Source organism: Staurois parvus, unplaced genomic scaffold, assembly GCF_062004578.1.
Source record: "Staurois parvus isolate SC_StPar_1 unplaced genomic scaffold, SC_StPar_1.0 ptg000046l, whole genome shotgun sequence".
Lineage (NCBI taxonomy): Eukaryota > Metazoa > Chordata > Amphibia > Anura > Ranidae > Staurois > Staurois parvus.
The window spans coordinates 386,248-458,336 of NW_028317842.1; the positions used below are offsets into that span (position 1 = coordinate 386,248).

The window sequence follows — 72,089 nt, forward strand, 5'->3', positions numbered from 1 at the left end:
AAGAGGAGAGACAGAAGTCCTAATTGTGACACAAGGAAAAAATAGCACTAGCAGGTCAAATAGTATTAAATGGACAAACTATACTAAAATATGCTCTAAAACCTCAAACAGTGAAGACAAAGGGGGGAAAATACATATATAAAATCACTGAGAAAACAATTCATGTCAAACTCTGTCCACACGGGGATTGAGTCTGCATCCTAAAAATCCAACGTGATTCAGACTGGCTGAGGGGAGCGCATCTTATTGCTCCCTCTCCAGTGTGGTTGGTATTTCTCAATCCCCCAGAATACTAATTACAAGGGATCTTTCCCATGGTGAGTGGGGAAAAATGTCTGGAAACACTGTTTAGAGAAACTTTTTTTTTTTTTTTTTTTTAAATGTTTTGGACATGTTCCCCCAATCTCTTCCACAGAGGCCTTTTGTCCTCCCTATGTACTGCAGGCCACATGAACATTGGAGACCATATACCTCTATGTTAGACCTACACGTGATAGTCTTTAGTCTTTTTAATAGGAGATTCAAGACAATTTTTTCAAGACTGTTTTCAAAAATGGGGCCCCTCCCCCTTCCTTAGTGGCCACACAGGCATAGCACTTTTTTTTTTTTTTTTTTTTTTTTTCAGGGGAAAACTCCCTTTTACTGTCTAATTTTGTTTCTTAGACTTAAGGGGACCTAAAAACATCCTTTTAGCCAGGGTAGGGGCTCTTCTATACACAAATTTGGGGTGGACTGGTAGAATCTCCTGTAGGAGCCTCAGCCCTAAGCAACGGCCAATATCTTGTCTATCTTCCGATGGTGTATATTCTAGAATGACTGGTAGTTGGTGTCACAGTCCATCTTTTCGAATCTTTGATAAGCCCTTTTTATGATCCAGATTGCTTTCTTATATTTGTATCTTCAATAGAACTTGGTGGATAGCCTTTACTGGTAACACTCTATGGATTTTGCCTGATCTAAGATATCTGAGTACAGTTCCTTCTAAGACGTATAAGTTGTCCCTTGAGAGTAATGGCAGCTATCAGACGGGATATAACCATTCCTATCCACGGTCATAAAGGTTTTAGTAACTAGGCTTCCCTCTCGCAACGTAATCTCCAGGTCAAGGAAATTCTTGTCATGTTCCCATGAGAAACAAATATTCTTGGCGGTCATATTTTTAAGCGCATTCAAAAACCTCAAAGGTCTACTTTTTTTTTTTTTTTTCTCCCTCCCAAATATAAATATAGTGCTTAAATAATCTGAGTTCCTCCTGGGGGGTTACCTCCCTGTTCCCATAGGGACATAGATTTGCCACACTGAGAGCAAAATGTGCTCCCATGGCAACGCCCTTTCTATTGGCGCTAAAACTCTTGGTTATGCTAAAAATAGTTGTTGTGGGCATTATTCTAAGCTTTCTACCAAAAATCCTCTGCATCCACTGTGAACTCCCCAGCTCTCTCATGCCCAAACTGGATGCCTCAATCGCATCCTGATGGCCAATAATAGTGTGTATAATGAAAATTACATCGGCAGTTTCCTTTTTTTTCAATAGGAATTCACCTCTAATCCTTTTTTTCGTGTAAGTTATAACACTCGTCTTCAATTGACTCATCTGCCATCACAGATCGGGACATCCCACCTAAGCCTCCTTGGTACAAGATTCTTTCAAGTATTTCTCATGGGTGACCATATTCCACCAGGTAACTACCTTCTCCATAAGATGACCTCATTTTTTCTAAAATGTGTATCTAAATCGCACTTTCTTGGTAAACACATAGGTTTTCAAGGAAACCAAATACCTCTGTGGCTGCAGCTGTAGGTAAAAAGGTAAAACAAATACTGAACAGAGCCTTCTGCGCTGCCACTATACCACAAGAAAAAAACAAACCTAAAACACAGAACCAGGAATGGCTGATAGCGCCCAGCTATAATACCTAATAGTGGAAAACGGGACATGGGTGGTGCTGCACTAATCCTATATAAGGTGCGTACAAAACACTAATAAACAAAAAAGATGATAAATATCAATGGAAATGAAGAGAAATTAAGTGTTAACAGATCCATGATCATAAGATATCAACATACATATAATCTAAGGTACAATACAAACGCACCCAACTGAAATGGCTGACAGGGAAGAACTGTATTGTTTACATACAGTTCTCTCCTCCATCGGTAATACCGAGTAATCAAACTGTCTTTAGAGTGTGGGAGGAAACCAGAATACCTGAAGGAAACGCAGTCAGGGAGGGTATACAAACTCCAGGCAGATAGCGTTGTGGTTGGGATTCAAACCGACTTTGTATTTGGCTGTGTAAGTGAAGGCTGGGGTTTGTATTGAAGATTTGTGACGTTAAAGACAAATAGGTGATCATAGAATAAATATTAGAATGGAGGAAGCGGCTTCAGAGGGAGCAAATCAGAAAGGTGTCCACTCTGCTGGAAGACTTCGTTGCCAGCTTTGTCAGTGCAGATCTTAGCAGATATTATCCATAGCATGGGTGATGCTCTCTAGTGCGTAATAATAAGGATTGACAGGTTCACCAGAGTGTACAACTGTCTCATGGAGTATTCATACAGTAGGTTGTGCCAGTTGAAGCACTGGTTCTTGAAGTGCTCTGTGGTTGCGCAGTAACACGATCAATCATTGTCTGGTGAGAATCTCTTCTGCCAACTCAATCTTCACCAATTTCTTGATCAAGGCTCTGGCCTCCTGTAGGGCTGTTTGTTTTTTTGCTGGTCAGTACATACCTGCCTAGATGGCATCATTGATGGCCAGGAACGTCCTTTTTTAGGATGGCCATAGGCTCCTCTGAGCTTGGGATCAGGTCCATATTGTGTACTAGTTCCAGGGTCATGCAAGGGGCCACTGATTTTAGCATTACCCTGGAACTGGCTCACCTTCATCTTGAAATAGTCCAGTTCCAATACTGCATCACATGACTGGTATTCATGTGTCCCTTTTTAACCAGTAAAACTGGGTAGTGTCCTTCGAAAGGTCTTCCATTCAGCTGACACTGTAAAGATCACCGAGGTATGTCTCACTTCTTGTCATAACAGGACTCATGAGGGCTGGGGGCTATGGTGGCACAAATGTCAATGTTGAGTAGATTGTTCATGGAGCCAGATTCACAGGTCTCAATGTATAGAACAATTTTTTTATTTTTTTTTGTACATCTTGTTGTCATACATGTACTTAATGGTCTTGTTCCATTCTTCGATGTGGAGGTCATCACTTGGAAAGACCAGCAGACCCATAGCTCTGTGATCAGTGAAGTAGATAAAGATATGGTTGTTAGGTTCACTCTTAATCACCTTCCCAGATCCTTTTCCCTTCACCGCCTCTGCATGACCTCTTGTGTAGTCCTACAGCACTCTGACATACATGTCTATACTGTTGATTCCTTTGGTTGGATTCTCTTCATTATCTGCAATGTTGTCGTACATCACCATGATCTGCTCATCAGGATGATCTACTTGATGATTTGATAAGCGTGGCACATGTCAGCCTGATGTCTGTAGTTGTACCAGCCATTGGAGCCAGCCACTAGGACCACCCAGTGATTCTCCCCAACCTCTGCATCAATGGGCATGGATGTGGCCAGGACAGTAAGGCTGAGGATTAGTGTCACTGGAAGCATTTTAGATTTAATAACAGGGCCCTGCTCCCCTCCAGCAGTCTACACTCTGGGTGTTATCAGAGCAATGAAACTGCAGATTGTGACATCTCAACAAAATAAAAATGGAAAACTGGATAGATATTAAAAATGAATTGGATAGCTTTTTTTTTTTTTTTTTTTTTTGAATTGTGCTTTTTGATGCAGGGAAGATCCACTTTAAGCAGGCCATAGCTGAGGCAAAAACCTGAATTGGAAAATCCGGTTGATAGTCGGATCATTCATTTTTTTCACATCACTTAGTGTCTGCTATGACATGCGATTTTTTTTTTTTTTTTTCAGACTGTAGCTGAAAGTGCCTTATCCTACATGTTGGGATTTTTTTGAAAGGACCAAATTTCGAACCATTGATGGGGGGAATCATTTGAAATAAACACACTGAAAATGAACTGCATGAGGTAGGAAAAGTGTGACCCAGAAGGAAAATGTTCTATCAAAACACAAGTATTCCCCTATGCAGACACGTAGTTGACGTTTTTTTTTTGTTTTGACAAGTTTCTTAAAGGGGCATTCCAGAATATATATAAACATTTTTTGTGATTCCACAGTTAAACTGATGTAATAGTCCACACGGGTACATCCTCTTCATGGGGGGTAGATCAGTAAGCCAGTTTTTTTGGGGGTGTACATGCAAATTTCAACTGCAATACCTTGTCCCTTAGGTTCCTTGCCCCTTTTTACTATCAAGAGGCATCTCTGGCCCACTTAAATACTTCAGAGGAATGAGTTTGCATATGTCAGTGTTTTGTTAGAATTGCACATACCCCCCCCCCCCCCATTGATCATCATAATGGGTAATGAGTCTCGCTGGGTTTGATTATAATTGGGGTTCACCCTTCTGTGGTACTAAGAACTCTCTGCACTATTGTGCTGAGGCCTTTCTCCTGGAGCTTCTAATTGCCTTATGGGGGTTTCCTCTATCCCTGAATCTTCTTGTATAGGTCATCCGCTTCCTGTCTACTCATCATCATAGGAGCAGTTTCTGCGTATACACAGGAACTGCCTTGTAGGCACACCCTTTAAAAGTGACCTAAGGCGGTGGCTAGAAGCTAGTCCAGAGGTTATTTGCTACCATCTCCTTTCTAAAGGTTCTAGTTCTCAAGGAGTCACCTTTTTTTTTTTTCTTTTTTTTGATTTGAGATACAGATGCAAAAAGATGACCTCCTTCAGATCAAAATTGTTGGCCTAATACTTCTGTAAACATTTTGGATCTGATAGGAACATTTTGCAATCCAGTCTAACGTAAAGTAAAAATGCAACTCTGAGGGGAGAGGGAGACTCACTCAGTGAATGCGCTGTGGAGCGCTAAAATATTTGTAGCGATATCGTGCAAATATGACGTGTAATACGACAAAGTGTGACAGTCCAAATGTAAGATCAGATCAATAAAAGTGAATTCCGTGACTCAGGTGACTAAGCTTTTTTGTATAATTTTGCACTAACCAGAATCACAAAATTTGCGCATTTGCGTAATCACTCCTGGTTATCTGGATCCAAATGGATATCTTAAAGGATCATCTGTCACACATCAGCACTTTAGGTGATCAGTAGACTTCATTCTCTGGTTCCAGGGACATCACATCCGATTTAATGACCAGTCATGGGCATTCTAGTAATGGCAAGAATCCACTTTGGGGGCTTGTTAAAGAGTCAGAAAAAGATCTGAGTGCAGTCTTAGGATAATTACAAAATAGACTTTGCACTCACATCTGGCATAAACATCAAAGATGGCTGCCAACCTTCTTTGTGGCCTGTGCGGCGTGACATCAAAGCTGGCTCCTCCCTAACACGTTTTCGTGCTCATGCAAGTTTTCAAAGGGAGCGTGCCAGCAGTCCAGTGCTTCCTTTTTTCATATAGGACTCTGCACGCTTAGGCAGTAGAGCGCCATTTTGTCCTACTCGCGCATATGCGATACATGCGGAGGCAGACATATCAATGAAGATGCAGCATTAGAGGATATGAACAAATAAATATAATAAGACCACATTAAAAAATGACATTATTAATTAAATATACTGGTGATCTTGGATGTTCAATAATTAAACTGTGTAATATAACGCCATGACGGGACCAGAAGTAGCAGAACCACCATTGTTCTGAGGCCCAATATATAGACACCATAGGTAACGGGACTGGCAATTATAAAAGGCCAACTGTAACTGTAAAACACTCTAATCTCTGGGGCAGCACAGTGGCTAAATGGTTGGCACTTCCACCTGGTAATACTCGTGTCATTGGTTCGAATCCCAACCACGGCACCCTCTGGAGTTTGCATGTAACCCCTGTGCCTGTGTGGGTTTCCTCTGGGTCTCCAGTTTCCCCCCACACTCCAAAAACATGCTGGTAGGTTAGTTGGAACCTGTCTAAACTGTCCCTATTATGTGCATGTATGAATGTGAGTTAGGGACCTTAGACTGTGCGGGTTAAAGACTATTGTTAATATACAATATATGTAAAGTTCTGAGTAAATTGATGGCGCTATATAGGTATCTGCAATAAAAAATCTCCAACCTCTGCCCCCAGATGTCAGGGATGTATGCCCATGGGTATTTGCTGACTAAAGCAAGATCTGTGTTGCAGAATAGAGCTTAATTGTGAGGTTTAAAACCTGCTGTTTCAGCCTTCAATACCATTGGCTGCCACTAGAGACTCCTCAAAATCTATCTGGCTGGACACACAGGCAGATACAAATCTTGCCTACAATCTGGTGCACTGATACTGAGATTGCTCAGGTTCTGAGAGAGAATCCTTGTGTTACTACTTCTCCCACTCCCCACACACAGGTCCCTGTCTGGCAGATCTCCCACCTTTTTACACACAAACTAATCTGCATGCAATCAGCAGACACACAATGCAACTTCATACAGATTAACAAGAAATGTATACCGAGCGTACAGACACTGGGAACACAATGCTCCTCCAATCTCTCTAGGATACATTTTTAGCTTAGTACACAGAAGGCACTTATTCAATTTACATTTTAAAAGAGAATTTTTTTTCCCATACTTCTCTTGTGGGTCCCAGGAAAGTTCTTACTGGTGCTTTCCTGTGACCTGGATTAATCAGATGGTGAGTGAGCCACATTCTTGGTGTGAAGGTGAGATCTTTCTTCTTTTTACCACCATGTAAAGTCCCTATACATGAGGTCATGACCCTCTGCTTCTTTCCAAGGCGAGGACTGAGTACTAGAAGTGCACACCAGGACACCAAAGGCCCACACATCAATGCTTGGGGGCAGCAGCAATTCCCCTTGTTTAAGGCTGCACAGTTCAGGAGGTGTGTATGGAATGATCCCGGACATAGATGGTGCTTGAGGACCCTGAAACCTTGAGTTCAAAATCTGCCAGTTTGATCATTCAAAGTCCATCAGCAGAATATTGTCCAGCTTGGATGTTTTGATGGTCCATTCCTTTGCTATGCATGAAGCCCAATGAATTAATTTGTGGAACAGGGTCTTACAATATCCCATTTAAACCAACCTGTAGAATGAATGACAATGAATCATTAGACACCAATATGGTAAAATGTTACCTGACATAATAATCCCATCGCATCCCTTGCACAGGGAAACATAAAATACATAAACTGAATACAGTAGGAATATGCAAAGCACACAGAATTTGAAGTAAAATGTTAGCAGATCATCTTGATCAATTTTAATCTTCCAACTGAGCAAGTCGCACACCAAAAAACACATTTTATTCATATGTCCCACCAACTCAATGTATGGGGTGAACATTCATTAAACCACACAGCTTTGAACAAAACAAGGACAAAGACCATAAGTTAACCTAAAGATCATTAATTGTTGATAAAAACTCATTTTGTCTGTTATGGATCGAAGTTTTCCAGCTGGTGCCACCTCCGGTATAAACACACTGCTGGTATTAAAGTTGATTTCCTGGGTCGTGTGGATGACAGCTGAGGCTGAAGGGCATTCCATATTCCAACAAAGTAAACTTTAATATAAACTTCCAAAACCTTCACCCTGAGCAGAGGCTGGTGATTTCCCTATCAATAGATATGAGCTCAGAGGTCCATCAAAGTGTAAGTTAAGACAGAACATTGTGTGGATGTTTCTCTGATCTTTTATGGTGTTTTTTAGTGTGGATAATCCCTACGTCCCATCCTTGGGCACTTTCTCAAACATGTACCGCTTGGTGCACTGCCCAGCCGCAGCAGCTCAGCCTGTTAGTTTTACAGATGCTGGATGGTGGGGGAAGATTTTATTTTTTGTCTGGATTAGTTAACTATTCAAACACTGTAAATACAATTCATGTTTAAGAATAAAATGAGTGATGTGAAGTAAAATGGTTTTGTAGAAAATGTTTGTTGTACATTCTGGAAATCATTTGAAGGCTCTGTAGTACTTGGGAGGAAAACCTATTAACAGAATTTTTTTGCACCCTCTAAGCCATGGACAGGTGTTTTGGCATGGTTGGGACTGTTCATGGTTTGGTTGATATTGAGGAGATCCTTTCCTTTCTGGGATCAGATCACTAGCACTTGATAGATCTCTCATTGGAGGAAAAGTGAGGAGTTGTCTGTAGGAACTAGTTTCCATGTTTCTTTTTCTAAATGACAACTAGATAAGTTCCTCCATCCAATAGATGTATATGGGGGAGTTTTCTTCAAGATTTTATAACTCTAGTGAGGGAATGACATGAGTTAATCTGTGAGAAGGGATTTATAGCACTTTATGAATGGCTAATAAGAGTGGGAAGGGCCAAATCTGGGGACAAAAAAGGAAATTTTGGTTGTTGCCATGCCATACGTGAAAATGAATATTGGTTGATCAAGACTTTATAAAACATCTAAGAAAATGGCATGATATTTTGTGAAAGAGAAATAACTAAAAATCAGTATGATTTAGCTAATGTTGTGATGAGTGGGAATGGCCATTCATTGGTTGTAAGAGGTCATGTGATGAGTGGGAGAGGCGAACACCTCCTATATCTGGGTGTAGACTAGAATTAATTAGCCATTTGTGTGTTGGGAGGAGGAGGTGGTGATGGTGTGCTGGGGGAAATTATACCAAAATCCAATGACGTTTAAGCTGCTTCTAGGGAAAAAAGTTTGATTCATAGATGAGCCCAGAGAGAGAGGGACAGAGATGACCTTTTTTTTTTTTTTTTTAATCTCAGTATAGGGAGAGAAACAACTTGTATATCAGTCCAGGGAAGGCAAACAGGGAGAATATTAGATCAGAGATGGAGCTCAGTCCAGGGAAATCATTCAGAAATAGGACTTGGTTAACTCTTCTGAGCGTCTAGAAATCAGAAGATCTGGAAAGTCAAGTGTTCTGTTTAGGGAGCTTCTGATACCAAAGTTGGATTATATGGAAGGAGATACTGAAATAAGTGGTGTGTGTGTGTCCGTGTCCGTGTCCAGAAAATTACATCCACCTTATATGGGTTGGGGATTGAGGAATAGATTTCTCTTCCCCATCTCCTATTTTGGACTAAAATTGTAGCAATGCTGTCAATATAAGTTGCATTCACACTTTAGAAACTTAGAAGTCACAAGATTGTAATATATTGCTGATGGTAAGTTATGTAAATTTACTAAAGTAATTGCATTACTATGTTCTGTGTACTGCGGGAGATCAGATATAGTGAATGCAGTGTCCGGGGTGTAGTAACACTTTATATATTGCCCACTCCTGGTTCCCTATATCATGGGATTACAAATGAGAAGATAACTCTCCAAAACTTTTGCTCAGTCTGTCTGCAGAATGATGGTGAGTGGAATTTCACTCTTACTACACATCAGTCCGATCATCTTCCAAACCTTATAAAGAATACTACTGACTTTATACTCAGAATTCTCACTTTAAAAGTTCAAATTTTATTTTATAAACTTCATGGTTTGGATATTGATAAGAGCCTTTTTCTCTCTGGGATCAGATCACCAGCACAGGATACTTCTCATTGGAGGAAAGGTTTCAATGTTTCTTCTAATAGACCAAAACCAGATGAGTTTCTCCATACAATAGGATATGAGGCAATTTTCTCACAGCAAGATTTTATAAATCCTCCAAGAGTGAAATAAAATTAATCTGTGAACAGGAGCTAAAGCTCTGTATAAATGAGGGATGTTTTATGCGATCAGTGAGTGGAACAGGACAGACCTTTTTGGACAAGTCCATTTTTGGGTTTTAGAGGTGATGTGTTGAGTTGAATGAGCTGCAGCTTGGGGAACCTTCACATTCATTGGTTAGTGTTTGGTCATGTGATTTTTTTTTTTTTTTTTTACCATGACTGCCTCCCATATCTGGGTGGAGAGGAGAAGCAGTCAGTCATTTGTGTGTTTTGGGGATTACACCAAAATCCAATGACGTTGAAGCTGCTTCTAGGGAAACGTTTGATTCATAGGTCAGCCCAGAGATGAAGGGTCAGATGACTTTATATCAGATTGCTAACTTGTATATCAGTCCAGGGAGGGCAAACGGGGAGATTTCCATATAAGAGCTCAGTCCAGGGAAGTTCAGAAATAGGACTTCTCTTTTGATAAGAAATAGAACTTAACTTTGTGGATTTTTTTTTTTTTTTTTCTGTAGAGCTACTGATACCAAAGATGTAGAATTTGAAAGGAGGTCCTGAAGGATGTTTTGGGATTGTGATTGGAACCACCACCCAGTGTGTGTCTAGAGCTCTATGGGCCGTGTGTCTCTATGGACTGTGTGCAGAGCTCTTCTGGGTGGGTTCCAGCCTCAAAGGGAAATCCACCTTGTATGGGGGGATGGAATGACTACATTTGTATTTTTAAGATTAGAAAAAAAAAAAACTGTGTAGTCTCACTCTGGTCAATATAAAAATGGGGGAGTCTTTAGAAACGGCGACAAAATGGTGTCTGTCCTTGTCAGGGACTGTGGGTCTCGCAGCTGCGCACAGGTCTGCACATACAGATTGCCTAGGTGCACTAATGCCCAGGCACTAGGACCTGGGCATCGGCAATTGCACCAATGACGGTGCAGGGCGCACTATTTAAACTGGCCAGACGGTGACTAGGTTGTCGCAAGGTCTAGTTCCTGTACCCGTGTTCTGAAGTGTGTTCCTGTTGCCGATCCTGCTTGTCCTGATTTGTGTTGACCTTCTCCTGCTCTGACCCCCGGCTTGTCCCTGACTACTCTCCTGCCTGTTATATTACTATTGGACCTCCCGTTGCTGAACCTTGGCTCATGACCCGGCTGCTCTGTCTACTGTTTGGTACCTATCTGCCTCCACCGTTACCGACCTGGCTAGTCTGACTATGCTCATTCCTGACTGTCATCCATCCATCCCACTTGGGACCTGGACTTGTCAGCCTCTTCACAGCAGGCTCACCCCCCCCCCCCCCCCCCGGCACGTACCCTCAGCGGGACCCCTCTACCACAGTTGTGTGCACTCAGGGGTCGCGACCTGGTTTCAGTCTCGCACCAAGTCCATCCCCACCATCGGGCTCTGGTGAAAAGGCAGACTGGGACTTAGACTCTGCGTCCTGGGGAATCCCGTTCTCTGGACCACTAGAGATTCCGCCCGGCGGTGCCTGACAGTCCTGTGAATTTAGTTATTTCTGGTATCGGCAGCCTTTAAAAACAGTAAATACAAAGCGTCACTTATCACTCTCCTTTAGGCTTTTCCCACAATGATGGGTTTAGTCTTCAGTCCAGCAATTCCAATACACTTGGTGACATCACTCCTTTTTGGTAACCCCATATAATATACAGGATAAAATTTTTTTAAAGATACTCAGTGTTTTGGTGTCAGAGAATTAGTGTCAGGAATGTCTCCATCACTGACCACCAATGTTGTGAAATGACATGATTAGACATTGGAAGTTGCTTCCCCGATCCAGCTCAGGATATTTCACGGCCATGTTTGTTGACCACCGGTCAATAATATATCAATGTTACCTTCAGACACTACACACCTCGGGGCAGGTGTCCAGGTTCTGATAAGGTACACAGGATTTTATGGCCAGCTGTGGAATTTTTTTTTATAAAGTGGTTCTACAGGCTGAAGGTTTTTTTTACCTTCATGTGTTCTATGGCAGCCCCCAATCGTTACCTAAGCCCCCTCCAATCCAGCAATGTGCATAATAGCCTTGGTTGTATGGGGAATCTCCCTCATTGGCTTAGACAGCATTGACGTTTGCCTCTGTCGGTCACAGCCAGTGAACCAATGAAGAGAGCAGGGGGGTTGGTCCACCTGTGCCTCTGTGTCTTTTATGGACGCATAGAGCAGTGGCTCGGAGTAAGCATGCAGTGGTGCACCCAGGGCAAGCAGCTTTCTCTGGGGCCACTGCTCGAGGGGGAGCAGCCAGGAGCTTTTGGTGGGGGACCTGAAAAGAGTATTGACGGTTGTTTGCTGACTAAAGCAAGATCTGGGTTTATTGCAGAAGAGCTTATGTTAAGAAGAGAACCCAGCTGTGAGTTATTTCAGCCTTCAATACCACTGGCTGCCACTAAGGGGAGTCATCTAAACTCTAGCTGGCTGCAGATACAAATCTTGCATACAATCTGGTGCGCTGCTACTGAGATTGCTCAGGTTGTTCTTTGAGAATCCTTGTTACCACTTCTCCCACTGCCCACACACAGGTCCCTGTCTGGCAGATCTGTTATTACACACACCTGACACTAATCTGAATTCAATTAGCAGCCATGTAATCCCATTTCATACAGATTAACAAGAAATGCATACTGAGCATACAGACACTGGGAACACAATGCTCCAATCTCCATAAGAGGATGAATTTTTAGCTTAGTACACAGAAGACACTTGTTAATTTTTATAGTTTTAAGAGGTATGGTTGAAGCTTTCATTTATTTTTTTGCTGGACTTCTCCTGCGGGTCACAGGAGTGTTCTTACTGGTGCTGTCCTGTGACCTGGATTTAGCTGACAGTGTGCCACATTCCAGGTGTGTAGGTGAGATCTTTCTTCATTTACCACCATGCATAGTCCCTATACATGTGGTCATGACCTTCTGCTTCTTTCCAAGGGAAGGACTCATTGCTAGTAGTGTACACCAAGACACCATCAATGCTTGGGTGCAGCAGCAATTGTTCCACTTGTTTTTTAGGCTGCACAGTTCAGGAGCTGTGTATGGAATGAACCCGGACATAGATGGTGCTTGAGGACCCTGAAGCCTTGAGTCTAAAATCTGCCAGTTTTTGATCACATTGCATTCAAAGTCCATCAGCAGAATATTGTCCAGCTTGGATGTCCTGATGGACCATTCCGCTGCTATACATGAAGTCCAAAGCATTTATTTGTGGAACAGTGTTTTATGATTGTCATATTTTTATACAGGTTGGTTTAAATTTTTAATTTAGACTCCGATAAGGTAAAATGTTACCTGACATAAGAAACCCATCTCGTCTCTTGTACAGCCAAACATAAAATACATAAACTGAATACAGTAGGAATTTGCTTCAAGCAAAACACAATTGGAAGTTAGATGTCACCAGACCTATCTTAAGCCATCTTGATCCATTTTAATCTACCAACTGAGCAAGTCACACACACACAAAAAAAGTCTCACCAACTCCAATGTACGGGGTGAACACTCGAAGCTCACAAAAGCTTTAAACAAAACCAAAGGCAGAGATCATAACTCAGAACTTAACCTAAAGATCATTCAATTGTTGATAAAAACTCACATATTTGTCTTGTCACTATGGATTGAAGGTTTCCAGCTGGAGCCACCTCAGGGTGGTCAATTAAGACTGCAAGCCCATCACTTGCAGTTGAATATATATGCTCTCCCAGAATCCTTGTTTGCTAGCCGCCTGGTATGTGTAGTTCATTCAGTATGCATTAGGACTACAGGTCCCAAGATCCCCTGCTGCCAGAATTGGCTCTAACAGGAAGTGATGTAGATTTCCTAGTACTGGGCACAAGTGGTGGAGAGGCTCACTTATAGTCCCCACTGGAAGTGTCCCTGAACTGCACCATAACAGTCAGCAGTTATATCTAGTTAAGTTGTCAGTTAAAAAGCACAACTGATACTGTAAAGGTTTTCTTTACATGAATTAAGCTACAAAAATGACCTGAACTGCGATGTTTGGCCAGGAGAACCTTTCCATATGACCCAATCCCAAGTTCTTGAATGGGGTGAAAGTGGTTGTCATCTCCATCCTCAGGTTTTCAGAGGTCTGGGAGATGAGCTGAAGACGGTTCTTTGCAGTGTTGATCACTTCCTGTATGTTAGAAGCCATTCTGGAATCATAACTTCAGAAGAGACAAAATAGTTTCATGTGACACTAATCAGTAATGGCAATAAACATCCCTCTGGATATCACCCGGCATCTATTAATTGTACCCTTCATTAGAGGGGGGGGGGTAGTAGTGTCACCAAGACGGGTTTTTGAAGTAGATATTACAGTTCTTGTTAAATACATTTTGGGTCTGTCATCGGGCTTTTGTTCCTGTCAGAGGGCTGAACCCACTTGAAGCCGGTCAGATTCACCTATATTAGGAATGATTTTAGAAGCATCTGAAATGTCAATCTCTGTACAGTACACTGCTGTCCCCTCCACATTGTGATTGCTCCTAGCCTAACAAAGGCCAAGTCCTGGTCTGAAATCTTACAAGGTGACATGGGAGCTGGACTGGTTTATATTCCCATACTTAAACAATGCTGTCAGCACATGAAATGAGTAATTTTTTCACTCACTGTGGCTGATAAACTTTGATCATTTTTTATTCATTATGTCAGGTGTGCTCGGTTGAATAAGACCTTTACTCAGAGAAATGAGTCCCTGCTGGCCATTCCCCCCGGAGCTGCTATGGACCCGGCTGTCCTACACAAGTCTGGTGGGTTTGGTTTAAGCAGGAGTTTGCTCGGAAGCCATCATTTACCCCAGTCATGAGCCCGATTTGTGCAAATAATTGTCAAAGTGGTTGACTTATCAGTATATATCTGGCTTGCATTGTACTGCAGTTCCTTCTAGACCTGGCTGACAACACTGCTTGGGATTTCTGTGCAGAACAATCAGTGTTGTCAGATCAAACAGGATCTGAGGAGATAGAATTTCTGGCAGGATCTACAGATTTTTCTGTGCAGAGAAATAAAAAAAAAAATAGGTGCAGCGCTTAATATCAAAATTTAAAGTGCACATGCAAATGACTAATAGTGAATCATTGAGTATCAATATATCAAAGTGCAATTAGTGACCAGAAAATCATCAAAGTGACAAGTGTTATGATAAAATCATATACAAGAGTCCAATAGAAATGAATCTAAAGATAACCACTCCAGGTGGCTAAAGTGCTGTAAATGTGCAAGTCCAAATATTGAACGTGGGGATCATCCAAAATATCTCAGCAAGGGTGTTCCAACATCCTATCCCTCAATTAAAGGTGGTAAATCTGGTGGTAGATAACATGCGCACTCATCAGATGCGCAAAATCACGCATTTTGAAAACACAACTGTCTCATCAGGTTAGTAAGATCTACTAGTATGTACAGCCTGGTTAGTTCCCCTTTTGGATCCTCTTCTTGGTATCAGCACCTCAGGTCCTCTCCTCAATAGGCTCTGAATGGTTAGACTCAGAGCCCAAGAAAAGGATGCCACATAGCGTGATACTGTTTAACAGGATAATTTATTGCTTCCAAAGCAGGGTGTACATGTAAAATAAAACACTGACCACGTGTTTCCAAAGATGGCCGGCCATGGCGTGACTTCACAACACTGTAGCTCCTCCCTAAAAGCCTCGCCCAGTGCACAAAAGGAGTAACAAATCATATATGAATGCGTATTAAATGGCAAAAGGTAAAGAATGGACCCAGCAATAGTCCTGCTAGTACCATGGTTTGCTAGATGTCTTTGTATCAGTATTCTTGATTCTGGTTTCACTTTAATGCTCCTCCGTGCGAGGCTTGGCCCCAACACATTGAGAGTGGCTGACAGAGGTCTATCATTGGCATACTTCCCAGCTATCAGCCCAGAGCTCTGGAAACCCAAATCCTTGCCTCTTACACCAGGTCTTCAGCCATGCATTCATTTCTCTATGCTTTCCCGGTCTTTCCTGTGTTTGGAAATTACCTGCTCAGTGAGTGGAAGACTTCTTTATTTTCAAGGTTGTCAGTTCTGCCCAATGTTGCACTTTGCTCCTCCCAGATATCTAATGTGAGCTTCCAGAAAGGCAACCCGCTCACATCTGTTGCAGGATTATCCATCCTGGAGCTGGTGCTCCATTGTTGTATGCATGCGGCACACTGCGCACCGTGGAAAAGCTTCAACCCCGCTAGCACTCATCTCATATACAATATTAAAGGAAATTTCAGATGTTAGTTACAGGTTAGACTCGTGTTTTTTTAATCTCCTCCTGTTAACTCACCACCAAGCCTTGGTTCACACCAGTGCAGCTTTGAAGTCTGTGCTACTTCAGTGTGACTCCTAAGCAGACTATTCAGTGTGATTTCATTGCGGCTTGTTTGTACTGTGTGCAAGTTACAATGAAGTTGCACAAAAATAGTGCAGGAACCTTTCTTCAAGGGCACTGAGACTGAGTTGGTCTTATCCCCAGAAATGGGGTGTGACTTGTCATGTGACTGAACTGTCAAGTGACCAGACAAGTCTCCCTGGTGGAGAAGCTCACGGAGTACAAAGGAACATTATACACAGTAGTACCTGCTACACCTGAGAACAATTAACCATTCCCCTTAATCATCAGACTGAAGGAAGGAAATGCTGTTTAAAAAGTGACAGAAAAGGTGTTTTATAAAGCTGTTGGCAAAGATCCCAAAAAAAAGAAAACGGTTGCAGCCACAAGCAATCAAACACTCAAGCACAACTCCTCCTCCTGTTAACTCGCCACTCAAATTTCCAACTTTTCAGCTTCCAGCCGGCAAAATGTGGCAAACGACCAGAAGTGGAGCTGAAATTGGACAGGATGGAAACCCTGCTCTGTGAGGTGTTCAGGGGGGAAGCTTCACATAAAGATTCCTCAGACTGAACAGAACTGCTGTCTATGGGATCCTCTTCCTCTTGTCTTGTGGCTGGATCCGGGGCTGCTTCTTCCAGATTTCGCTCATGTATAGAACGACTTCTGTAGTTGACCTCTTAGTGTTGTCAATGGGAAAAAGATTACTAAACATTTTTCCAAGTAGAAGAGGATTATCCACCTGAAAATAGTTTTTCCAGCCAACAAAACTTGTATACTCTTCATCAGGAGTAGCGTCCTGCCATGGAAACTTTCCTGTGAACAGAATGTAGATGACACCAAATGAAATGAAAGTAAACCTGAAATACTGAACTCCCGGAGGAAAGATGGCTGACTGATTCTGTTATCCATGACCTTTATATTTTTTCACAGGTCAAAACATTTAACTTAGATCAAGAATTCTGAAATATTCAACCAGTTTCTGTAATTTTCATTTTAATAAGATCTGCTCCCAAACTGAGAATGTATAATGCTTTATTTAAAGCTAAATGTCAGCCTTACAAGCAGTCAGCAGACAGTACGAGAGGCTCCTGCAGTTATTTTATTCTATTCTGGTTTCACTGCACACTGTGAGATTCTCACAAGGTGCATTTGCAGGTTCAGCAAGTAGAGCTCACCTCATTTCCTGGCTGGAGGATGTCCAGGATTATTAGCATCATATGCTCCCCAGCCTGACTGTCCCTCACCTGTTCTTTTCAATCATTTGGATTTCTGTTCTTTTAATCATATAGACTCTGCATCACATATCATTATCTAGGGTGGTCTGCAGGCAAATTTAGCCTGCCTTGGAACACCCACTCTTCCAGACATATGTACCCATCAAGACATTTCGATATTTCCTTACCTGCTCCCAAGTCCAACATTCACATGTTAAACATTTACAGAGATGTCCTTCTTTCGGAAGATCAATTCCTCATTCTGCACTTACATCTGGTCCCGGGGAAGCCCCCGTCTGGCCTTTCATACGCTGACCCTCCCTACGACTAAGGGGGGAGTTTGTTCACCGGATAATCGTTACTGCTATAGGGCTGCTTATCTCACATGTCTGGTGTTCTCACGGAGTGGCTAAACACTGGACAATGGAATTGGAGGACTCTGGAAACACAGCTCGAAGCTGGTCGTGACTGCGTGATTCCTTTCACCACCAGAATTAGCTGCTCATCTGACTCTTGGCACCACACTTGTGGTAACACGTGAAATGTTTCTCACTACTTCCATTTCCCCAATGATCCCAATATGAGGAAATCCCAGGATCCCACCAGGAAGAGATGATCCTCAATTCGCCCGCCTCTTCTTTGGGCTACTCCCACCTTGTGGATTTTCTTGATTCCTCTGGAGGTCTTATGGCTACTGACTGGACAGGTCTGTTGGACCCTCTGTTGAGCTTCTAGAGTGGGCTGCAGCCTTGTTCTTACCTACATTCACTCTTGCGTAACCCAGGATTTTCTCAGAAATTGACTGACTGCATTTGAACAACTTTGTCACAAGGGAGAACCGATCCATCAGTTTATCCACCATTTATTCTTCTCTTATCCACCCAGAATCTGCTCTTGGACCCTCCTTTTTATCTCAAAATGGGAATCCGACTTGGGTATGACCTTTTTTACTATGACACAAGGAAAAGATTCTACACTCTGCACATAAGTCATCTTTAGCCACCTAAGTACAGCAGATTAACTACAAGCTTTTGATGAGGTGTATCGGGTTCTATCTACTCTCAATCGTATCTCGTCAAACCTTCCCAATATATGCTGGTGCTGCGGTGCAGCTGGGGGCACCCTCCATATTTTTGACAGTGTCCAAGGCTTCAATCTTTTTGGTTTGGGGATGACTGACATTAAACACCTCACCTCTGTGGCTTTATGGGATGACAAAGTGGGCTCTTTTGCGCCTCTCAGAGATCCATCAAAAAGTAGGTAGTCTCCTTACTATACAGCTGCTGAACACGGCTAAGGCTTGTATCTCTGTATGTTGGAAGGAAGACCACCCTCCCACCCTCTCTCTATGGTATAAGGAGGTGAATGAACTTATGGACGTGGAGGACTTAAAGGCAACCCTCAATAACAGGGAGGAGGTTTTTCAGGTTACCTGGTATCCCTGGCAATATTTTGTCTTTACAGATGCTTATCTGACTGAAATCACTCGCACTGGTGGTCGCTTAAGATCAGAGTTGACTAGATCTTAAAGGTGACCCCCCCAGCATTCCTCTCTACTCCATTCACTTCCCCCTTGTTTTCATACCTTGCTTTAGTTCAATCTTTTTTGTGTGCACCTACATTTATTTCACCTGACATCTGTCATCGTTCGGACGGTCCCCTCACTTGGCTTCCCCTCTCCTTTATCGCTTCTCTCAGCTTCCTTTTTCTTCTACTGGTTGGGCCATCATCTTGACAATTAACCTCACTATCTAAGTTTTCTTACTTGGATGTGATTTTTTTTAAATTATCATACTTTTTTCTAGATACAATTGTCTAGTTACTAAGACTTTGCATTCATGTTTCCTAGGTGATATGTTCAGAAGGTCTCTATGTAGTTCTTATACCTCCAGTAGTTTTTCGGCTCTGTGGCAACCTACTATTTGTATATACCATGTTTTATGTCTTGTTTAATTTTCACTGATGTCATACCTGTATTGTTACATCTTTATCTTGGTGAACCTTCATTGGTTCTCCTTGCTTTGTATGAAAAGTTCATAAAGAAATTATAAAACAATGCATTTACAGTAATTGTAATGAATGCTTCCATTGGGCCATATTTGCACACTGCATATAATTGCTATTCTTCAGTTAGTGTTGCATGGGGATTCTGCTTTACTGTTCATTTTATATTAGATTAGTGATGACCTTGGAAGAAGTCTATGCTGTCTTGCAGGTCAAAATTACATGCATAGACATACATATTTGTAGAGGATATTGGAATGGTCGTTAGATTCATTCACTGTCCTGTTTTTTCTTGTCCTTTATTGACAAAAAAAAAATTTCCAAACCCACCTTCTCCAAGTTCCTTCACAATGAGGATGTGCTTCTGTATGTCTACCTTCTGTCGTCCTTTGAGTAGAAGGAGATAATTCTATCCAGAAGAACTTCCACATCATAAGTAACGAAGGCCATAAGTGTCCTGGAGAGCAAAAAGTGGAAGATTGTTACATTATGAATCAGAAAAATGTTAACTACAGAAAACTGCCAAATATGAATACTGTTACCTCCAGTTATATACCGAATAAACATCAAATGCTCAATAGACCTTCACATCGTTATGACTTGGGAATAAGGTTCGGTCATTAAAGTGAGAGCTTGAACACAAATGTATGGAGTAGTTACAGGACCTAAATATGTAGACAATCTCTCTACACAGGAAAATTCAGTCAAGGTTATAACGAGGTCAAGTACAAAAATGTAAAATCAGGACATATAGCAATACATAAGTGTTAGGGGAGATCTGTTAGTTACCAGTTTGTGTGTGTGGGGGGGGGGGGGGGGGGCTCTCAGTAACTGGTAGTAAGAAGATTGATTTTCATCCCTAAGTGTCCTTGAAGTAAATTAGACACACTCTCCATGCATGCTTAAGCTAAGGGCAGATGGATTCCAGAGTAATTGCTACACAAATCAACTGCCCTTACTCTAGATGGCCACAACCAGAGATGCTAGGGGGTTGTTTTTCAAGATTTTATTTCTTACAGGTACCTATATAGTGCTGTCAGTTTATGTAATACTTTACCTATTGTACATTAACATCAGTCCCTGCCCTCAAGGATCATACAGTCTAAAAGGTCCCTAACTCACAATCATACATACACATACTAGGACCGATTTAAAACAGGAGCCAATTATCTTACCAGTATGTCTTTTGAAGTGTGGGAGGTAACCAGAGTACCCAGAGGAGCCCCGCACAGGGAGGGCATGTAAACTCCATGCAGCTAGTGTTTTATGGTTGGGATTTGAACCGATGTAGATGGATTTGGCTGTGTAAGTGAAGGTTGGGGTTTGTAATGAGGATTTGTGACGTTGAAGGCAAATAAACAATCATAGAATAAAGATTAAATTTGAGGCTTCAGAGGGGACACATTGCAGAGAGGGTTAATCACCCATGTCCCCCTCTGCTGGAAGACTTGGTGTTGCCAGCTGTGTCAGTGCAGATCTTGGCAGATATTGTCCATAGCATGGGTGATGCTTTCTAGTGGGTATCTGTATTGACAGAGGTTCACTATTGTGTACAACTGTTTCACGGAGTATTCATACAGTAGGTTGTGCTAGTTGAAGTACTCGGCTGCTACGCAGTAACACGAGCGATCATTAATTTCAGTTCGGTGAGAATCTCTTCTGCCAACTCATCAGATTCTGTCACCACAAACAATCTTCATCACCAACTTTATTGATCAAGCTTTTGGCCTCCTGTAGGGCCTTTAACCTGGTTAGTACATCCTGGCCCTCAATAGCATTGTTGGTAGCCAGGAACTTTCTCTTTAGAATGGCCATAGGCTCCTCTGGTCCGGGGATCAGTTTCATATTGTGTACCGGCTCCAGGGTCAAACGAGGAGCCACTGATTTTAGCACCACCCTGGAATTGTTTTCATCTTGAAATAGTCCTGTTCCCATACTGCATCATATGACTAGTATTGGTGTGCTGCTTGACCAGTAAAATCTGTTTTTTGCAGTGTCTAATGTTCCTCCATCCAGCTGATGCTGTTAAGATCAGAGGTATGTCCTGCTTCTCATCAGGCGTAAGAGGACTCCATGAGGGTTGGCGGTTGTGGTGGAGTAAACATCAATTTTGTTGGGTAGATGGTTTTCTCAAGGAGCCAGATTCACAGGCCTCGATGTATAGAACTATCTTTGTCTAAGTCTTGTCATACATGTACTCAGTGGTCTTTGTTCAGTTCCTCGATGTGGAGGTTCACTTGCAAAGGCCAGCAGACCCATAGCTCTGTGATCAGTGAAGTAGAAAAAGATATGGTCATTAGGTCCAATCTTAATTACCTTCCCAGATTCTTTTCCTTTAACCCTTTATCGTCACCACACAGAACCACCAGGAAGTTGATAGGAGTCACTATCTTTTGTGTCGTCCTTCAGCACTCCTGTGAACACATCTGTACTGTTGGGCCAGTTGATAATTCTTTTTGGTTGTATTCTCTTATCTCCCTTATCTACGATTATTGTGGCACACCATCACCACGATCTGCTAGTCGGGGATGCCATTCTTTTTTACTATTTGTTAAGCGTGGTACACATCAACCCAATGTCTGTAGTTGTACCAGCCATTGGAGCTGGCTACTCTGTGCTTCCCACCCAATCTTTTGGGTTATCCATGGATTTGGATGTGGCCAGGACCCCAAGGTTGAGGATTAGTGTCAATGGAAACCTCTTCGGTGAGGTAAAAGGACCCTGCTCCCCTGTAGTGGTCTGTGCTCTGGGTGTTATCACAACGATGAGACCACAGAGTGGCTTAACAAAATAAAAATGAAGACATGGATGGGTGGGGGAGTTTGCTTTGAATATTAAACATTAAACAGTGTGTTTGAATTGTGCTGCTTAGATGTAGGCAAGATCTGCTTTAAGCAGGCCATAGATGAGGCAAAAGCCCCAAAAAATTCATGATGAACCAAATGGATCAAGCAGGAACTGGACTGTCAGAGACTGGACTTGTCAATGTAAGCACAACATCATCGGCAGACAATCTGATCTTTGTGTATAGCCATCTATTGTAATACCAGATATGGCTGTCACTTCTAAAGGTCTCCGCCAGGGGTTCCATCATGAGAGCAAATAGAAGTGGTGATGATAAAAGACAACCCTGGCGAGTTCGATATGTGAAATTAGAATCTGTCTGACATAACAGACGTATAAACACTTACCGAGGGGTTTCTATATATAATGCAGATATTGCTGAAGATATAAATCCCTGGAATCCAAATTTCTGAAGAGTTGTTTGCAGGTACCCCCAGTGGACCCTGCTGAATGTTTGTTTGTTTTTTGAGCATCTTGCATAAGGAACACTGTGGGCACTCGGTGGGTTTAAACCATTTTCCATCAAACATTTTCTGTGTGCCATCTGGGGCCTGTCTGTCCTTGACAAATCCCACTTGTCCTGCTTTAACTAAAAGTTACATTTTGACCTATTCACAACTATTTTTGCATATATCTTCAAGTCTGCTCAACAGTCTAAAATTTTGTGGGCTTTGTTTTTATTTTCCTAGTTTAGGCAATGCAGTAATGGTAGCCTGAAGCATTTCCTCAGGAAAAGAGGCAGAAGCAATGGACTCATGAGATGCAAATGATTTATAGTATTCTCTGGATAATCTGTCTGCTTCTGGTGACTTGTGTGAAGGGAGAGAATGCATTGTGTCCAATATTTCTGTATCAGAAATTGGAGGGTTGAGTAGTGTTAAGGTATCTTTTTAGCTAAGGAGGGGAAGTTGACGGAATTCAAACATCTTATACCCGTTTCTGTTGAAGTGCTGGGGTCTAAATTTTTACATTGTAGTCTATGGTAACATTTCTGTAAAGTGTTAGCTATTGCAGTGGGGTGATATCCCTTCTTACCACTCTGGGGATCTATTATGTAATTTTAATTTTGCTCTTTGCTGTCTTTTTACAAAGATAATGAGCCAGGAGTTTCCCTGCTTTACCATGAACATAATACAATGCCTTTTTATTTATAGCTTCCTGGTAGTCAAAATTAAATCTAGGCGAACATAGGGGAAGGATTGCTTTTTATGTTTTTTCCAATGTGTGTCCTTTTTTTTTTTTTTTTTTTTTACTAAAGTTAGGATCGGTGCTTTCCACCTCCTTTTCTTTGCCTGCTGCTTGTATAAGAAGGCCTGTGATGTAGACTTTGAGCGCACCAAAGTGAAAAATACCCCACATCAGGAGTGTTCATATCAAAATACTGAATTTTGGTGAGTTTTTTCCCCCATGCTGTGCTTTAGCGAATAACTCAGTATTGTTACACCATAAAATAAGTAGGACTTGTAGAATGTTTTTCCTGAATTTTCAAACGATTTTGACTGACAGTCCTTTGTAATAGAGAAAGCGAATATAGAATCAAATCAATTCCGAAGTATGACTTATATGGAAATGAGAAATTATATATAGTCTCTTAGCGTTTTATACTCCTCCAGGTGTCATATGTCTGTTGAATGGGGGAAAAAAGGATGTAATTCACAGTGAGCTGGGTGGGAAGGATTGGAGCAGTCCATGGTTGTATCCACTATACATTAATAAAGAGCCCTGGAGGATCTTGTCTACTCTCTTCTTGAGGGATAGCAAGAATGATAATTGACCAGAATTTGGAGAGTAGATATTGACTAATGTATAGGTAACATTGTTTGAGTCACAGATTAAGATAATATATCTCAAATTGCCTCGTGGAGTTGCAAAGCCACTGATTGGTTAATTGCTGTTGAAACTTTTTTTATAATGGATACACTGGCAGTGAAAATGTGTGGAAATTATTTTTGTGTGTTCAGGTTGCTTTTGTATAGAGAAATGTTTCTTGAGCTCATAATATAACTCCTTTTCAACCTTTTCACTTCTTGCCACATTGCTCACCATTTTAAATGGACTAATTCAATCCATGTTGCATCACTTTCATGACTATAATGGAGAGGCAATCTGATAATCCCTGGATCAACTTTACCTACTGTATAAATGTTAGTATCCTGGACATTGTTTTGCCAGTCAACAAAGCTTTAATATTTTTCATCGTCCGGAATGGAATCCTCCAATGGAAGCTCTCCTGTAAGTAAACAATAGATGACGACTCCAAACACCCACACATCAAGGCTGCCATCCACAACCAGGCCATCTGAAGTGTCAATTTTGCACATTTCTGGAGCCATGTAGGACACGGTGCCAAACTTGCCTCTAACCACTGTCCCTTTTTGACCTTAGCAGCCAAAGTCTGTGAGCTTGACGGAATAGCAGTCCCGGTTAAACACTAAAACATTATCCGGCTTCACATCCATGTGTACCAGTCCTTTCTCTGCAATGAATTCAAGAGCACTTGAGATCTGCACAGCACACCTCTTCACTGCATCTTCTGCAATTCTCACCTAAAAACAAAAGAAAAATTCAGAATACTTATCTAAAAATTATAAATTCTGAATATGTATCGAATCAATTAAATTCTATGTATAGCTATGACTTTTTTTTAGTTTTAGACTAGGGATGGATTCTTTTACCATATGTATCTACGTGCTCAGAACAAGTACGAGTAGTCAGAACAAAAGGCAAGTGTAAATCTTTCAACATGGACACCTATACTAAAGATCAACTAAGTTTCCTCAATTCCTGTTGCATCTCTAGGAGAGGAAGTGAAAGGAAATCTTTCCAAAAGGATACAGACAGGAAAAAATAGAAGAGTTGTAACTCTTAACTCTATCCAAACCTAAGGAAAACAATTCTTCATACTTAAATCTTAATGTTCTTACATTTGGTATCAAGGAGAGCAGATCACCAAGAGGCGCCAGTTCTTGGACAAATTCAAAGCGATCAGTAGTGGTGACGACATTGAATGATGTTGGGATGAATTGAAAGTAAACATGAAATACTGAACTCCCGGAGGAAAGACTGCTGAGTGGTTCGTGGTTTTTTTTGTTTTTTTGTTTTTTTCCCATAACCTTCAACGCCATTGTTCCACCTGTGCAAAAAAAGTTTATCAGCTTAAAATGTCCAATTCTTGGTCTAAGGTAATTTCAGAATATTTATTTCTAATATCTGTTACATCCAGATGTTTACCTTTTTTATAGAGATGTAATACATTTTATAATTGGGCCATATATGTTCTCTCCATATTCCGGCTATTCATTTGTTTTATGGGGATTCTACTTTACTGATCCTTTTATTTTAGAGTAACTTTACCATTAGTGACGTCTTGAAAGTAGTCTGTCTTGCAGATCATATTTACATGACTAATGCAGTGCATGAAGGATATTGAAATGGATAGAATTATTCACTGACTTGTTTTCCTGTCGTTTGCCAAGAATACTTTCCCAAATCCACCTTCTCCAAGTTTCTTCACAATGAGGATCTACTCCTGTAAGTCTACCTTCTGTAATCCTTGTGAATAGAAGGAGACCATTCTATCCAGAAGATGTTCCACATCATGAGCAACAGAGGACATAGTGTCCTGAAGAGCAAAAAACAAATCTTGTTAGGTGGAAAAAAAAAATCTTACAAAATAAACTATAGAAAGTTGCCAAATCTGAATAAAGTTCACCTCAATTATATACCTAAAAAGTAAATATGAAACGCTAAATAGACCTCCACATTTGTATGTACATGACTCGGAATACGGTTTAAACATTAAAGTGAGTTCATACTCAACAGAAACTTTTATATTACTTTAAAGGACCTGAATATGGAAAGCCAGCTATCTATTTTTCCATTGACCACAAATGTAAGGAACATTCTTCCCACTGACCATCACACTGATGTACACAGAGCTGCAGCTATATCTATTAGAGTGTCACGGTATAAGGTCAGGTTCAGAGACCAGTTGCTATAGCAGTAAAAGGCTTACCTGAAACCAGCAGGATAGGTACACCAGCGGATCCCCCTGGGAATGACGCAGGCTCACCTGAGGTGTGGGGTCTAAGTATTAACCGGTATTCACCAGAGTTCCTAATGGTGGAGATGGATTGGGCTGCGTGTTAATACCAGGTCTCCGATCTCAGGATCACCCCACCAGGGAATGAGCAGACTGGGAACCAATAGCGGATCAACAGGTTAGGGATCAGATGAAAGCAGAGTCAGTCACAAGCCAAGGGTTTATATATATATACCATATATCATTATATTGGGAAATTAGAAGTATATAAATTATTTGAGATATATGTGTGAAAATGTTTAACTATTGAAAATAGAATGTATGACTCATTAGTAAATGCATTACTCTCCTGATCATTTTGGAGAAACAGCAAAAAAAAAAAAAAATTCTAATACAGGTGTACTATTTATTACATTCTAAAGATTCTCTTTTGCTATCTGAAAAGGCCAATGTTAATAAAGCCCGCGCTTGTGCGCCATCTAGGGAACATATCCGGTATTGCACCTAAAAATGTGCCAGACATTGTGCCAGACCAGTGAGTCCACATTTACTAATTGCAAAGTAGACGCTCGTTAATGAGATTGCTAGACGCTGCTCAGACGACTGACAGGCCTTGATTGATTGAACTGAGTCTGCCTGAATGGTCAGTCTGCTAGTAGACTCACATCTTAATGAATCAGGGCCCTTGAGTCTAAAATCTGCCAGATTGATCACATTCAAAGTCCATCAGCAGAATATTGTCCAGCTTGGATGTCCCGTCTCGTTTTTTTGTGGAACATAATGTTGTTATGATTGTCATACTTTTATACAGGTTGGTTTAAATTGATTAATTTAGACACCGATAGGGTAAAATGTTACCTGACATAAGAAACCCATCTCGTCTCTTGTACAGCGAAACTTATAATACATAAGCTGAATACAGTAGGAATTTGCTTCAAGCAAAACACAGAATTGGACGTTAGATGTCACCAGACCTATCTTAAGTCCTCTTGATCCATTTTAATCTACCAACAGCCCAAGTCACACCAAAAAAACAAAAAATGTATTCATGTCTCACCAACTCAATGTACGGGGTGAACACTCAAAGCTCACAAAAGCTTTAAACAAAACACAGGCAGGAATCATAACTCAGAGATAACTTAACCTAAATCATTCAATTTGTTAACTCACATTTTGTCTTTACTATGGATTGAAGGTTTCCAGCTGGAGCCACCTCCAGGGTGGTAAAATTTTAAGACCGCAAGCCCATCACTTGCAGATGTATGTGCATATATGTATCCAGAATCCTTGTTTGCTAGCCACCTGGTATGTGTGGTTCATTAAGTATGCGTTAAAACTACAGGTCCCAAGATCCTCTGCTAGGAGAATTTGGCTCTGCTCTAACAGGGAGTGATGTAGATTTCCTATTACTGGGCACAAGGGGGGTGGGGAGAGTCTCACTTAGTCCCGACTGTAAGTGTCCCTGAACTGCACCATAACAGCCAGCAGTTACATCTAGTTAAGTTGTCAGTTAAAAAGCACAACTGATACTGTAAAGGTTTTCTTTACATGAATTAAGCTACAAAAATAACCTGAACTGCAATGTTTGGCCAGAAGAACCTTTCCGTATGATCCAATCCCAAGTTCTTGAATGGGGTGAAAAGTGGTTGTCATCTCCATCCTTTAAAGATTTTTAGGTCTGGGAGATGAGCTGAAGACGGTTCTTTGCAGTGTTGATCACTTCCTGTATGTTAGAAGCCATTCTGGAATCATAACTTCAGAAAAGACAATAGTTTCATGTGACACTAATCAGTAATGGCAATAAACATCCCTCTGGATATCACCCGGCATCTATTAATTGTACCCTTCATTAGAGGGGGGGGGGGTAGTAGTGTCACCAAGACGGGTTTTTGAAGTAGATATTACAGTTCTTGTTAAATACATTTTGGGTCTGTCATCGGGCTTTTGTTCCTGTCAGGGCTGAACCCACTTGAAGCCGGTCAGATTCACCTATATTAGGAATGATTTTAGAAGCATCTGAAATGTCAATCTCTGTACAGTACACTGCTGTCCCTCCACATTGTGATTGCTCCTAGCTTAACAAAGGCCAAGTCCTGGTCTGAAATCTTACAAGGTGACATGGGAGCTGGACTGCTTTATATTCCCATACTTAAACAATAATGCTGTCAGATAAAATGAGTAATTTTTTCACTCACTGTGGCTGATAAACTTTGATCATTTTTTATTCATTATGTCAGGTGTGCTCGGTTGAATAAGACCTTTACTCAGAGAAATGAGTCCCTGCTGGCCATTCCTCCCGGAGCTGCTATGTACCCGGCTGTCCTACACCAGTCTGGTGGGTTTGGTTTAGGCAGGAGCTTGCTCAGAAGCCATCATTTACCCCAGTCATGAGCCCAATTTGTGCAAATAATTGTCAAAGTGGTTGACGTATCAGTATATACCTGGCTTGCATTGCACTGCAGTTCCTTCTAAACCTGGCTGACAACACTGCTTGGGATTTCTGCGCAGAACAATCAATGTTGTCAGATCAAACAGGATCTGAGGAGATAGAATTTCTGGCAGGATCTACAGATTTTTCTGTGCAGAGAAATAAAAAAAAAAAATAGGTGCAGCGCTTAATATCAAAATTAAAGTGCATATGCAAATGACTAATAGTGAATCATTGAGTATCAATATATCAAAGTGCAATTAGCGACCAGAAAATCATCAAAGTGACACAAGTGTTATGATAAAATCATCATATGCAAGAGTCCAATATATAAACAAACCAAAAGATAACCACTCCAGGTGGCTAAAGTGCTGTATATGTGCAAGTCCAAATATTGAACGTGGGGATCTTCCAAAATATCTCGGCAAGGGTGTTCCAACATCCTATCCCTCAAAGGTGGTAAATCTTGTGGTAGATAAATTGCGCACTCATCAGATGCGCAAAATCACGCATTTTGAAAACACAACTGTCTCATCAGGTTAGTAAGACCTACTGGTATGTACAGCCTGGTTACAGTTTCCCTTTGGATCCTCCTCTTGGTATCAGCACCTCAGGTTCTCTCCTCAATAGGCTCTGAATGGTTAGACTTACAGAGCCCAAGAAAAGGATGCCACATAGCGTGCTACTGTTTAACAGGATAATTTATTGCTTCCAAAGCAGAGTGTACATGTAAAATAAAACACTGACCACGTGTTTCCAAAGATGGCCGGCGGTGGCGTGACGTCACAACACTGTAGCGCCTCCCTAAAAGCCAGTGCACAAAAGGAGTAACAAATCATATATGAATGCGTATTAAATGGCAAAAGGCAAAGAATGTACCCAACAATAGTCCCTGCCAGTACCATGGTTTGCTAGATGTCTTTGTATCAGTATTCTTGATTCTGGTTTCTCTTGCTCCACAGTGCGAGGCTTGGCCTCAACACATTGAGTGGCTGACAGAGGTCTGTCATTGGCATACTTCCCAGCTATCAGCCCAGAGCTCTGGAAACCCAAATCCTTGCCTCTTACACCAGGTCTGTAGCCATGCATTCATTTCTCTGAGCTCCCCATCTTTCCTGTGTTGGGAAATTACCTGCACAGTGAGTGGAAGACTCAAGGTTGTCAGTTCTGCCCAATGTTGCACTTTGCTCCTCCCAGATATCTAATGTGAGCTTCCAGAAGGGCAACCTGATCACATCTGTTGCAGGATTATCCATCCTGGAGCTGGTGCTCCATTGTTTGCATGCGGCACACTGCGCACCGTGGAAAAGCTTCAACCCCGCTAGCACTCATCTCATATACAACAATATTAAAGGACATTTCAGATGTTAGTTACAGGTTAGACTCGTGTTTTTTAATTTCCTCCTGTTAACTCACCACTAAGCCTTGGTTCACACCAGTGCAGCTTTGAAGTCCGTGATACTTCAGTGTGACTCCTAAGCAGACTATTCAGTGTGATTTTCATTGCGGTTTGTTTGCACTCTGTGCAAGTTGCATTGAAGTTGCACAAAAATAGTGCAGGAACCTTTTTCAAGGGCACTGAGTTGGTCTCATTGCCAGAAATGGGATGTGACTTGTCATGTGACTTTGAACTGTCAAGTCACCAGACAAGTCGCACTGGTGGGCAAGCTCACGGAGTACAAAGGAACATTATACACAGTAGTACCTGTTACACCTGAGAACAATTAACCATTCCCCTTAATCATCAGACTGAAGGAAGGAAATGCTGCTTAAAAGTGACAGAAAAGGTGTTTTATAAAGCTGTTGGCAAAGATCCCAAAAAAGGAAATAAAACGGTTGCAGCCACCAGCAATCACAAACACTCAAGAGCACAACTCCTCCTCCTGTTTTTAACTCGCCACTCAAATTTCCAACTTTTCAGCTTCCAGATGGCAAAATTTGGCAAACGGCCAGATGTGGAGCTGAAAATGGACAGGATGGAAACCCTGCTCTGTGAGGTGTTCAGGGGGGAAGCCTCACAAAGATTCCTCAGACTGAACAGAAGAATTGCTGTCTATGGGATCCTCTTCCTCTTGTCTTGTGGCTGGATCTGGGGTTTCTTCTTCCAGATTTCGCTCATGTATATAACGACTTCTGTAGTTTGACTTCTTTTAGTGTTGTCAATGAGCAAAAGATTACTTAACATTTTTCCAAGCAAAGGAGGATTATCCACCTGAAAATAGTTTTTTTCCAGCCAACAAAACTTGTATACTCTTCGTCAGGAGTAGCGTCCTGCCATGGAAACTTTCCTGTGAACAGAATGTAGATGACACCAAATGAAATGAAAGTAAACCGGAAATACTGAACTCCCGGAGGAAAGATGGCTGATTCTGTTATCCATGACGTTTATATTTTTTCACAGGTCAAAACATTTAACTTAGATCAAGAATTCTGAAATATTCAACCAGTTTCTGTCATTTTTCATTTTAATAAGATCTGCTCCCAAATTGAGAATGTATAATGCTTTTTTTAAAGCTAAATGTCAGCCTTACAAGCAGTCAGCAGACAGTACGAGAGGTTCCTGCAGTTATTTTATTCTATTCTGCTTTCACTGCACACTGAGATTCTCACAATGTGCATTTGAAGGTTCAGCAAGTCAGATAGAGCTCCGCCTCATTTCCTGGCTGGAGGATGTCCAGGATTATTAGCATCATATGCTCCCCAGCCTGACTGTCCCTCGCCTGTTCTTTTCAATCATTGGATTTCTGCTCTTTTAATTATAAAGACTCAGCATCATATATGATCGTTATCTAGGGTGGTCTTCATGGAAATACAGCCTGCCTTGGAACACCCACACTTCCAGACAGATGTGTACCCATCAAAACATTTTTTGATATTTCCTTACCTGCTCCCAAGTCCAACATTCACAGAGACGTCCTTTCGGAAGATCAATGCCTCATTCTGCACTTATATCTGGTCCTGGGGAAGCCCCCATCTGGCCTTTCATACTCTGACCCTCCCTACGACTAAAGGGGGAGTTTGTTCACTGGATAATCGTTACTACTATAGGGCCGCTCATCTCACACGTCCTGGTGGACTTGCATTGTCACGGAGTGGCTAAACACTGGTCAATGGAATTGGAGGACTCCGGAAACACAGCTCTAAGTTGGCCGTGACTGCGTGATTCCTTTTTACCACCAGAATTAGCTGCTCATCCGACTCTTGGCACCACACCAGTGGTGACGCGTGAAATGTTTCTCACTACTTCAATTTCCCCAAGCCTTCCCCAATGATCCCAATATGAGGAAATCCCAGCGTTCCACCAGGAAGAGCGGTCCTCAATTCACTCGCCTCTCTTTGGGCTACTCCCACCTTGTTGATTTTCTTGATTCCTCTGGAGGCCTTATAGCTACTGACTGGACAGGTCTGGTGGACCCTCTGTTGAGCTTCTAGAGTGGGCTGCAGCTTTTGTTACCTACATTCACTCTTGCGTAACCCAGGATTTTCTCAGAAATTTACTGCTTTTGAACTTTTGCCACAAGGGAGGACAGATCCATCAGTTTATCCACCATTTTATTCTCTTATCCACCCAGAATCTGCTCTTGGACCCTCCTTTATCTCAAAATGGGAATCTGACTTGGGTATGACCTTTTTACTATGACACAAAAGGAAAAGATTCTACACTCTGCACATAAGTAGTCTTTAGCCACCTAAGTATGGGAGACGAACTACAAACTTTTGACAAGGTGGTATCTGGTTCTATCTACTCTCAATCATATCTCCTCAAACCTTCCCAATATATGCTAGCGCTGGGGCACCCTCCATATTTTTTGACAGTGTCCAAGGCTTCAAAAAGTAGAAGTCGTCTCCTGCTGAACACAGCTAAGGCTTGCATCCCTGTATGTTGGAAGGAAGACCAACATATATGGTATAATAAGGTGAATGAGCTTAGGGACATGGAGGACTTAAAGGCAACCATCAATAACAGGGAGGAGGTTTTTTTGGGATACCTGGTATCCCTGGCAATATTTTTCTTTTACAGATGCTCATTTGACTGAAATTGCTCACTCGCACTGGTGGTTGCTAAAGATCAGAGTTGACTAGATTTGAAAGGTGACCCCCTCAGCAGTCCTCTCTGTACTCCATTCACTCCCCCCCCCCCCCCCTTGTTTTCATACCTTGCTTTTTAGTTCAATCCTTTTTGTGTGCACCTACATTTATGTCATCTGACATCTGTCGTCATTCGGACGGTCCCCTCACTTGGTTTCTTCTCTCAGCTTCCTTTTTTTTTTTTCTTTTTTTTTTTTTTTTCTTTTGCTACTGGTTGGGCCATCATCTTGGCAATTAACCCCACTATCTAAATTTTTTTCTTACTTGGATGTGATTTTTGAAATGATCATACTTTGTTTCTAGACACAATTGTCTAGTTACTAAGACTCAGCACTCATGTTTCCTAGATGATATGTTCAGAAGGTCTCTATAGTTCCTTATACCTCAGCAGTTTTTCGCCTCTGTGACAACCTATTTTGTATGTACCATGTTTTATGTCCTTGTTTAATTTTCACTGAAAACATACCTGTATTGTTACAGCTTTATCTTGGTGAACCTTCATTTTGGTTCTCCTTGCTTTGTATGAAAATTTTCAGAAAAATTATTTAAAAATGCATTTACAGTAATTGTAATGAGTGCTTCCATTGGGTCATATTTGCACACTGCATATACCTGCTCTTCAATTTAGTGTTGCATGGGGATTCTGCTTTACTGTTCATTTTATTTTAGATTAGTGATGACCTTGGAAGAAGTCTATGCTGTCTTACAGGTCAAAGTTACATGCATAGACATACATATTTGTAGAGGATATTGGAATGGTGGTGGTTAGATTCATTCGCTGTCCTGTTTTCTTGTCCTATTTTTGTCAAGAATATTTTTCCAAACCCACCTTCTCCAAGTTCCTTCACAATGAGGACGTGCTTCTGTATGTCTACCTTCTGTAGTCCTTTGAGTAGAAGGAGATAATTCTATCCAGAAGAACTTCCACATCATAAGCAAAGGAGGCCATAAGTGTCCTGTAGAGCAAAAAGTGGAAAATTGTTACATTATGATTCAGAAAAAATGTTAACTACAAAAAACTGCCAAATATGAATACTGTTACCTCCAGTTATATACCTAATAAACATCCAATGCTCAATAGACCTTCACATCATGATTTATGACTTGGGAATAAGGTTCGGTCATTAAAGTGAGAGCTTGAACACAAATGTATGGAGTAGTTACAGGACCTAAATATGTAGACAATCTCTCTACACAGGAAAATTATCAGTCAAGGTTATAACTAGGTCAAGTACAAAAATGTAAAACCAGGACATATAGCAATACATAAGTGTTAGGGGAGATCCGTTAGTTGCCAGTTCATTTGTGTGTGTGTGTGTGTGTGTGTGTGTGTGTGTGTGTGTGTGTGTGTGGCTCTCAGTAACTGGTAGTAAGAAGATTGATTTTCATCCCTAAGTGTCCTTGGGGAAGTAAATTAGACACTCTCCATGCATGCTTAAGCTAAGGGCAGATGGATTCCAGAGTAATTGCTACACAAATCAACTGCCCTTACTCTAGATGGCCACAACCAGAGATGCTAGGGGGTTGTTTTTCAAGATTTTATTTCTTACAGGTACCTATATAGTGCTGTCAGTTTATGTAATACTTTACCTATTGTACATTAACATCAGTCCCTGCCCTCAAGGATCATACAGTCTAAAGGTCCCTAACTCACAATCATACATACACGTACTAGGGCAGATTTTAAACAGGAGCCAATTATCTTACCAGTATGTCTTTTGAAGTGTGGGAGGTAACCAGAGTACCCAGAGGAGACCCGCACAAGGGGGGCATGTAAACTCCATGCAGCTAGTGTTTTATGGTTGGGATTTGAACCGATGTAGATGGATTTGGCTGTGTAAGTGAAGGTTGGGGTTTGTAATGAGGATTTGTGACGTTGAAGGCAAATAAACAATCATAGAATAAAGATTAAATTTGAGGCTTCAGAGGGGACACATTGCAGAGGGGGTTAATTACCCATGTTCCCCTCTACTGGAAGACTTGATGTTGCCAGCTGTGTCAGTGCAGATCTTGGCAGATATTGTCCATAGCATGGGTGATGCTCTTCAGTGGGTATCTGTATTGAGAGGTTCACCAGAGTGTACAACTGTCTCATGGAGTATTCATACAGTAGGTTGTGCTAGTTGAAGTACTCGGCTGCTACACAGTAACACGAGCGATCATTAATTTCAGTTCGGTGAGAATCTCTTCTGCCAACTCATCAGATTCTGTCACCACAGAAACAATCTTCATCACCAACTTTATTGATCAAGCTTTTGGCCCCCTGTAGGGCCTTTAACCTGGTCAGTACATCCTGGCCCTCAATAGCATTGTTGGTAGCCAGGAACTTTCTCTTTAGAATGGCCATAGACTCCTCCTGGTCCGGGGATCAGTTTCATATTGTGTACCGGCTCCAGGGTCAAACAAGGAGCCACTGATTTTAGCACCACCCTGGAATTGTTTTCGTCTTGCAAATAGTCCTGTTCCCATACTGCATCATATGACTGGTATTGGTGTGCTGCTTGACCAGTAAAATCTGTTTTTTGCAGTGTCTAATGTTCCTCCATCCAGCTGATGCTGTTAAGATCACAGAAGTATGTCCTGCTTCTCATCAGGCGTAAGAGGACTCCATGAGGGTTGGTGGTTGTGGTGGCGTAAATATCAATTTTGTTTGGTAGGTGGTTTTCTCAAGGAGCCAGATTCACAGGCCTCGATGTATAGAACCATCTTTGTCTAAGTCTTGTCATACATGTACTCAGTGGTCTTTGTTCAGTTCCTCGATGTGGAGGTTCACTTGAAAAGGCCAGCAGACCCATAGCTCTGTGATCAGTGAAGTAGAAAGATATGGTCATTAGGTCCAATCGTAATTGCCTTCCCAGATTCTTTTCCTTTTAACCCTTTATCGTCGTCGCTCAGAACCACCAGGAAGTTGATAGGAGTCACTATCTTTTGTGTAGTCCTTCAGCACTCCTGTGAACACATCTGTACTGTTGGGCCAGTTGATAATTCTTTTTGGTTGTATTCTCTTCCTTATCTCCTTATCTACGATTATTGTGGCACACCATCACCACGATCTGCTAGTCGGGGATGCCATTCTTTTTTACTATTTGTTAAGCGTGGTACACATCAACCCAATGTCTGTAGTTGTACCAGCCATTGGAGCTGGCTACTCTGTGCTTCCCACCCAATCTTTTGGGTCATCCATGGATTTGGATGTGGCCAGGACCCCAAGGTTGAGGATTAGTGTCAATGGAAACATCTTCAGTGAGGTATAAGGACCCTGCTCCCCTGTAGTGGTCTGTGCTCTGGGTGTTATCACAATGATGAGACCACAGAGTGGCTTAACAAAATAAAAATGAAGACATGGATGGGTGGTGGAGTTTGCTTTGAATATTAAACATTAAACAGTGTGTTTGAATTGTTCTGCTTAGATGTAGGCAAGATCTGCTTTAAGCAGGCCATAGATGAGGCAAAAGCCCCAAAAAATTCATGATGAACCAAATGGATCAAGAAGGAACTGGACTGTCAGAATAGACTGGACTTGTCAATGTAAGCACAACATCAATGGCAGACAATCTGATCTTGTGTGTATAGCCATCTATTGTAATACCAGATATGGCTGTCACTTCTAAAGGTCTCCGCCAGGGGTTCCATCATGAGAGTAAATATAAGTGGTGGTGATAAAAGACAACCCTGGCGAGTTCGATATGTGAAATAGAATCTGTCTGACATAACAGAGGTATAAACACTTACCGAGGGGTTTCTATATATAATGCAGATATTGCTGAAGATATAAATCCCTGGAATCCAAATTTCTGAAGAGTTGTTTGCAGGTACCCCCAGTGGACCCTGCTGAATGTTTTTTTTTGTTTGTTTTTTTCAGCATCTTGCATAAGGAACACTGTGGGCACTCGGGTTTAAACCATTTTCCATCAAACATTTTCTGTGTGCCATCTGGGGCCTGTCTGTCCTTGACAAATCCCACTTGTCCTGCTTTAACTAAAAGTTACATTTTGACCTATTCACAACTATTTTTGCATATATCTTCAAGTCTGTTCAACAGTCTAAAATTTTGTGGGCTTTGTTTTTATTTTCCTAGTTTAGGCAATGCAGTAATGGTAGTTTGAAGCGTTTCCTCAGGAAAAGAGGCAGAAGCAGTGGTCTCATGAGATACAAATGATTTATAGTATTCTGTGGATAATCCGTCTGCTTCTGGTGACTTGTGTGAAGGGAGATAATTCATTGTGTCCAATATTTCTGTATCAGAAATTGGAGGGTTGAGTAGTGTTAAGGTATCTTTTTAGCTAAGGAGGGGAGGTTGACGGAATTCAAACATCTTTTATACCCGTTTCTGTTGGGAAGTGCTGGGTCTAAATTTTTTCGTTGTGTATGGTAACATTTCTGTAAAGTGTTAGCTATAGTAGTGGGGTGATATTCCTCACCACTCTGGGGATCTATTATGTAATTTTAATTTTGCTCTTTGCTGTCTTTTTACGAAGATAATGAGCCAGAAGTTTCCCTGCTTTACCATGAACATAATACAATGCCTTTTATTCATAGCTTCCTGGTAGTCAAAATTAAATCTAGGCGAACATAGGGGGAAGGATTGCTTTTTATGTTTTTCCAATGTGTGTTTTTTTTTTTTTTTTACTAAAGTTAGGATCGGTGCTTTCCACCTCTTTTCTTTGCCTGCTGCTTGTATAGGAAGGCCTGTGATGTAGACTTTGAGCGCACCAAAGTGAAAAATACCCCACATCAGGAGTGTTCATATCAAAATACTGAATTTTGGTGAGTTTTTTTTTCCCATGCTGTGCTTTAGCTAATAACTCAGTATTGTTACACCATAAAATAGTATGACTTGTAGAATGTTTTTCCTGAATTTTCAAACTATTTTGACTGACAATCCTTTGTAATAGAGAAAGCAAATATAGAATCAAATCAATTCCGAAGTATGAGTTTATACACCTCCAGGTGTCATATGTCTGCTAAATGGGGGGGGGGGGGGGAAAGGATGTAATTCACAGTGAGATGGGTGGGAAGGATTGGAGCAGTCGTCCATGGTTGTATCCACTATACATTAATAAAGAGCCCTGGAGGACCTTGTCTAATCTTCGAGGGATAGCAAGAACGATAATTGACCAGAATTTGGAGAGTAGATATTGACTAATGTATAGGTAACATTGTTTGAGTTACAGATTAAGATAATTTATCTCAATTTGCCTCGTGGAGTTGCAGAGCCACTGATTGGTTAATTGCTATTAAAACTCCTTTTTATAATGGATACACTGGCAGTGAAAATGTATGGAAATTTATTTCTTTGTGCGTTTCAGGTTGCTTTTGTATAGAGAAATGTTTCTTGAGCTCATAATATAGCTCCTTTTCAACCTTTTCACTTCTTGCCACATTGCTCACCATTTTAAATGGACTAATTCAATCCATGTTGCATCACTTTCATGACCATAATGGAGAGGCAATCTGATAATCCCTGGATCAACTTTACCTACTGTATAAATGTTAGTATACTGGACATTGTTTTGCCAGTCAACAAAGCTTTAATATTTTTCATTGTCTGGAATGGCATCCTCCCATGGAAGCTCTCCTGTAAGTAAACAATAGATGACTACTCCAAACGCCCACACATCAAGGCTGCCATCCACAACCAGGCCTACTGAAGTGTCAATTTTGCACATTTCTGGAGCCATGTAGGACACGGTGCCACACTTGCCTCCTAACCACTGTCCCTTTTTGACCTTAGCAAGGCCAAAGTCTGTGAGCTTGATGGAATAGCAGTCCCGGTTAAACACTAAAACATTATCTGGCTTCACATCCATGTACACCAGTCCTTTCTCCAATGAATTCAAGAGCACTTGAGATCTGCACAGCACACCTCTTCACTGCATCTTCTGGAATTCTCACCTAAAAACAAAGGAGAAATTCAGAATACTTATGTAAAAATGATAAATTCTGAATATTTATCGAAACAATTATATGTATAGCTATAACTTTTTTTTTAGTTTTAGACTAGGGATGGATTATTTTTCCATATGTATCTACGTGCTCAGAACAAGTACGAGTAGGCAGAACAAAAGGCAAGTGTACATCTTTACACATGGACACCTCTACTAAAGATCAACTAAGTTTCCTCAATTCCTGTTGCATCTCTAGGAGAGGAAGTGAAAGGAAATCTTTACAAAAGGATACAGACAGGAAAAAATAGACTAGTTGTAACTCTTAACTCTATCCAAACCTAAGGAAAACAATTCTCCATACTTAAATCTTAATGTACTTACATTTGGTATCATGGAGAGCAGATCACCAAGAGGTGCCAGTTATTGACAAATTCAAAGCGGTCAGTAGTGGTGAAGGCATTGAATGATGTTGGGATGAATTGAAAGTAAACATGAAATACTGACCTCCCGGAGGAAAGACTTCTGAGTGGTTTGTTTGGTTTTTTTTTTTTTTTTTCTCCATAACCTTTAACGCCATTGTTCCACCTGTGCAAAAAAAAGTTTATCAGCTTAAAATGTCCAATTCTTGGTCTAAGGTCATTTCTAAATATTTTATTGCACCCAGATGTTTACCTTTCATAGAGATGTAATACATGTTATAATTGGGCCATATATGTTCTCTCCATATTCCGGCTATTCATTTGTTTTATGGGGATTCTACTTTACTGATCCTTTTATTTTAGAGTAACTTTAGCATTAGTGACGCCTTGAAAGTAGTCTGTCTTGCAGATCATATTTACATGCCTAATGCAGTACATGAGAGAGATTGAAATGGATATAATTCACTGACCTGTTTTCCTGTCATTTGCCAAGAATACTTTCCCAAATCCACCTTCTCCAAGTTTCTTCACAATGAGGATCTACTCCTGTAAGTCTACCTTCTTTAATCCTTGAATAGGAGGAGACCATTCTATCCAGAAGATGTTCCACATCATGAGCAACAGAGAACATAGTGTCCTGAAGAGCAAAAAACAAATCTTGTTAGGTGGAAAAAAAATCTTACAAAATAAACTATAGAAATGTCACCAAATCTGAATAATGTTCACCTCAATTTATATACCTAAAAAATAAATATGAAATGCTAAATAGACCTCCACATTTGTATGTACATGACTCGGGGAATACGGTTTGAACATTAAAGTGAGTTCATACTCAACAGAAATTTGTATATTACTTTTAAAGGACCTGAATATGGAAAGCCAGCTATCTATTTTCCATTGACCACAACTGTAAGGAACATTCTTCCCACTGACCATCACACTGATGTACACAGAGCTGCAGCTGTATCTATTAGAGTGTCACGGTATAAGGTCAGGTTCAGAGACCAGTTGCTATAGCAGTAAAAGGCTTACCTGAAACCAGCAGGATAGGTACACCAGCGGATCCCCCTGGGAATGACGAAGGCTCACCTGAGGTGCGGGTCTAAGTATTAACCGGTATTCACCAGAGCTCCTAATGGTGGAGATGGATTGGGCTGCGTGTTAATACCAGGTCGCAGATCTCAGGATCACCCCACCAGGGAATGAGCAGACTGGGAACCAATAGCGGATCAACAGGTTAGGGATCAGGCGAAAGCAGAGTCAGTCACAAGCCAAGGGTCGGTCACAAATGGTAGCAGATCAATCGTAGTATGTTAGGATGAGACGAAATCGTGGTCAGGAACAAGCCAAAGGTCAGTAGTGGAGGTGTAAACAGCAGCAGGAACATTAGCGGGATATTGGCTGGAAAGGCACAATAATCTGGCAAGGAGGAAGTGCATGGACATGGCTTTTATAAGGAAGTTCAAGGGAGGAGCAAGGAGTTCAAGGTTCAAGAGTAATCAAGGCACAAGGCAGGATTATCCGAGAATTGTCAAGGGAGCTGTCCAGCATTCCAGATAGCTCAGTGAGAAGAGACCTTGCCTCTCACTGCAGAAGGACCAGGTTCAATCCCAGGCTCTGACACAGAGGTTCTCTGAGGGTTGAAAGAGATGAGACACAAACCATTATAGGTGTGTTCTGGTTTTACTGGCTACAATGGGGTGACTGTTCCTATATGAAATTATGTGAAAGTTTGTTTGCCACCGCAGCTGCCAAAGTGGGCTCCTTGTCACAAACTAGTATGAGCCCGAGTGAGGAGGATGAGGATGGCTGAGTTATCCACTCCACCACCTTTTCTGCATGCTGTGGCTCAATAACATGGCCAGTACCAGAAAAAAGGACAAGCGTGCCCTGCCTGCAGAGGATACACCTTGTCCATGACCACCACTTTTTCACTGTGGACAGGCTGCTTGCCCTCTCATCTGTCTGTCTGTGAGCATCTGCCTCTCCTTGGCCTTTTGGACAGGATAGGGATTTTTAAAACTTTTTATTTTTGCAAGTGGGATGGAAATTTTGGTGCTTGGGTGCAATAAGTTTGCGCTTGGTATGCTATAAACCGTTATAATATTTAAAGAAATCGGGAAGTACAGCTATTATGGAGGCTTTTTTTTTTTTTTTATGCTGCTTTAAAAAAAATTAAAATGGGGGAAAAAAATGTAAAGCCCAAAAAACCATACTGGTGACGCAGAAGGAAGAAAACCTGCTACTCGGGAGGAACAGCAATTATGGATTACATCCTTTGCGGCTGCTGCGGGGAAAAAAAACATTTTCAGCCAAAGAAAGGTTCCCCCTTCTGCATCACAGGTGTTCCTCCTGTGTTAGCAGTGGTTCCAATTATGCCCGAAATTGTTCTGATGCCGCAAAAAAATAGAATAAGGCAAAAAATCACTGATGCAGAAGGAACACCTGTGACACAGAAGGGGAACACTAATGATGCAGCAACAGAACCTGATGCTATAAAGAATAAATTATATAAATAGGGAACAGTGGTGACACAAGTGCTATAAAACACAAATACTTCACTGACTACTACACTGCTCTTCACAACACAACACTGCTAACACCCCACTAACTCCTCTAAACTCCAGCAACTCCCTACACACGGCTGCTGTGTGTCTTTTTATATAGTGTAGGACGTGGACATAGCCGGGAATATCGAGCCCAACACCAACAGGCAGTGCCAGACCCCTATTCTATGCCAGGCAGTACCAGATACCTATAATATAAGATGTTATAGTGAGCGCGACTTAAATGCAAAAAATGTATAGATGTGTATACACAGAGAATGTTACTGAGCAGCTGATACACCGAAAAGGTAACCAAATAAAACCTCCAATCAAACATATATGTTAAATTAAATGGTGCAGCGCTAAATACTAGAGCACAATTTATACACACAATATATATACATGCGTGATATCACTCTAAGGGTGATCAATAAATATAAAAGTTCGATGTAATAGTGCGGATCGTGAAAAGATCCTAATTCAAGGTGAGTGGACGTCCTGATCCAAGGTGTGATAGGTGTGATCACACAAATAGGTGAAAAACGCACTCACCAGATGTGTGTTTAATACAGGCAATATGTAATCCTGCGTCACCAGGCCATGAAACGATCATCAGATCCCAGATCAGATTGTACCCAGATCACCATCCTGGCTCCACAGAAGTAAGGTCATCCGAAACCGCTACCAGGTATCACCACCAGGGTCCTGAGTCCTCCAGATGGGCACTGCGAATGATAGCACTCACACAGAGTGCCCAATAAGAGACCTCATAGCGTGATACTGCTTTTAGATGCCTTTTTTCAGGGTTGGTTGGTGTGGGGTACATAAAAGGATTAAACAAAGTTTACTGACCATATGTATTCCTAAGGTGGTTAGGTGTCCTGCTGCTGCCCCCCTGACGCGTTTCCTGCGATGCACATATTCATAGGGTCCAAGGCTAGCCAGGACATCCTCTTCTGTGCTATTTATAAATGTGAATGGCAATTCTGCCTGATAGCCGGGAAAATGGCGGGCGCATTAGGCAGAATTGCCATTCACATTTATAAATAGCACAGAAGAGGATGTCCTGGATAGCCTTGGACCCTATGAATATGTGCATCGCAGGAAACGCGTCAGGGGGGCAGCAGCAGCCGCAGGACACCTAACCACCTTAGGAATACATATGGTCAGTAAACTTTTTTTGTTTAATCCTTTTATGTACCCCACACCAACCAACCCTGAATAAAGGCATCTAAAGCAGTATCACGCTATGAGGTCTCTTATTGGGCACTCTGTGTGAGTGCTATCATTCGCAGTGCCCATCTGGAGGACTCAGGACCCTGGTGGTGATACCTGGTAGCAGTTTCTGATGACCTTACTTCTGTGGAACCGGGATGGTGATCTGGGTACAATCTGATCTGGGATCTGATGATCGTTTCATGGCCTGGTGACGCAGGATTACATATTACGTGTATTAAACGCACATCTGGTGAGTGCGTTTTTCACCTATTTGTGTGAACACACCTATCATCACACCTTGGATCAGGACGTCCACTCACCTTGAATTAGGATCTTTTCACGATCCGCACTATTACATCGAACTTTTATATTTATTGATCACCCTTAGAGTGATATCACGCATGTATATATATTGTGTGTATAAATTGTGCTCTAGTATTTAGCGCTGCACCATTTTATTTAACATATACATTTTATTTAACATATAAGTACCAGATACCTGGCCCCATGTGAGAGGGTAAAGGGGAAGAGAGATGGACAAGGGAGGGGGAGAAGAGAATGGAGGAAGAAGAGGGTGAAGGAAATAGAGAGGTAGGGAAATAATTAGAGGAGGGAATGGAGAAATAGGCGGGAGGAAGGGAGACAGATGGGAGGGGATGGGAAAAGAGAGATGGGGAGGAGGGAAGTTAGAAAGTGAAGGGGCCAAGAGGGGATAAGAGAGCAGGAAACTTGGGTGGAAGGGAGAGAAGAGGGGAGGAAAAGGAGGAGAGAGAACAACCTCAAAGATAGTCACTGCTGACCTTTTTCATTCTGAAGACTATGTACCTGACTGTCCTTTGAATAAAGGTGAGAAATCCCGCTGCGCTCCCCAAGTGTTAGATAAAATATGCTCGTTCAAGCTGCTACCACCCTTCCCTATACCAGAGGATGTACATAGTGTATGCAAGAATGGTGAAGCGCTATGCATATAAAAATTTATATATGTAAAACTATATATCAATAATAAACCGTGATAATTAAAAAGTGCAATATAAATACCTGTACATAAACACAATAATAGATTAGTGAATGGTGCTAATAGTCAACACTTGTGATAATGTGCAAACAACCGGTCAAATGACCTCACAAAATGTGCCAAATAAAAAACCCCAACGATCATAGAGGGAAATATAAGTGGTATCACTCAATATACTCTATAATAAAGTGGTGCTCATAAACCACAAGCTCAAAAATATTCAAATATAATTATCAAATACCAAGGATAAAGTCCACAATATAGTGCAAACATTGGTGTGCAAATTATGCAAATAAAGTGCTTCAGTTCTCCACTCCAACCTTAATGCGTGCTCGTGCCACACTCTGGTGTATTTTATCCTTTTTAAATGGCTAGAGTGTCTCCTCACCGCAACTCGACCCCCTAGGGGCCACAACTCTTTTTACAGCAGGAGTTCCACACCACAAGGAATCATAAATAAATGGTTCCAATGGCTCCGCTTAGTCTCCACTGGCAGATCAGGTGCGTCACTCTGGTAATGGTCACCGTAGTAAAGCTCAATGGTACATGGCAAGTATCAGGGCCATAGAGGAGTAAACAGAAAAGACCTCCATAGTGTGATACTATTGATTCATAAAATAAAAAAACCGCCAAATGAACACTCATGTTTAAGTTGGTACAAACAAGCAGTTTCCCATGTGCTATGGGTGTACTGTGGGACACGGAGTGTATGAAGATGGCGGATACTGGAAGTGCCTCAACCAGAAATGCGTCACCGCGCTCTACGCGTTACTCCGCGATTACCACGTGACTTCTTCAGCATAGCACAATTGGTGACATGGTCTTCTATTTATAATTCATTGGGATGTCAATCAGCCCAGATAGGGCGGAAACACCTCTTCCATTTTGTTGTCTAATTTCTATTCCGGCGGCCATTTTCCCTAGTACATAAAGCGCTCTTCTATAGGAATTTTATTAATCTGCAGCTGGATGTGTGAAGTCCCTATATTTGTGTTCCCGTGAATAGCTTCCTTAGATGTAAAAGATATATACATACAGCTGTGTATATACAGGAAATTCCTATACCCACAAGGCTGCATACATAGGTGATTTACCATAAGTATCAAACCTTTACCAATGTAAAAAAAAAATAAAAATTATTCATTTGAAAATATATAAACTATTTTATCATTGATTTTTATTAATAGTAACTTGGGACTAATAATATTAGCTATAGCTATATAAATAACCTAATGGGATAAAGAGAATTACAAACTATGTCCTGCAGGAAAAAATAAGTGCATAAATATTGATATGTCAAGTACCATATATAAATATATAGGATAATGTACCTAACTAAATGTGCCTAAAAATTGTATGTGTGTCTCTTTATCAGAACACCCATACCACATGTTTACATCCATAAAATATAGATATGCATAAATATATAAAAACATATATCCATATTGTAAATATATATTATAAGATATTATAAAATATATAACTAGGTGGAATATTAAAAATCACTGATAAAACAGTTCAGGTCAAATTCTATGTTGAGTCCTCTAGGTGTCAGTGTCTGCATGTAAAATATCCATTTGGACTCAGCCTGACTAAGTGATCTGATTTTTGTGGCTCCCTCTCCAGTGTCTGTTAAAATGCTCAATACCCCAAAATAACAATCCAGATGGGTCTTTATTGTGATAGATAGCGAAATGTTTAGACACACTATGCTTAGGGTATCCTTTTTTGATGTTTTGTACATGTTCGCATATCCGCATCTATAGTGGTCTTTTTGTGCGCCCTATATATTGTAGGCCACACCCACACTGTAAGGCGTACACTACTCCTTCAGTTTTGCAAGATATAAAATCTTTAACGTTCTATTCTTTGCCATTACTTGTGGCGTTTAAATGAGCGCCTTTTGGGGTTCTGTCCCCTAGTGGCTCTACATATGTAACAGGGAAAAAAACCCTTTTGATCAAGAAAAGTGACCATCTTGTTAAGAGGTGGATCCAAAACATTCTTTACTATTTGATTTCTAAGAGTTGGGGCCTTCCTATAAATACATTTTGGTTGATCTGGCAATATACTCCTTAGAATACGATCTGTTTTAAGTATCGGCCAATGTTTTTTAAAAATATTTTAAATTTGCCTGTATTGTAGGTTTTAAAATCAAGAATAATGGCTAATTGGTCTATTGATTCTTCATCCTTTATTCTTATCTTTAAGGAGTGATATTCTCTAAATTTGTATATTATTCTTGAGGGCTAATTGTGGGTACCCTTTACAAATCTTTCTTCCAAAATTTTGGCCTGTGTTTCATAATCTTCTTTTGGAGGAACAATTCCTTCTTAGCCTTATAAACTGCCCTTTCGGGATGTTATATAACCACGGTGGGTAGTGGCAGCTGTCCACCCGGATATATCCATTTCTGTCTACATCCTTTAAAGTATGTTCTTGTGCTAATGTTCATTCCTTCAATACAGATCTCTAAATCCAAGAACTGGATTCTTTTTAATACTATATTTCCATGTCAGTTTAATATTTTTATTCAGTTTATTAAAAAAATCCTTTAACTTGGCTATATCGCCCTTCTATAAAATAAACACATCTATATACCTTTTTTTATACATGACTAATTCTTCTGGTGAGTCCTGATATTACTTCTTGTTCCCAATAGGCCATAAAGAGATGAGCCACACTGGGAGCAAATCTAGCTCCCATGGCCACTCCCTTAACTTGTCTGAAGAATGTGTCATTGTGCCAGAAATAATTATGGGTTAAACAGAAATCTAGACAATCTATAATAAACCTCCTTTTGGGTCCATGTAAGGCTACTCAATTCCCTTAGGCCCCAACTTGCTGATTTTATGGTATCCATGTTTTATTATTATAGTGTATAAAGCTGACACTTCGGTACTTGCGAGAATCATACCTTGACAATCCTTTTCAAGTAGTTGAATCAAATGTGTTGTATCTCTTAAATAGGATTCCGTATTTTTAATTAAGGGCTGCAGATACACATCTATATATTGTCCTAAACGGGCCAATACCGACTGGATGTCAATGATTGGTCTACCTGGTGGATTTATTGGATCTTTATGAATTTTAGGAACCGTGTATATAACTGGTATTCGGCACATCTCAGGTACCAGATGTTTATTCTTTTTTTGTTCAGTATTTTCTTATATTTTTTTTTTTTAACTAGTCGTGCTAATTCCTTTCTTTTTTTTTTTTTTTATAAGTAGGATCTTTAAGCTTCTGATGTTTCACCATCCTGAAGTTGTGATCAAAGTTCTTTCAGATAATACTCTGATAGTATGATTCCTCCTCCCTTTTATCAGCTGGCCTAATGACAATCTTTCCTGTTAATTTTTTTAATGCCTATATTTGGCATTTTCTTGGGGATATTTAATTCCTCTAAATCCAGATTCACTTTTTTTTTTTTTTTTAAACTTCCACCTGATTATTTACATTAATATGTGGGTTAAAAATTGATTTTTTTTTTAATGTGGTATGGGTAAAAATATTACTAGGGGCACTGGAGACACAATTTGTTTGCTCCTGGTAGTCCCGTAAAATGTTTTCAAATTGAGCTTCCTGATATTTTTCTATTTCCACATAAGTATTTGAATTTGTCCGCAGGTTTGGGGGGAGCATATTTTAATCCTTTATCAAGTACCAAGATTTCTTCTTTAGAAAGGGTGATACCACTAAGATTAAATACTCCCTCCACTATTGGTCTCCTTTTCCTTTTTTGTTTCTTGTATCCTGCTCGTCATCCCCTCCTATTACGGGACTTCTCCTTCCTGTCCCCGGACTCTTTTTTTTTTTTCTATTCGGTCTCTCTCTAAAAAATCTCTATTCTGGTAGTCATAATTGAGAGGTTCATGTCTGTTGTGTGGGGAAGGGGTTCCTTTCTTCATACCTGGGTGGATACCCTTCATTAGTATTGGGACTTCTCTCCATAATATGGCTGGTTGGTCCCTCTATAGGGTTGGTTAGTTCCTCTATAATATGTATAATTATTCCTAGGTTGGTAATATTCTGGTCTAGGATAAGGATTCAGCCTATAGGACGGATAATAAGGGCTTCCCCGTCCTCTCCCTGAAGATGCATTTATGTAATGAGCCCTTCTTACTGGGTCTGCATCCACTACCAGGGGTCTGATACATAGGAACGTTTATTACGTGGATAATGATTCTTTTGAGGATCCTTAGGTTCTTTGTACAAGATATTTGATACTGATGGTAATCACCTATGTATGCAGCTTTGTGGGTATAGGAATTTCCTTTGAGTGTATACACAGCTGTATGTATACATCTTTTACATCTAAGGAAGCTATTCACAGGAACACATATAGGGACTTCACATCTAGCTGCAGATTAATAAAATTCCTATAGAAAAGCGCTTTTATGTACTAGGGAAAATGGCCACCGGAATACAGACTACAACAAAATGGAAGGTGTTTCCGCCCTATCTGGGCTAATTGACATCCGGATGAGTAATAAATAGAAGACCATGTCACCAATCACGCTATCCTGAAGAAGCCACGTGGTAATCGTGGAGTAACACTTAGAGCGTGTTGGGGAAACCCCAAAACATAAGGGGTTTCAGTAACTTTGACTGCTGAAGCAGAATTTTCAAAAATGAAGATGTTTATTGTACAAGCATGCAGGGAGAGCAGCAAGCAATACAGAGTATTGTTTTAAAAAAATCTGCTCTAACTAGGGCCCTCTAATACAATTTATATCCTTTTCTAGGGGGTGGTACCTGACTATCTGGTCATTCTGTCAAGAGCCATCTGTGTTTTTGGAGAAACTTCTGAGGTGTGATTTTCACATGTAAATGTCCATCAAGTTTGACAGGTCCTGAGAGGTGGTGACTACAATCTTGTAGTCAATAGGTGGTGAGAATGCTGCAGAACTGGAAGCAGAAGTGAAGTGCCAGATGTTGAGCCAGCAGGAGAGGGCATGAGGTGTGAAACTGGTTTCTCATACAGAAACAAGGAAAAATAAAGAGGTTGTTAGGCCATCTAATTCAATACCAATGTATTTCATATTTTATATCTAGAAATGGCTGCTCCATTTTCCCCTTCAAGGGCGGTGACGAATTTCCAATTGACGCACTTCTGACTGTCCTACACAAGTCTGAGTTTGCTGAGGGAGAAAAAGATGACGTGGTTGACTTATATATATTTTCCCACATTACGGAGCACGACATGTCTTTCTAAACCTGGCTTACAGCGTTGCAATTTCAGTGCAGCAGAAAGTGTTAGCTCAAACAAGAAATTAGGAGCTCACTGGACTTCTGGCAGGATCAACATGTATTTTTCTGTACAGAGAACAATCAAGAGCACCACCCAGTGCATAGGAGGAGTAACTACTCATATGTACAAGTTACATCCCCCATGTACCAGGCAGGGGTCTTGTTCATCCCTTGGTGATGGTCCAGACTTGTCATTTTAAAAAACATTATAGAAATGAAATGCAAAAATTTAAATTTCAAAGTTACAAACTTCATGTGGTCAGTTCAGAAGGACAACTTCTCTATTGAATAATTGAATATCCTGCAGTAAATGTTATGCTGATACATGAAATGCTATTAAATGATAAGGTCACAGACACAAGCTTTTATAGGTGTTTTTGGATTTCAGTAAATTGCCTTGGAATAGACCATCCTGATCAATATATAAAGGGATAGAGACCTGCACCAACCAAGAAGTAACCGTCCTTCAATTGATTCACTGCTATAGATTGGTGAAAAAAAGAAAAACAACTCTGGTTCCTACAAGTTACTGCACTAAACATATAATTGGACTTGGCAATGTCATAGCACAATGGATCTGTCAACCAATTTAAAATATTTAATAGCGAAATGCTAAGAGTGTACAAAACAAGAGTCCTGCTATGATCATTGTTCACTAGAAGGACGTTTTGTATATCGGACTCTTAAATTCTGATTTCACCTTAATACGTGTAACTACAAGCCTTAACCCCACCAGTCTGAAAGTTACTAACGAGTTCCATCATTGGTATACCTCCCAACTTTCTGAGATGAAAGGGGGACACATAGCACAAAGTATGTAGGCATAGAACACCCCCCTGCCACACCTGCAATAATATAGAGGTTTGATGAAAGGTTTAAGCTGGCCATACACGCGTAGATTTTCGGCTGAAAATTCTTTGAACTTTCGGCGAATGAATAACATTTGAAATTTTTGCTTTTAACATTGTTTAAAATTAATGTAATTTCTGAACGATAACCACATATACTGGTCAAAAATTTGTTTAAGTTTTTTTTCTTCCTGCCCCTTCATATTTTCTCGTCATTGCTGTCGTAAACAAACATCGATTTGACCCCACTAACAGAAAATCAAATTAATATTCTTAAATTAAAATTCTCAAATGAAAATCTGTGTATGGCCAGCTTTTGTGTTACAACATTTTGAGGTAATTAGTACATTTTTAAAGAGATCTGAACATCATATTAGAGAATTGAAAACAGAAGGACAGAGGGATTTAGTTTAAAAAAAAAAAAAAGGGGGGGGTAATTCTTCTAAATTTGGAAAGCGGAGAGCTATACTCCAGATGTAGATGCCATGCCTTTTCAGTTGAAGAAAAAAATATGGTGGGATGAAGAATAATGCCTACACACTTAGTGCAGAAATGCTAGTATAACATGTCCTGAAAAGTTTGAATTGTGTAGCTGACTACTACGAAATACATATAGGATCTTATGATGCATTTTTTTTTCTTTCAAGAAATTTACATACCTGACCAGGTTGACTATAGGTGATCTTTTAGACGCGCCATCGCTGACCAATTCTTTACCCAATATCTACCTCTGCACCAACATGTAAAGAAAATGAATCGCCAAATACAATTAGTGCCTCTGCCATGTCATCCTTGGGTGGCTCTGGAGTCATCTCTGACTGGGATACAGAAGTGTCTATGATCAACCTGTCAGATGTGGAGCTGAAACTTGACACAATGGATTTGCTGCTCCTGTGAGGCGTACAGGTTGGAACCTTCACCCACGATTTCATCAGATTCCACAGAAGAATAGCTTTCTATTTGTATCCTCATCCTCTTGCCTTGTAGCTGAATCTGAGATTTCTGCTTTCCATTGTGTATTTCAGTACTTCTGTAGTCTGATCAATGGTCAAAAGATCAGTAAACATCCTTCCTATCTCAGAGGCAACTTTGGTCAATGCTTCCGCAGGATTATCACTCTGGACATTGTTTTTGTCAGTCAACAAAGCTTTAATATTTTTCATCGTCCGGAATGGCATCCTCCAATGGAAGCTCTCCTGTAAGTAAACAATATATGACTACTCCAAACGCCCACACATCAAGGCTGCCATCCACAACCAGGCCATCTGAAGTGTCAATTTTGAACATTTCTGGAGCCTTGTAGGACACGGTGACACACTTGCCTCGAATCACTGTGCCTTTTGACCTTGGCCAGGCCAAAGTCTGTGAGCTTGATGGAATGGCAGTTCACTAAAAAGTTATCTGGCTTCACATCCATGTACACCAGTCCTTTCTCTGCAATGAATTCAAGAACACTTGAGATCTGCACAGCACACCTCTTCACTGCGTCTTCTGGAAGTCCCACCTAAAAAAAAAAAAAAAAAAGAGAAATTCAGAATACTTATCTATAAATAAAAAAAATCTGAATATTTATCCAGAAACAAATGATACAGATAGCCATAACTTTTTTTTAGTTTTAGACTAGGGTTGGATTCTTTTACCATATGTATCTACTCAGAACAAGTACGAGTAGTCAGAACAAAAGGAAAGTGTAAATCTTTCAACATGGACACCTCTACTAATGTCAACAAAGAGTTTCCTCAATTCCTGTTGTATCTTAACTCTTAATGTTATCCAAACCTAAGAAAAACAATTCTTCATAATTAAATCTTAATCTTAGATTTGGTATCATGGAGAGCAGATCACCAAGAGGTGCCAGTTCTTCGACAAATACAAAGTGGTCATTAGTGGTGAAGGTGTTTGAATGATGTTGGGATGAATTGAAAGTAAGTATGAAATACTGAAGTCCCGGAGGAAAGACTTCTGAGTCTACCTTCTTTCTTCCTCAGGAAAAGGAGACCATTGTATCCCGAAGATGTTCAACATCATGAGCAGCAGAGGCCATAGTGTCCTGAAGAGCAAAAAACAAAATCTTGTTAGGCAGAAAACATGAATACTGTTATCCTCAGTTATATACCTAATATGAAATGCTAAACAGACCTCCACATTTGTATGTACATGACTCGGGGAATACGGTGCGAACATTAACCACTTCCTGACCAAGCTTTTTTTTTTTTTTTTTTTGCTAGTGCACGCCGAATATTTCAACTAGTAATTGCGAGGTCATGCAATGCTGTACCCAAACGACATTTTATGTCCTTTTATTTAAACAAATAGAGCTTTCTTTCTGTGGTATTTGATCACTTGTGCGCTTTTTTTTTTATTTTTGCATTTTTATAGACTGAAAATTTTTTGGGGAAAAAAAAAACTTTTTTACTTTAGGCTATGAAAATATATAGTGAACACAAAGTAGTCATAAATTTAGGCCAAATGTATTCTGCTACATGTTTTTTGGTAAAAAAAAAATAAGTATATTACTTTGTGTGAAAGTTATAGCGTCTACAAACTATGGTATAGATACTACAATTTATACCATTATTTGCTATACAGCGCTGTGCTAGTTAAACTTACAATTGCGTGGTCATGCAATGCTGTACCATAAATCAAAATGTTTGTTTTTTGATTTTTTTTTTTACACACAAATAGAGCTTTCTATTGGTGATATTTGATCACCTGTGTGCATTATTTTTTGCTCTATAAAAAAAAAAAAAAAAAAATTTCTGAGAACTAAATTTTCTTTCTGTCATTAAAAAATAATAAAAAAAAAATTTAGGCCAAAATGTATTCTGCTCCATGTTTTTAGAAAACAAAATCCCAAAACCGTGTCTATTGATTGCTTTGTGTGAGTTATAGCATCTATAAACTATGGTATAGATAATGGAATTTACAGTTTTTTTTACTTTCTGACTGACAATTCAATTTTCAACATGGAAATCATATTGGAATAAATACAGTAAGGTGTGAAATGACATGATTCTTAAACTATTTTATAGAAAAGAATTGGTAACAGAATCAAAAGAGAAATTTAAAATAAAAGGGGACCAAAATTAATAGAAAAGAATTTGAATAGAAAAAATACAAAATAGATTAGAAAATAAAGGAATGAAATAAAAAAATAGAAAAAAAAAATAGAATAAGATAGAATAGCATGAATAAAGCAATTTTCTGAAATTTTTTAATTTCAAGTTTGTATTTTGATTTTTCTGAATATACAAAATTCCGAAAATGAATCATAAGAATGACAATTAACTTAAATGAATATGAAACCTTTTTTTCCTTTTTTTTTTTTTTTTTCTTGTGTAAATCTCTAGTAAAATCAGTGGTGGATGTGGTGGGCCAAAAGTGGTGGCTACACACTGCAATGCAGAACTGCTAGTGTGACATGGCCCTAATGGTTGGAACTGTGGAGTTGAATACTGCCAAATACATATATAATATTAAGACCCCTTTATTTCCTCAGTCACATACCGGAGAAAATTGGCCATATGAGATGTTCTGTTAGATGCTCCATCACTCACCAATTCTTCTTTACCCAATGTCCACCTCTGCACCAATGTGTAAAGAAAATTCATCAAACACGATTCATTCTTCTTCCATGTTGTGCTTCTGTTGCTCTGGAGCCATCTGGGACTGAGATCCAGAAGAGTCTGTGGTCAAAAGGGAAGAGGAGGAGCTAAGAGTTGATCTGATGGAAACACGGCTCTGTGAGGTCAGAAGAGAAGCCAATGATTTCTTGGGTTGTACTGAACAACTTTCTATGGAATCCTCATCCTCTTGTCTTTTAGTAGAATCTCTGGAGTTTCTTCTTTCCAGCTTTTTCTCATGTATTTGAGGACTTCAGTACTTGGATGCATTTTTAGTGCCATCAATTACAAAAAGAGCAGTAAACATCCTTCATATCCCGGTGGGAATCTTTCTCCATGCTTCAGGAGGATTAACCATCTTGAAATTGTTTTGCCAGTCAACAAAGCATCAAGGATGGCCACAGTCCATGGAAACTCCCCTGTAAGACGAATGTAGACAATGACACCAAACATCTAGACATTGAGGCTGCCATCTACCACCATTCCATCTGAAATGGTCACGTCACACATTTCTGGGGCCATGTAGGATTTGTTGCCACACCTGGATGTTATCACTGTCCCTCTGACCTTAGCAAGGCCAAAGTCTGTGATCTTGATGAATTGGCACTCCTTGTAGAACACCAAAACATGTTCTGGCTTCAGATCCATGTGTACCAGTTCTTTCTCAGACATTAACTCGAGAGCATTGGCGATCTGAACAACACACCTCTTCACCTCATCTTCTGGAATTCCCACCTACAAAAGTAAAATAGAATAATGTAAGATCAAAATAAATGTTCAATACAGTAGGGTGAATATAAGGAGAAATCCAGAATACTTATCCAGAAACAGGTAAAGTGTATGTATAGCCAGAACTTTTTTAGATTTAGACTAGAAATGAATTCTGAAAATGGTGGTGTCATGGTGTGGGGGAAATTTTCTTGGCACTAGTAAGGTGGACCTAATAAAGTGGCCGGTGAGTATATATCTATCTCCTATTTCTTCTAATTTCAGACATAAATTTAAAGTATCTTACCATCTCTACAAAACACTTATAGATACACTTTCTAATCCAATTAACAATTATTACAGACCACTTTCTTGAAGAATGGCTTTTGCTGTTTCAAAGCAAATTTCATTCAGTTTGAGAATTTTAACAAACAAAACAAAACAAAGATGTTCATCACAATGTTGATGCTTTTTTTAATCCAGATTAAAAAAAAATAAAATTACACTTTTTTTTTTTTTTTTTTCTTTAGCAGTATTTTTCACTCTAAATAGCATTATTTTTAACTTATTAAATATAACACTTTGCAAACAAACACCACAAGAGACTGTCAAGTTGATTCGGGTGGCACCTTGATTCACATTTTACTTTCGATACATTCAAGTTTGTTTTTCTGAAACCAGCTCTAAAAAAAAAAATACAAATTTAACAGACAAATTTTACTTTGCTAAACAAGTTATGAAATAGGACTTTACTAGAAAAGTGAGATGTCAATTATGAAACTGTCATAATTCATCAAATATATATTCTTCAATTATCCCCAACCCCACCTCTTTAACCACTAGCCTTCAGGGCACTTATACCCCCTTCCTGCCCAGGCCAATTTTCAGCTTTCAGCGCTGTCATGCAACACTGTACCCATATGAAATTTTTATCATTTTTTTGAGACACAGCTTTCTTTTGTTGGTGATCATCTCTGGGCTTTTATTTTTTGCTAAACAAACCAAAAAACACTGATTTTGAAATAAAATGTTTTTTTTCTTAGTTTTGTTAAAATTTTGTAAAGTGATTTTTCTCCTTCACTGATGTGCACTAATGAGGCTGTACTTTAAGGCGGCACTGAATAGGCAGCTCAGATGGGCACTTATGTGGCATTGATGGACACTGACAGGTGGCACTGCTGAGCTACACTGATCATCAGTGCCCTGATTATCAGTGTAGATGTCCCCTCTGAGAAATGATTCCCTGCTCTCCTCTAGAGCTGTCAGCGTGATTTACATGCGATCACATGACACAGCCGATGTCTTTGGCTCTTTCCATTGATTGGTGATCTGTGTCCAAGAGACACAGTGCACCACCGATCACCGTACTCTCCCCCAGAGCCATGCATGCTCGGTTAGAGTGGGAGGACTTCATATGACATCCTCCCAGAATGCGAGAACCACCGGCGCCCATCATTTCCTTATATGGCAGGTGGGAGGTGGTTAACCACTTGCCCTCAAGAGGATTCCCCCCCCCCTCCTCCTCCTCCTCCTTCCTACCTTTTTTTTTGCAATACACCAAAACATTTTCTAGCCTCATATCTATGTGTAGTTCTTTCTCTGACATGAATTTGAGAGTATTGGAGATCTGAACAGCACCTATCTAAACTGCGTCTTCTGGAATTCCCATCTAAAAAAAAAAAAAGTGAAATCAAAATAAAGTAGATGTTCAATACAGTAGGGTGAATATAAGGATAAAATCAGAGTACTCAAAGAGGTAAAGTGTATTTGTAGCCATAATTTTATTTTAGATTTAGACTAGAGATGAATTCTTGAATGAATCTTATTTTTATTTTTGCTATAGCAAGGAGCTCAGGGACAAGACTCAGGAGGGCAAGATATTAGATTGGGCAGGCACACACATGAAATTGACTCAGTGACACCGACAGCAGTGTGTAGCAGTGCAGCTGATGGTGACACATCCCCCCCGAGTCATAGTGACAGCCTCTCTCCACACCAGGTGGTCCCTTCAGTCCACTCCAGCCAAAACAGCATGGACAGTCCCAGCTCCCGGTTTGCCTTGCTCCCTTGCCGCCAACCTGCATACGAGGCTCCGACCGCTCTGCTCCACTCGCTTGTACCATGGCCTCACACAACACACTCAGGCACTGCCTCCGCCAAAGCTGCCCCCCCCTCCACTGGCACAAGCCAAACACACTTTAGCGGGCACTTGGCTGGTCTCAGCCAGCTCCAGACAATAACTGCACATGCCAAGAAGCACAGCCACATTTTTAACTGGCAACCTTTTCCGGTTAATGACGTCTATTGACAGGAGAAAAGTGCCCGTTTCTCACTGGCTGCCAGTAAAAATACTGATTATTGGCAACACTTATGCTGAGTGTTTGGTATCCTGTAAAACAGGTGTGACCAGAAATGTGCGGACAGAGAACACCAGGCACAACTATAATGTAAATTTTTAATTTATTAAGAATAAGTGAATCAAATTGAAGCAGATAATTTAAGTGTGAACAATGGACTGCCCAAACCAAATATATACAGATATCAGCATACAAGAAGCATAGTCTGTGTCAAAGCCAGGGCCATACATGCAGATCAGGCTGAGGGAGCAAGCCAGGACAGGGAGAGGGTGAATGGGGAAGGAACAAGAAGTCAGGTAAGGGATCAGTCTGCAGGGTAAAGGTTAGGTTCAGAATGCAGTAACTCAGGTTGGTGGCACATGGACAAACACAAGGCAAAGAGAAGTGTGACGGAGGGTAGGCAGGACAGAATACACAAAGCAGATGGGAAACACAGAGCTTTATTAAGACAAATGACAGTCACTCAAGTATGGAAAATAACAAGGAGAGGGCCCAAAATACTTGTAGTCCAGCCCCAGGGGCAAAGTTAAAGTCTCTACAGCAGGTTGTAATTCAAACAGGGAGGTGGGGATTGAGTACAAGAACAGTTAAGGGAAAAACAGGAGAGCATACACTCATGGATCTGGCAGGGGTGCCCAGGTCCACAGGGGAGCAAGATAGTACAACAGCGGGTACTTGCCCTGAATGCGGAGTATGCGTGGCATAGTCCGTGGTAATGCCACAATCCTGGGTGCCTGCGGTGGGCAGCTGGTGTACGTTTTGCCTTATCCGGGTATTTGCAGTGGGAAGCTGGTGTAGTTCTCGCCCTATTCTGGGATTTTCAGTGGACAGCTGGCGTGGTTCTCCCCCTTAGCTTTGGGGCTTGCAGTGGACAGCTTGCTTGGTTCTCCCCCTTCTCTGGGGTGTGCAGAGTGGCAGCTTGTGGAGGCTCCCTATTATCCTTGGGGGGGGGGGGGGGGGGTGTCTATGCAGAGTGGTCACAAGGGTCCCGCCTCAGCTGGGATCCTGCTGTGGCTTGGCAGTGGAAAGGATGACCGGAAAGAGCCTGGCACTGGTCTCTTAAACCGGTGTACGATGCTTCCGCTTGTTCTGGCGATGGTGGGTGGCGTGCCTCATTGCTCGGAAATGAGGCACACCCCCTGGACATGGGTCACGCTCTCGTGAGTGCAGCCTTTGTCCGATTTGGCATCCGCAAGCATGGGAACTCCCCGTGCCCACGCTGCAGATTCCGGGACCGTGCATTGTCAGTCTGACGCTGCGGTCCGGAACATCCCCACAGGAGGTTCGCACCTCTCTGCAGAGGTGTGAACCTCGCTATCTTTTCCACTCAGGCCTAGCTCGATGGGGAGAAGATAGTGGCAGAGGTGACAGAAGCCACACCTCCTTGTCCTGCGTGGCTCGGCTTCAAAGAGCAGGATGAGAGGCAGCAGGGGGGGAAGGTCATACTAGCAGGGGGGAAACAAGCTAATGGAATTGGAGCTGAAACTTTATTAAATTGGGACAGCAATGTGCTAAGTGAATTGGGGCTGAAACCTGCTAATGGAATTGGGACTGGAATGCACTTTATTTGGGGCTGAAATATACTTTTATTTGGGAGTGACGTAACTTGGGCAAGCCTGGCAGAGCACCTATACTGTGACAAGGAGTAATACAGCAGAGCTTAAATATTCTCTCTACAATGAGCAGCAGGTGATGACGGATTTTTTTTTTCCCCCCCCCATGAGCTTTTGGCTGCTAAGACACCCACTGGTTGACAGCAGAACTGCAGCCTAAAGGTCGGGGAGCCACATTGCCACCTGCAGGTGAACCCATTTCCAACAGAGCTATCTCACTTCTTTTCTGAGAGTGGAAATGAAGGGACATCTCCCCAAAAGGACTGACAAATTTACTCTTACCACCTCATACTGTAACTCCAACACTAAGGGAAACCAGTATAGCCATATGTATATCTCAATGTACTTACAGATAGTATAATCGGAGAGAACAGATCACCAACATGAGTCAGTTCTTGGGCAAACACAAAGTTTGCAGGCGGTTTTGAAGACAATATCATGGCATCCAATGATGGGATGAGAAGAAAGTAGGAATGAAATGCTTAACTCCTGGAGAGAAGACTCTTGACTTTTCCTAGTAGGTTCCTTGTATTCATTGAATTTCTATTTTTGTTCATCATGTAGACTCTGCATCACCTGTGATCATTACCCAGGACAGTCTGAATGCAAACACAGCCTGTCTGGGAACGCCCACTCCTCCAGACAGATGTGTACCCATCAAGACATTTTGATATTTGTATAACTGCTCCCAAGAGTCAGCCCAATGCTTAGTTCCCTAAAAATTCTTACCTGCACGTGTTAATGTATTATACAATCTATATATGTAATATATGTAAAATTCTGGCATTGGACCGTTTTCTCACACTCCATATTCCTGCTATTCTTCATAAAGAGTGTTGCTGAGGGATTCTACTTTACTGCTCCTTTATTTTAGAGTACGTTTTTAAACTTCGGGACCTCTTAGTATATTGTGAAAATCAAATTCCCATGCACATAAATTAGTATTTGTTTTAGATACTGAAATGATGATCACATTAATTCCCTGACTTGTTTTCCTGTTTGCCATAAATACTCTTTCAAATCTACCTTTTCCAAGCTTCTTCACCATGAGGAAAGACTTCTGTATGTCTACCTGTTGTTGTAGTTCTTGGGAGTTGGAGACCATTCTATCTAGAAGATGTTCCACATCATGGTTAACTGAGGCCATCGTGTCCTGGAGAGCAAAAAAAGAAAACTTGTGACATTATTTGGCAGAAAACAACTCTTTGAAGAGAAACTACATAAATGTATAAAATATGAATACTGTTACCCTCAGTTATATAGCTATAAATATGAAATACTCAATAGAGCTCTTCATCTACAGTCAGGTCCATAAATATTGGGACATCAACACAATTCTAACATTTTTGGCTCTATACACCATCACAATGGATTTGAAATGAAACGAACAAGATGTGCTTTAACTGCAGGCTGTCGGCTTTAATTTGAGGGTATTTACATCCAAATCAGGTGAACGGTGTAGGAATTACAACAATTTGCATATGTGCCTCCCACTAGTTAAGGGACCAAAAGTAATGGGACAGAATAATAATCATAAATCTTTCACTTTTTAATACTTTGTTGCAACTCCTTTGCAGTCAATTTACAGCCTGAAGTCAAACGCATAGACATCACCAGACGCTGGGTTTCATCCCGGGTGATGCTCTGCCAGGCCTCTACTGCAACTGTCTTCAGTTCCTGCTTGTTCTTGGGGCATTTTCCCTTCAGTTTTGTCTTCCGCAAGTGAAATGCATGCTCAATCGGATTCAGGTCAAGTGATTGACTTGGCCATTGCAGAACATTCCACTTCTTTCCCTTAAACTCTTTGGTTGCTTTTGCAGTCTGCTTTGGGTCATTGTCCATCTGCACTGTGAAGCGTCCAATGAGTTGTGAAGCATTTGGCTGAATATGAGCAGATATTATTGCCTGAAACACTTCAGAATTTATCCTGCTGCTTTTGTCAGTCACATCATCAAATACGAGAACCAGTTCCATTGGCAGCCATACATTACCACCACCATGCTTCACTGATGAGGTGGTAGGCTTAGGATCATGAGCAGTTCCTTTCCTTCTCCATACTCTTCTCTTCCCATCACTCTGGTACAAGTTGATGTCGGTCTCATCTGTCCATAGGATGTTGTTCCAGAACTGTGAAGGCTTTTTTAGATGTCGTTTGGCAAACTCTAATCTGTCCTTCCTGTTTGAGGCTCACCAATGGTTTCCATCTTGTGGTGAACCCTCTGTATTCACTCTGGTGAAGTCTTCTCTTGATTGGTGACTTTGACACACATACACCTACCTCCTGGAGAGTGTTCTTGATCTTGCCAACTGTTGTGAAGGGTGTTTTCTTCACCAGGGAAAGAATTCTTCGCTCATCCACCACAATTGTTTTCCGTGGTCTTCCGGGTCTTTTGGTGTTGCTGAGCTTACCGGAGCGTTCCTTCTTTTTAAGAATGTTCCAAACAGTTGTTTTGGCCACGCCTAATGTTTTTGCTATCTCTCTGATGGGTTTGTTTTGTTTTTTCAGCCTAATGATGGCTTGCTTCACTAATGGTGACAGCTCTTTGGATCTCATCTTGAGAGTTGACAGCAACAGATTCCAAGTGCAAATAGCACACTTGAAATGAACTCTGGACCTTTTATCTGCTCATTGTAATTGGGATAATGAGGGAATAACACACACCTGGCCATGGAACAGCTGAGAAGCCAATTGTCCCATTACTTTTGGTCCCTTAAGTGGGAGGCACATATGCAAACTGTTGTAATTCCTACACCGTTCACCTGATTTGGATGTAAATACCCTCAAATTAAAGCTGACAGCCTGCAGTTAAAGCACATCTTGTTTGTTTAATTTCAAATCCATTGTGGTGGTGTATAGAGCCATAAAAAGTTAGAATTGTGTCGATGTCCCAATATTTATGGACCTGACTGTATATGTATATGATTCTGGAATAAGGTTTGGACACTAAAGTGAGAGCTTCAACACAACAGAAACAAATGGAATATATTTAAAGGACCTAAATATGGAAAGTCAGCAATCTATTTTATAATCAAGATTATCAAGCAAGGTTATAACTTGATCAAGTACAAAAACAAATGGAAAAGCCAAGACATATAGCTGTATGTAAATAAGTGCCAGGATGTATCCAATAGTTACTAATTCAGTTGTATGTGGGGGCTCTTAGTAACTGGGGGTCAAAAGACTCATTTATGGGAAGGCGATGAAATAAACTGATTGAGAAATGTGTCTGCTGCCAGCAGTGTAATGGTGACCCATGTTTTGCTCGAGTCCTTAAGGAAGGAATGTAATAAACTTTGTCCAGCAGTGATGGAAAGGTGTATCTTCTGCCAGAAGTAATGATGATTTATCTGCGCTCAGGACAAACCGACAGCAATCCCCCAATAGTGGAATAACCTGAACTAAAAACATGAATTAATAGGCTGCTGCTTCTATGAGGTACAACCACCTTAAATAAAACAAAGTGCTGCCCAAATGAATAATAAGAAATGACAAACTATAAAGCATGAATACAATAAACTGATAGATGTCCTTTATGTCATAATAAAATCCTTCCTGTGAAACTGATACGTGCAAATGCTTCTTTCACAACCAATAAGTGATGCGTGCTCTGTGCCCCCCCCGCCTGTGTGCCCCCCAACTCACCAGCTGTAATGGTGAAACAAGAGTCATTCATGCTTTGGTGGGGCATGTAGAGTTATGCTGGATCTTGTAGTCATCCTCAATAATCCCTCCATGGCGCCATAATATGGAGTATGTGTATATATAAGGAATGGAGAGAGGAATCCAAATAGTGTAATTATGTTTATTAAATAAAAGTAGACTTGTGAGAACGCCCAGTGGGAGGGGCGAAACACATTCGATATGGACCGTGGTGATGTCATTACAGGTGTTTGGAGTGCACTAGCGATATACTGATTTCCTAGCCGGCGGTTTTGTCTTTTTTTTTTTTTTTCTCTGAAATTGTGTGAAATACAAGTGTCTGCTTTTATTTCATAAACGTAATTACAGAGCAGGCATCACTTATTGGTTGTGAAAGAAGCATTTGTACGTATCCATTTCACAGGAAGGATTTTATCACATCAAGGACATTTATCAGTTTATTGTATTCATGCTTTATAATTTGTCATTTCTTATCCATTTGGACAGCAATTTTTTGGTTTGTATGCTGTTCTGCCAGAAGTAACTTTCATGATCCCAATATTTCTGGCAGATACTTCCATGGAAAGACTAAACCTACCATAAGGATGAACTACAACAGATGTTCTGCTCTCTTGTTGCCGACCAGCTATGCTGAGTTTCTAGTTTTTGTTCTATAAAGTCAGGAGGATGAACACAGAGCTCAGTCAGGTAAGAAATGTCATTATAATCAGAACTATCATGTAATATGGAAAATGGTTTTCCCGCCTTTTTTGTATTCACTACAAGATAGCAGAGACCATGCTAAAGGCCATCAGAAGATATTAGTGACACCTCCCTAAAACAAACTATAAAACTGAAGTCCCATAATAACCATGAGTGATGTCAAATCATTTAAATACTCAATAGTCACGGCCCTTTTCAGGCACCTTTTTTAAAAACACATTTTCAAGGCATTTTCCTGTACAATGACATCTTTGTGTTCTCAGCAAGACCTCATAGTATCAGACTGACAGACTTCATGAAATGAATTGAAGTGAATGATCGGTGACATTTTATGTAAAATGTTGTACTCCTGTTTTGGTGAAAGGGAATCTTTCATAGCAAAAAAATCACAACTGTTCAGTCACTTGTATTGTACACATTGCAATATACTTGTAATAGACTTAAAATTGGGAGCAGCATTATAATATATACAAAAGTGCTTAATGCTGATTGGAGAATGACTGACTCATTCAAATTATACCATATAAAGTGCTGATGGTGCAAAAACAAAGTGACATGTTAAAACATATGCAAATACACTGAATAAAGTGCACAATGAAAACCACATATAGTGGTGAAAGTCCAATGTATTGAACGTGAGGATCATGGGGGATCTCAAGATAGGTATTCCAATTCCTTAATCCAGAGTGGTAGATGGTGTGACCGATATTAGGTAAATTGTGCACTCACCAGATGCACGATTTAATCACGCATTTGAGAGAGAACTGTCTCATCAGGTCAGCCAGATCATCCACTATGGTGATACAGGTTCCTGTTCCCTTCAGGGTCCTCCAATTAGTACCAGCAACGTCAGGTTTCCTCTAAGATAGGCTCTGTGAATGGTGAGACTCTCAGAGCACAAAAAAGGATGCCACATAGCGTGATACTGTATTTATCAGAGGATTTTTATTCCCAAATCAGGGTGCAACAGAAAAGACTGACCATGTGTGTCCAAGATGGCCGCCAGCAGCAGCATGACGTCAAGAGGCTGTAGCTTCTCTGACACATTTCGTGCTCTAGCACATAGTCATAGGGGGTATGCATACAGTGCCCGATGTCTAACAGATCCTATTTATTGTGAAAATGGCGCGTGCGCATAGCGAACCCGCCATTTTGCCAGCTACGCGACACATGCACAGTGTGCCGGCGCCCTTTTGCCCTGGACTGAATTGTTACCAACATGTCTGTATTGTCATAGATGGAATGCGTGCGCATCCCTGCGCCATCTTCCTGGCGAAATTGAATCACAATCTGTCACAAAGCTCGCCAGAATTACGATGTGTGTGTATATATAAAGATGTCATAAATAACTGGGATAGGCTTAAATCCTTATGAATGTCTTAAAGATAAGGAGAGGATGATACTAATATAAAGAAACAACCATGAATAGTTAACCCAACGGGATACAAGTCGCTGCGCTTGTGCAGTGGAAACCACCCAACACACACATGTGATCTGATCCTACGATTAGATCCTAATATTGATAGATATAAAACGGGTTAAATTAAAGTAACCTCTACCCGTGTTGATGTCAAATTCCAATAAACTGATAAGTATTCTGATGGTAAACAGTTATTATACGTCCTAAACTAACATGAATATAAAAGATAATAGAACTAGATAAAAAATGATAAAGGATTACAAAAATTTATGATGACAAAAAAATATGTAAACCAATAATAAAAATCCCATAAAGCATATGAAGGGTTATAAAAAGTGTCTTAATTGATCAGAACATGACTGATATCAGCATACAATTTAACTGTTATCAATGAATCAATTGATATCAGTCTGTTTAACCCCTTGGGATACAGAGAGCCTAGTTCAAAAATCCATTTTGACTCTAGTTGTGAAGATGACCTTTTCCTGTTTGTTCCCCTCCAATGTGTTTTGAGCGCCAATACCTATAAACATAAGTGAAGTTGGGTCTCTATTGTGACTCTATAATGGTGAGGGAGGGAGTAGTGTTTGAAACCTTTTTTAATGTTATATACATGTTCCCTTAACCGATCTCTCAACTTTCTTGTAGTGCGCCGGACGTATTGCTTTTTGCACAGACATTGTAATAAATGAACCACATGCTTACTATTACATGGAATATTTAATTGTATATGATTTTCCTGTAACTGTGGAGCTAAAACTGTCAACTTTTCTTCTATTGGTGCATTGACAGATTATACATTTTTTACAGGAACAAATTCCTTTCATTTCAGAAAAGGTGGTGTTCATTGGAGGATTTATCACATTGGGGGCTATCTGATTTCTTAGAGGCATAGCCCTCCTAAAAGTAATTTCCGGTTTATCAGGTAATTTATTTAAAACCGGGTCTGATTTTAAAATTTTGCAATTACTGTTCATTCTAGAGATTGTTTTATGCTGTGTAAAAATTGGTGACAAAAATGGCAGACTTTTTGCTGTCTTTGTTTTCACCGTATGCCAACATTTCCTCTCTATTGGTATTTGCTATCTCTTCCAATGTATGACTCGGCATGGACTCATTATATCCTTTCTCCAAAAATGTATCTTTAATAACAGATTCTTGTGTATGATAGGTGTTATGTCTGTACAATTCCGTCTGAATCTCAGGAGTTGCCCTTTAGGAATATTTCTAAGCCAAGCTGGATGATGGCAGCTGTCCAGTGGAATATAACTATTCCTATCAGTTTGTTTAAAATAAGATTCTGTAACAATTCTGCCACCTTGGTTTATTAAAATTTAAGTCTAAAAAATGTAATACTGTATCTGCTATAATTAAAAGTAAGCTTAATGTTTAATGCATTGTTCAAGGTTCCAAAAAAATTGAGTTTGTTCATCACCATTCCAAAACTAAGAGGATATAATCTATATACCTTTTTATAAAAAGAGTTCAGGCCATTCTCTCGCATATATGGTGTCGTCCTCCCATCTGGCTATAAAAAGTTTGGCCAGGCTGGGAGCAAATTTTGCTCCCATGGCAACTCCTTTCATTTGAAGATAAAATTTGTGGTTGAACCCAAAATTTTGTCATCGCAAAATCTAAAAGTTTTTCAATATAAAATCCTTCTGCAGGGTAGACATCTCATTACAATCATCTAAAAAGAACGTAACAGTTTCCCTGCAATCAGAATGGTCTATATTAGTATATAGAGATGTCACGTCTGCTGTTACTAGAAATGTGGTGGGATCTAAAAATCACATGTTTGATCTCTTGAAGTACCTGCTTAGTATCTCTCAAGTATGCAGGGGTCTTAATTACAAGGAGCTGCAGAAAATGATCAATATATTGTCCTGCCCTGGAACATAGTGACCCAATCCCACTTATAATGGGTCTTCCTGGGGGGTTTGGGAGGTTTTTGTGTATTTTGGGAAGTACGTATAATACTGGGAGTTTAGGGGCAGATGGACAAGGAAAATGTTTCTCTTTTTTGTTGACAGTCCTTTCCTCATACCCCTCCTGGATGATCGCCTTAAGATCCTTCCTAAATTTTCCCAATGGAGTCTTTTGTAAAGGGAGGTAAGTATTACCATCACTTAAGATGTTGTATACTTCTCTCATATATTCAGTCTTATATAAAACCACCCCTCCTCCCCTTTATCTGCCGGGCGGACAAGATCTTTCCTCTCCAATAGGGAGGTAATAGCTTTTTGTGAAGCATCCTAATCCCTAACTGGTTTTATTGTCACTGCTTCTAGATTTTTAAATACATTATCCCTGAAGGCATTGAAGTATGCAGAAGTTTGTGAAGGGATTAAATAGGGATGCATTCCGGAGATGAGAATTAATAATCCCGTTATCAGAGGTGCTGTAAGTAATGGAGTTATGAAAATATTTCTTTAAGGATATCTGTCTAACAAACTTCCTTATATCAATATAAGTTTGGAACTTAAGGGTTTGTGTTGGAGTAAATTTAAGTCCTTTGTCTAAAAAGTCCAATTCTTGAGTCGACAACTCAACTTTACTTAAATTTAAAAATGCCTGCACCTTTCACATCCTTCCTTTTTTTGTGGTGTGTTAATCCTTTTTCCCTCCCCTTTTTCCTCTCCCGTGGCACTTTCTCTTTCGTGCCCGACCTCCCCCTACAAAATGGGCTGTTGTGTAATCTCTGTTGGGTTGCTCATTCTGGGGATGGTCTGAGTTATTTGAAAAATGTAGGACCCGATTTTCAAATCTAGTTTGTTGAGCCGGAGGCTCAAATATTGTAATCAATATTGTTGGGAGGTTGTATGCATACCCCTTATGACTATGTGCTAGAGCACAAAACTCGTCAGGGAGGAGCTACAGGGTCTTGACGGCACGCCACTGCTGACAGCTATCTTGGACACACATGGTCAGTCTGTTTTTGTGGTTTTCTGTTGTACCCTTATTTGGGAATAAAATTCCTCTGATAAATACAGTATCACGCTATGTGGCATCCTTTTTTGGGCTCTCTGGGAGTCTCACCATTCACAGAGCCTATCTTAGAGGAAACCTGACGTTGCTGGTACTAATTGGAGGACCCTGAAGGGAACAGGAACCTGGATATCACCATAGTAGATGATCTGGCTGACCTGACGAGACAGTTATATCTCAAATGCGTAATTAAATCGCGCATCTGGTCAGTGCGCAATTTACCTAATCCGTCACACTATCTACCATTCTGGATTAAGGAATTGGAATACCTATCTTGAGATCCCCCATGATCCTCAAATTCAATACCTTGGACTTTCACTTATCACTTTAACCACTATATGTGGTTTTCCTTGTGCACTTTATTCAGTGTGTTTGCATATGGTTTAACACTTGTGTCACTTTATTGTTTTTGCACCATCAGCACTTTTTTATGGTATAATTTGAGTCCTCATTCTCCAATCTGCATTAAGCACTTTTATATATATTATAAGTGCTGCACCCAATTTTAGGTCTATTTTTATCTCTTGGAGGTTTATGGTTACCTTTTTGATGTTTCAGCTGCTTTGTGCTTTGCAGCGCTCGCTTAGTCCATCTTTTATCATACTTTTAATAGAAGCTTTAGATAAAATGTTCCATTTTCTGTCTTCTGTATACATTGTATTACATATTATCCTGTCCTGACCCCCCACTCATTGGCCCTTCGGTCATTTTTTTCATATTTAGTTTTTTAAAGCTTGCATACATGCCATGACTCTGTAGGATTATGTTCAGGATGTTCATTGAATAATAAAGATCCATTGATTGGTTGGATGAAAGTGACCTTACCTCAATGTGGTGGAAGATTCAGTTGAGTTGATGTTGGATTAGGTTCTCTGAGTATTGGGTTCCTCTGCAGAAAAACACAGAACAATGTCACCAAATCTCCAGCTGTGCTGTATAGGTGAGTATACCGGAATCTCTGGAAGTAGTCACTGGTTAGAGGGAGTGGCCCACTTTATACACGGAAGATGGGTGGGGAAGGCAGAGAATGGAGGCTTTCCATTGGTTGACTTTAAAAGGAAATGTTGAGTAAATGAACCCAGACTGTTTTTTTGGTTTGTTTACATATAAACAGATTTTCTAGGGAACTGGTGATAGATTAAACGCTCTGAACCCCAAATACTTTGAAATTTTGAGTTTTTTAAAATTAAACTTTCCACCATATTAACTATGAAATGTAAAATTTAGTTTTAATTTATAAGCTTTATTTTTAGAATAACTCAAAATTTTAAAATAACACAGGAGTGAGTACTAACCAGATAATAAATAAAAAAAAAAAAAAAAACTTATTGTAACAATGGCTGTAGGTTCTCGCTTTTTTCTTTTTATACCATTGTCTTATATCTGGCAACTTTGTACACCAATGGGTTCAGTTTAAAAAGGACTTTATTGAAAATAAAAAATAAATGACTAAACAATGTAATCATTATAAAAATAGTTTGCAAGATTAAAAGGACCTGTCAGGAATATTGGAGCTGCCATGTCTGGGCTTATTTCTAGAGATTCCTCTCCAAACATTCTAATCATTTCTTCAGTACTTGGTGATCACTGACCTAGAACAAGCCGTCTGTATATCAAGTAATGGAAAATTTTGGCAATTTTCTGTAGTTCTTCAAGGCTCTTAACACCTATGCAGTTTGCTTTTTGTCCATTTTTGCAGTTCGTTTCACAGTTTATTTTGCGTTTTTTTTTTTGTTTTATAGTATTTACGGTTATTTTTTTTTATTTTTTTTTTTTGCTGGGCAGAATATATAAAATGCAAAACACAGCAAAAACACACTACCATGCATTTCAGCAGATTCTCCATTGAACTCTATTGAAGCAAAAACGCTGCTTTTTGCTTTTAAAAAAGTTCCTGTCCCTTTCCAAAAAGGCAGCAGCTCAAAAGAAACATAGATGTGAACATGTTCCATAAACCATGTGAATGTGGTATCGTGGAATCTGCAGCTTTCCCAGAGCGAGATAAAACTGATGGGTATTTTGAAGACCGTCTCACCTGTCCGCGTCTTCTCCTCTCTCAATATCCCAATGTTACCTGCCATGTTCCTTTTTGAAATGAAGATTTCACTCGCTGTCAATTTCACACTAATTAAGCTGACTAATCATTTTTGAGATTCTTTGCCCATTCAGAATAATTTTGATCAACGCAAGAAAATTGGGTGCAAATATGGACTGGGGACAGACTAAAACATTTAATGTGAAAATGGCTTAATGTAGCTTAACGTGTAATTGCCTAAATCTCAATCAATTGACTCGAAACTTTTCACAGCCCAAGTTCTCAACCTCCCAAACAAGTCCTAGAAGTTTCATAGATGTCACCCTTCCACAAAGAAAATGGGGGACATTAAGCTTGTTTTTTGGGGAGCTTAATGTGGCTTAACATACAAAAAAGAGCTTAGGTGTTGACCAATCTCCCCCAAACTTTTCACATTAGAAGACTCTATCTATGGCAACATATTCTGAAAATTTCAGATCATTTGGTAAATCACACCAAAAGTTATTCACATTAAGCTATATTTTACAGTGCTAAAACATTTTAATGTGAACAGCTTAATGTACCATAATGTGCCTAAACCTCAATCTATTGACTTGAAACTTTGCACAGCCCAAGTTCTCAACCTCCCAAACATGTCCTAGAAGTTTCATAGATTTCGGCCTTCCATAAAGATAATGGGGGACATTAAACTTTTTTTGGGGGAGCTTAATGTGGCTTAACGTACATAAAAGATCTTAGATGTGCACCAATTTCCCCCAAACTTCACACACTACACATGTAGAAGACTCTACATCACGGGTACTGAATTAAAATTCTCAAAAGTCCGGTTTTTAATACTTTCTGCAGAGATCTGAATTTCATTTTTCTTCTATGACTCAGATCTTTAAATTCACAATTAATGTCCTCAGTTCCCCTTTTCCAATCACACCCCTCTTTACATCACAAACCCCTTTTACATCGGAGCCCCCAAACATTACAGCCCCACTTACATCACACCCCCCTTGCAATCATAGACCCTTCTCTCACATCAGTCGCCCTTGCAGTCACAACCCCCCCACATCACAGCTCACCCCCTCTTGACATCACAGCCCTCCTCACATCACAAACCCTTCATATCACAGCCCCCCTCTCACGTTACAGCCCCCCCCACATCATAGCTCCCCCCCCACATCACAGCTCCCATTTTACATCACAGCTCCCATTTTACATCACAGCTCCCATTTTACATCACAGCTCCCATTTTACATCACAGCCACCCATATCACATCACAGCCCGCCCATATCACAGCTCCCCCATCTTACATCACAGCCTGCCTTATCACAGCTCCCCATCTCGCAAAACAGCTCCCTCTTCTCTCATAACAGCCCGGCTTATCACAGCTCCCCCTCCTGCATCAGAGCTCCCCTTTCTCAAATCACGGCCCCCCATACCACAGCTTCTCCCTCTAATATTATTTCCCCCCCTCACAAACCTTCATATTACAGAGCCCCCCCCCCCATTCTCATCACAGCCCCCTATATCACATCACACACCCCCCATATCACAGATTCTCCCTATCATATCACAGCTCCCCAAGTATTACAATTTCCCTCTCTCACAGCCACTCATATCACAGCTCACCCCACACAGCTCCCCCCCTCTGTTTCCAGCCCCCAATATCACAGCTCCCTCTCTGACATCACAGCCCCCATAATCTCCCCCTAGCTTAACTCAGTGTTGTGGAGGGCGGGGAGAGTGGCAGGGTAGATTCCTCTTCTGGGTGTGCACAACTGCTGCTGCCGCTAGGCTCCGTGCCTCCAGCCAGCCTCCTTACTGTGGGTTCATTAGTTAACGAGTGCATTGGGGGAAGAGGTTGGACATACTCCTGTAGACATTCCTTTCCTCCAGCCTACTCTGCTGTGACTTCGACAGCGGTGGCAGGTGGGTGAATGTGGGGGGGGGATTCAGGTCCTCCTTGCTGTGGGTTCAGTGGCGACAAGTGTATTTAGGGCAGGGGGAGGGCAGCTGCTGCTCCCCCTGTAGATCTTCCATTCCTTCCACCTGTTCTGCTGCGGTGGGTGGGTGCATGGGGGGGTCCAGATCCCCGTCCACCTTGCCAATTATCCTACCCTCTTCAGGCCAGTAATCCTTAACATATGCAGTGGTGGGAGGAGAGGAGTCCGCTCAGGCTGCTGGGTGATGCAGCAGAGGTCCGGACTGAACTATCACTCTGTCCATTTACGTACCGCAGTCCGCCAGTTAGTGAAGCCTGCTTTACATGTACCAACAAATTGTGAAAATTTCAGGTTGTTTCATAAAACATGCCAAAAGTTATTCAGATGTAATAATTTTTTTTCTACATCAAAGCAAACAGCTTATTGTAAAAATAGCTTTATGTGTCATAATGTTTCTAGACCTTTATCAATTGACTTGAAACTTTGCACAACTTGAAGCAGACTTGCACCCAAAAGAGAGAGTTACACTTTAAGGGCTTGTCCCACACTCCTGTTGGCACTTTTCACAAGTGGGGGGAGCAGGTACCGATTTTGACAGATAACTGCTCACACTTCCACTCCGACTGCCTAGGCGATTGAAAGTGGAAGTTCTCCTTCCCTCCCCTCTGTAATCTTCAGGGAAACACAAGACAGGTCCCAGAAGACTGCTTGACCATTCACGATGCGCAGCGCTCCTCATGCATGTGCATTGGGCACCAGGCTGTGAAGCCGCAAGCTGTTACACCAGGTGCTCTTGGTTAAGATGCCAGCACTGATGAAAGAAGACTGTGGGTGAAACCGGCTAGGGTGAGTACACCGCTGGATCATGGGACAGGTGAGTGGTTGTTTTTTTAAAAGTCACAGTTTTTGTAGCTGCTGACTTTTATTTTTTTTCACAGGAGACTGGAACTTCTTTTTAAGTTTTCAGTTTCCCAAAAGTATTCTGGAAGTTTAATGAATTTTGATTTCCCTCAAGGAAAATGAATGACATTAAGCTTGCTTTTTGGGGAGCTTAATGTGGCTTAAAGTACAAAAAAGAATTTGATGATGTTAACCAATTTCCCTTAAACTTCACACAATACAAGACTCTATCTATTACAACATATCCTGAAAATTGCAGGGCATTTGATAAAACATAACAAAAGTTAATTTGATGTAACTATTTTATTCC

At 40.6% G+C, this 72,089-nt stretch overlaps 3 pseudogenes; all 3 read right to left on the reverse strand.

Annotated features, from left to right (window-relative positions):
• Positions 1-2,885: 2,885 nt before the first annotated feature.
• On the reverse strand, positions 2,886-3,623 carry LOC149470418 (legumain pseudogene; annotated as a pseudogene).
• A 17,093-nt stretch (positions 3,624-20,716) lies between these two features.
• LOC149470419 (legumain pseudogene) lies at positions 20,717-24,427 on the reverse strand (annotated as a pseudogene).
• A 10,757-nt stretch (positions 24,428-35,184) lies between these two features.
• Positions 35,185-35,891, reverse strand: LOC149470420 (legumain pseudogene; annotated as a pseudogene).
• Between the last annotated feature and the right edge of the window lie 36,198 nt (positions 35,892-72,089).